At 39.3% G+C, this 72,089-nt stretch overlaps 3 protein-coding genes across 4 annotated transcripts in view; all 3 read right to left on the bottom strand.

Annotated features, from left to right (window-relative positions):
• LOC124488958 (lysyl oxidase homolog 2A-like) overlaps positions 1-25,486 on the bottom strand; it is a 29,796-nt gene extending 4,310 nt beyond the window's left edge. The window contains exons 1-11 of the mRNA XM_047051530.1: positions 25,284-25,486; positions 22,770-23,109; positions 21,352-21,521; positions 14,840-15,048; positions 13,652-13,868; positions 10,843-11,026; positions 6,091-6,242; positions 5,636-5,803; positions 2,939-3,104; positions 2,443-2,683; positions 134-249 (exon numbers count right to left, since the gene is read on the bottom strand). Of these exons, the coding sequence (XP_046907486.1) occupies positions 134-249; positions 2,443-2,683; positions 2,939-3,104; positions 5,636-5,803; positions 6,091-6,242; positions 10,843-11,026; positions 13,652-13,868; positions 14,840-15,048; positions 21,352-21,521; positions 22,770-23,109 (1,963 nt within the window). The 5' untranslated portion in view covers positions 25,284-25,486. The remainder of the gene's footprint in view (positions 1-133; positions 250-2,442; positions 2,684-2,938; positions 3,105-5,635; positions 5,804-6,090; positions 6,243-10,842; positions 11,027-13,651; positions 13,869-14,839; positions 15,049-21,351; positions 21,522-22,769; positions 23,110-25,283) is intronic.
• A 1,601-nt stretch (positions 25,487-27,087) lies between these two features.
• Positions 27,088-46,502, bottom strand: tacc1 (transforming, acidic coiled-coil containing protein 1). Of its 2 annotated transcripts, XM_047051521.1 has the most exons (14): positions 38,668-39,315; positions 38,406-38,569; positions 36,659-36,759; positions 33,722-35,084; positions 32,758-32,818; positions 32,140-32,296; positions 31,222-31,298; positions 30,615-30,749; positions 30,430-30,506; positions 30,302-30,345; positions 30,007-30,167; positions 29,452-29,558; positions 28,968-29,088; positions 27,088-28,678 (listed from the first exon to the last, which is right to left on the bottom strand). In XM_047051521.1, the coding sequence occupies exons 1-14, from the start codon at positions 38,689-38,691 to the stop codon at positions 28,610-28,612; spliced, it is 2,661 nt and encodes an 886-aa protein (XP_046907477.1). In that variant the 5' UTR covers positions 38,692-39,315; the 3' UTR covers positions 27,088-28,609. The 2 variants fall into 2 exon arrangements, with proteins under 2 accessions (XP_046907477.1, XP_046907478.1); XM_047051522.1 differs by lacking the exons at positions 38,406-38,569; positions 38,668-39,315 and adding an exon at positions 46,276-46,502.
• A 3,444-nt stretch (positions 46,503-49,946) lies between these two features.
• Positions 49,947-71,542, bottom strand: LOC124488956 (phospholipase DDHD2-like). The gene is made up of 17 exons (XM_047051524.1): positions 71,496-71,542; positions 70,515-70,664; positions 61,493-61,704; positions 61,131-61,220; positions 59,676-59,799; positions 59,287-59,376; positions 58,018-58,153; positions 57,665-57,873; positions 57,364-57,422; positions 56,448-56,567; positions 56,212-56,307; positions 54,594-54,749; positions 54,071-54,226; positions 52,063-52,168; positions 51,530-51,685; positions 50,261-50,426; positions 49,947-50,170 (listed from the first exon to the last, which is right to left on the bottom strand). Exons 2-17 carry the CDS (start codon positions 70,645-70,647, stop codon positions 50,080-50,082), a joined length of 2,100 nt encoding a protein of 699 aa, XP_046907480.1. The 5' UTR covers positions 70,648-70,664; positions 71,496-71,542; the 3' UTR covers positions 49,947-50,079.
• Between the last annotated feature and the right edge of the window lie 547 nt (positions 71,543-72,089).

Genomic DNA, 72,089 nt, shown 5'->3' with positions numbered 1-72,089 from the left:
TAATGAATCAAATTGCAATAAATTTAATTACATGAACTCAACTGTATCTATACCTACCTATATTAACAGCTTGATATAAGTTATACAAAAGCTTACAAATGCTTTACGAAAGAGCCGTAAGGTTGGCTATTACCTTCATCACATTGAGTATCCTCTAAACAGAAGCTGGCCTTATGTCCCTCTGCCACCTTGGTGCCGTTGAGAGTGAAAAGATCATAGTGTGTGAAGACCTCCATACTATGGTAGTGCCTGATCAGGACAGGGGACACACATTCAAATTGAAATGAAATTGATAAGAAGGTATTAATCCATTACCACATTTAGTCATTTTAGCAGACACTCTTCTCCAGAGCGTGACTAGCCTTACATAAAACACAATTATTATGAGTTACTGATCTGTCCTTTTCCTTCCTGACATGAACTGTCTTTTGGTAGCAATGCAAAGTGTAATATAAGTTATACGGGTATCAAGAGTGATTAAAATGAAAATGGTTTAATGTCTATTGTTAAGGAACATCATGAAACTAGCTTACAGTTGGCAGAAAAGGAGTTAGGTCAAGTGAAGGATTTAGAGGAATGTTTGTTTGTCCTGAGGCTTCTGACCACCCTGTGGGACAGGAGACTCTAGGGGATGGTGGGCATCTTTTACGGCATTCTATCCAAGACTCCAGGGGGTGAAATCCGGACACATGAAGTCTAGGTGGCTTAAGTGTTAATGAGTTTTGGGGAATATGTTAATGAGCCATTATGGAGAAAAATGTGTTCAATGTTTGTATAACATTTAACAATTGAGTAGAATGACCTGGGGTCTCATTTATAAAACTGTGCGTAGGATTCTTACTAAAAGTGTATGTATGCCCAAAAGCCAAAAATGGCGTACGCCCCCAAAAAAGCTGATTCATGAAACTGTGCGTACGCACACCTGTAAGCAATGTTCCCTTTATAAATCACAGATTACCCACAAGTGTGCGTACGTGAATCAGCATTTTACCCCGCCCTGAACACGCCCGTTGTTAACCATAAATGGTAAATGCAAAGCACCTCATGAATGCTAATCCTGTATATTAAGGGCCCTGGGCTGCGTTTCCCGATAACGATGGATCTAGCCACGATCGAGCAAAAAAACAAACCATTGATATTTCTTGCGTGCGTTTCCCAAACATGCTCGTAAGTAGTAGGGTAATCTATGCGCTTTCAAGAGTTACGAATTTTAAGGACACTTTAGCTACGATGTCTGTGGGAACAGCCAGTTGAACTAAGATTTGTCCTAGTGCTACAGGTTAAAAACAACCTGCTACAGGTTAAAAACAAGAAAGGGCGCAAATAGTGACAGTTTTCCACTCCGCCGACTTTCTTTTGTCGCTAATACCTGATGACAGGCTGCCAAACAGGACACATTTTCTCGCCTCCACCTCTTTTGTCAAAACCTCGATCTCACAGTCACCGTATTTTTCTTCGAATAAACGCTGCAGCGTTTATTAAACAACTTTCTTTTTGGTGCGGTGTTTATTTGAGGGCGGCGTTTATTCGATGAAATACGGTAATTCAAACAAAGAAATGACCTCAGGAGCGCATTTATAGTCATAGACATTTGCGTTACGTGTCCTCCTGTGGATCAATCACAGAACGCTCTGTTACATACTTTAAGGTATAGAATACGCCATGTATACATATTGTATTAATCCGGCATCCTGACTATTTACATTTAGTCATTTAGCAGATGCTCTTATCTAGAGCGACTTAAGGCCGAAATATGCTTCTGCGTCTCCGTTTTACGGATGGGCGGGCGCACGGATACGCCCGGAAACGGACGGATAGACTGCGTTTATGGTTCTCCGTAGGCTGTGGGTGCTGAAAACAATTCACCGCCAGAAGAGTAGGTGGCGCAACGTTTTTTTGTTTAGACGTCGTTGAGTGTTTATTTACCTAGTTTACCGAAAGGTCGGAGCAAATTTACAAATTAGCCGTTCCATCAATAAAATACGCACATTTTCAGCAACTACACTGCCCATTTCTCATCACATTTTAATTCAGATTCTGATTTACATGTACCATTTAACTGAAATGTGAATTGTAAAAACTTTACAAGCAATGGCGGTCAAAGGATTCTGTTCGTCCTGCTATCACGGCAACCCCGCCCCTACCCCTGACGCAAGCGGTACTTAATACTGACCAATCACAGCCAAGGGGGTCTCCATAGCTCTCCGTAGCTCTCCGTAGCTACGACGGACAGTTACAAAATTAAGGAGGTGCACGTATAGTGCTGTAACTGGTAGAAAATACCTTGATGCATTGGTATGAATTTGGATTATTGATGATCATTTGAATTTCCATTTGTTTGAGGCTTTTTAGGAACCCTAAACCATCTTGTAAATGTTTATACAATTTAATAATTGTGTATTACTTCTGGATCAGAGCAACACAAGGGCCTATAGGAAACACCTGTGACACTCATGCCAAATCCAGGAGTGGCGGCTGGCCCTGGGGCGGAAGTCTGACTGGCCGTTGTTGTGGATCTGAGAGGAGAAGCGGAGGAGTCGGCGGTAAGAGGAGGTAGTGGCTGCGGCTGCGCTGGAGGACAGACACTGCTCCTCGTGGGCACACTGCAGCACATACATGGGCCGGTCCTCTAAGTACATGGTGTGTTCTACCACCTGGGCATTCAGAACCAGGTCTGGGGCAGCTGGGGGAGAACAGAACAAAAACATTATATTTACATTTGAATTCAACAGAAACAATGACAATGACTGAGAATGACTTCTCAGACAATGACAATTTCCTTGAACAAGAAAGTGTTTTTTAAATTACTCTTAATAATCAACATAAAGAAGATGGTGTTTTTAGTCTACATTATACATTTAAAGTTTATGTCAGCTACAGGTCATTTTTAAATGGGCAAATATATGTGTAACTGTAAGAGACAAGATGTTATGAATACTCTGAGTGCAGGAGACCCCGGCTGCGTAGCGCCCCCCTCCTCTGGGACAGTGAAGGTGTTTTCCATGGTGGAGACACTGATCAAGAGTCATCTCAGTGCCCGAGCACCTGACCCCACTGACAACCACATCATCTGCTGTCGCATCACCAGACCAGTACCACGTCTCCTTTCAGGACACATCACACATTTCAACAAGTATTAGACTCAACACCTGCATTTTTCAAGTTTACATTTTTTGTATTTTACAACAAGCTAGATTGACCCTTAATGCTAAGAACATTACTACTGTATAACTGCCAAATGTGTTCACCCAGCCCTAGTCGACGTCTGAGTAGTTATGATACATTATGATAAAGGAATAACCGTTTTCTACGTACAAAATGTTTACATTTAAAATGTTTAAAAGTGACGTACACGGACCTTGATCTGCATTCAAATGCTTTACCACTGAGCTGTACCCTATTCCCATATTCCAGACGTTTTCATTCATACCAAACACCTGTAGCAAATAAGCTATGCTTTTGGGTATAAAAATTTATAAAACATTTCAAACACTTTTTGAGTTGCCAATGTAATTAGCCAGTTCTCCACTTTAATTGGCTTCTTGCTGTAACCATCATACCTCCCACCCTGAGATCATGCAACCCGAATTGTATACTCTTTTCTTTCAGTAGATACTGCAGCTGCCCTTTCATAGTACATACATTTGCATGCAGTATACATATAACCGGGACATTATATGTATAACATCTAACCCCGTCTTGACCACACAAGTTTGTATCGGTCCGTTGTTGTACCAGACGAGCAAACACATTACTGAGATAGCTGTGCCCAAGATGTATGAAGTGAAGCAAGTAAGCACATATCTTCACTCAGCAGAAAGAGTGGCCCTTACATGCGATGGCTGGACATCAAGAGCCACTGAATCTTATGTTACAATTACGGCGCACCACATCAGTGAGGACTGAATACTGATTTCTCATGTTATGCAGATGAGGGCAATGCATGAGAGCCATACTGGCAGTCAGTGGCAGCCTTAGCTTGTGTGGCTCCCTGGGCAAACTCACCCCCCAGCGACCCCCCCCCCCCCCCCCCCCCCTTTGAGTGCAAAATAGTAACATTACGTCAGACTCATACTGTTTTATATGTCGAAAATTTTCATTTGATAAATTACTCGGGCTTCCAGTGGGGAGACCTGAGTTTAACTTTCCCCTGCCCCCATCTCATGCTTATGAGTGGGAGACCTTTCCAGCCCAGTCAGTAGTCTGTCTAGTTCACAAACTAGAATCAGGGTGCCCAGTCCATCAAGGTGACATTATAGGCTATCATTTAGGTCAGGGGTGTCGAGCTCCGGTCCTCGAGGGCCGCTGTCCTGCATGTTTTAGATGTTTCCCTGCTCCAACACACCTGATTCAATTAAAAGGGTTGTTATAACGACCATTCATTCGAATCAGGTGAGCTGGATCAGGGAAACATCTAAAACATGCAGGACAGCGGCCCTCGAGGACCGGAGCTCGACACCCCTGATTTAGGTGATCTGCAAATTGTTGATAGAGACTGATCGCATGACTGTCACCATTCAGATGGGCGGCTGCCCATGTCGCCCATTGCTGAGTTTGCCCCTGCAAGCAGTAACAAATCGCAGAGCTGTTGAAAGACGCATTAAAGGAATGGGACCTAAAAAGCAAGGACACCTATAAAGACAACACATCAAACATGACTATAGCAGACACATGCCAATAACATTAGAGTTGTAGTACATTATGTGTACAGTTTATTTACATCATATTGACTATTTTATTATTATCGATTATGTTTATAATACTTAATAGGCCTATATATGTATAGTTTTGCTCATGCATTTCAGTATTTTGTGTTCAGTGACAATATAAACTACCTGAGCTTATGCACTTTATTTTCATGTTATTATTATCAGTGTGTGCACTGTTAAAGTACAAGTTAATTTTGTTATGGCATCTAAAAAATATGTTTAAAACGAAATGCTGAATTATATAGTTTTGACTAAATTTGTCTTCTGAGTTATCTTTGTGATGTATTAAGACTACCCAGATCATACACAGTAACTTGTTTTCCAGCTCTGTTTTAAGATTTCCAGTGAACTGTGCAATATCGCATTATATCGCAATTTGTATGGTATCGTGATGTAATCGTATCATGATGCGTATCGTATTGTGAAGTCCTTGCCAATACCCACCCCTACTATGTATTCTGGCATACTAAATAGTATGGGTATAGCGATGCAGCCACAGTCACCTGTGTTGATTCAGATACATTTACACCTCAATTTTGGTCCTTCAGCAAAGTTCTGCTATTGCTAGTTTTGCCGTTTTGGATTATTCTTAATGGCCCTTGTCTGCCGAGTTATTGATCCCTACCTGTGTGACATGCCTATTCTGAAATAAGTCCCCATCAGGATGCTATGCTACTCTGGCCTGTGTCTTTCATCATTACACCCTCTGTGTTCTATAGTTACTGGTAATTACAAAGTTATTTAAATGCATTTGTTAACAAAATCACGAAAAAAAAAACGTTTTGGCATTATTCACCTCTTTTGAGAGGCATGCAATGCCTATTTGACATTTTGAATTTAGTGTTTGAATAGTAGAAAAGAGTGAATAGCAGAGTGTACTCAGCTTCAGATTTTGTTTAGATGTAATTAATTAAACTGTTCTTTACTTGAAAAGCATTGCTGGCAAATCCCAGGCCAAGCTGTCTGCAAACGACCATAGCCTCCCTGGTTCCCCAGCTGTCACTGCACACAGTGCCCCACACCAAGGAGTTGTTCCGGTCTGCCAGCACCTCCACGCGCCCTTCAAAGGCGTTCCGTCCGCCACTAAGACGCAGCTGTTTGAAACAAATACAAAACAAATTGGACACCACTAAAGAATGAGCTGGGTACATTTCATTGAAGGGTTTTACTGTGGGCAATAATAAAAGTTGTCAAGTAATACAATGATAAGTATCAAAATGACATACATTCAGACAACATCAATGACATTCAGCCTTTATTTGTTTCAGGGCCACAGTAGACCATCTTTGTGCATTCACAATTATATTCAACAGATTGGTTTGTGAGAATGTAAAAATGTAGTCATTGGCAAAATGCCTCAATGGTTTGGTGACCGACTCACTCTATTATGAAAGCCCATGGCAGGAATGTTACACCTCACAGCTGCATCTTCCTCATGGCTGCAGCCCAGTTCATCTCTGTTAAAGAGGCAGTCTGTAAGAGACTCCTCAAACCCAGAGCACTCCACCTCATTCATATGGACTGGGCCCATCCCTGATGATGAGAAACATAGTCGCAGGCACAACTAATTAGGTTCATGATGGAGTATTCTTTCATTATGTACAGAATACAAAATACAGTAATAAACATTGAATGGATTAGGATAAGGATTGCTAGTTTGTGTATATGTAGTCTGTAAGGCATTTGTTTGCTACAAGAGAGTTGTACAAGTTCCTACTGCTGTGCCATCTGCACACTATGCTCCAAATTCTGGTTGAGGCCACCTTTTTCCCTTGTAAAATCGAAAAAGTCCAGAATAATGTTTGTTTGCTACCTTCCTGCTTTGTGTCTCAAAGTTTAATCTGAAATAACATCCAGAGTAGAAATATATCCACTGCACATTATCACCACATGGAGCCGCTCTAATATTCCTTAAATTTGCAATATGATGATAGTAAACACCACGTTACAATGAACTAGAAAGGGTACAATTTGTGAGGTGTGCTTTCGTCGGTTGCAGCTGGGGCCGTTTAAAACACATTTTTTTCTATATCACCTGCAAACTTATTTTTTAAGATAATGTCAAACATACAAACATTTGTTGTATGCACACTTGTTATGTATGAAGATTGCATAGATTAAAAAGCTTACATTTGTTGTTGCTCATTTACACTTCAAAATACTAAGAGTGAAGTGTAGAACGAAACAGGATTCTCTTCTCATTTCCCCGAGTGCAAGAGGGAACGGTGATACGCTATATGGCAGTCTCACATAGTTGAAACAGTTGCATCAAAACAAAGAAATGTGGCAATATGTGTAGAAATTGTCCTAACCTATGACTTTAATTTCCCCTTTAGTATTTTATGGAGCTAGAAAGCTGACAAAAGAATCTGAATTTAAATATGAAAGATCTCAAATATTTGTGTGTCGAATTTCATAAAACTGAAATATTTTTGCTGTTGAATATATCAAATCAAAAATATTTGTATGCCGAAAAAAAAAAATCGGAATTATTTTGATCCAGAAATACACATTTCTAAAATTTAGATTGCGGGAATTCAGATAATTGAAATTCAGATTGCGGAAATTCAGATTATTGAAATTCAAATTGCTGAAATTCAGACTGCGGAATTTCAGATTGCGGAAATTCAGATTTTGTCTGAACTAGGCCAAAGGTGAAACAGATTGCTTTCACAGGGAAAAGTAGACGATTTCAGAACAACAAACTTTACCTCAGAACAAAAACTAAGAGTTGCTTGTTGGAGGAAGATGATGGAGCCCAATGAGGTATAGGTGCCTATGAAATTTGTAAAAACCTGTGTTCGGCAGTTACTGTAACCAAGGGAAGGGAGTCGAGACAGAGTCGGGGCACGGGGGAGACCGATGGAAGATGCGGAACTGGCGATACTGTAGCCTATATATTTATGTTTCTCTGTTCCATTGTTCTCTTTTCTGTGTTGGAGTTCTTTTAAGAGCTTGATGGCATCAACATCCAGCCTGATATAAAGTCATTAACTTGAATTGGGTCTCTTCATTATAATACCCACATCCAGGTTGAATCAATTAGCTAGCTATTGCTAATAGCCCATTTTGGGTGGTCAAGCATATTGTTTTTCATTGTCTCCTTATATTCCTATCAAAGTCAATGTTTAACCTATAGGCTATATATTCATTTGCTAATGAATATATAGCCTCCTCAAGGGCTCAAGGTTCACAATGACTCTTGCTTAGACTGTTGCTCTTGTTGGTTAGTGGTAGCTGATTTAAACTGTTGTATTCTTTTTTAGTTAATCCTATTTTTATTGCTTTCCTACAGGTACACCTGCACTTTGAGATCAATGTTGTGTAATTTTAACTTGTTTAACTACATGCTCTTATGGTTTCTTCCCTTTAGCACTATTTTTTGGTTGTTCACAATATGTACTTCTTGTTTTTGACTACCCGCAATGCTGTGGGGCTATCTTGTTGTTATTATCAGTGACCTATGCACTTGTGAAGCTCTCTCTTGGAAGTCGCTTTGGACAAAAGCGTCTGCTAAATGAATAAATGTAAATGTAAATGTAAGTGACATTTCAGATCGGTTATGGATAGTGAAATATTTGCTGTCTGAGAGATCCGATTTAAAAATATAAATGTAGTAGTTAACAGGGTATTCTGTAGTGCGGCCGGGCGGTGCAGCTTTGATTCATCGTCCACACATCGTGTCGATGTCAGTTTGGATCAAATGCCAACGAGCTCCATTACTGATAGGTGCACGCACCGCTGGGAAGCCAGTTAGCTCGGAAACCAGGGATGTAACACCGGGCACTCTTCTTTACCCCCCGTCCCCCGTCAATAACTTTTTGGGGTTGTCCTCCTTTTTGACCCTTTGTCCTCCTTTTTGGACCCAAGTGTCCTCCTTTTCAGGGTCATGCTTCTGGTCACCCTATCTCCATATAATACTACATCTTGCCGACGTATCTTCTACACATTGGGCCGACGTCGGCAAGACGTTTGTGTGCTGTGGGCCTTCCTCCAACAATATTTCATTTTACTGTAACTTGATTTTCTACAGGTACACTTTTTTGGTTCTTCCCTTTGGCACTTATTTTGGTTGTTCACTATGTGTGCTTCGTGTTTTGGCTACCCGCAATTTTTGACCAATGCACTTTGTAAAGCTCTCTCTTGGAAGTCGCTTTGGATAAAAGCGGCTGCTAAATGAATAAATGTAAATGTAATGATCAACTCTTAGTTTTTGTTCTGAGGTAACGTTTGGTTGTTCTGAAATCGTATACTTTTCCCTGTGAAAGCAAGCTGTTTCACCTTTGGCCTAGTTCAGACAAAATCTGAATTTCCGCAGTCTGAATTTCAGCCATCTGAATTTCAATAATCTGAATTCCCGCGATCTGAATTTCAGAAATGTGTATTTCTGGATCAAAATCATTCAGATTTTTTAAATTCGGTATACAAATAATTCAGATATGATATTGGCCAATTCAACAGCAAAACATTTCAGTTTTATGAAATTTGACACACAAATATTTCAGATCTTTCTGATTCAAATTCAGATACTTTTGTCAGCTTTCTAGCTCCATAGTTTTTCCCCTCTAGTAATATTTTAAAGCATTCACTTGATTCATTCATTAATAATGAACCCCATTTGAAACAAGCTTTTTCCATCTACATGTGATACAAAGGATAGTTTTAGCTTTGAAGTAAAGTTGCATTAGTTCAGCATGAATCAAATTGTGTTATCATCTGATGGATGCCTCTGTAGATCACAATAATCACCAGTTCGATCCCCCTGTCTGACAAAAGTATTTAGCTTCAAATGGTTGAATTTACACATCTAGCAAACGAATACCATTACCATTGACAATAAATAATGAATTAGACGGCCAGTGAAAGATCCTGACTGAGGCAAACAGCAATACAGTGCTGTCCAACTGAGCTCTTCAGTTCAAAATACAGTTCAAACACACCCCATGCAAGAAATATGAGATGTTGACTAGATGCAGCATGCTCATATCTACTAAAAGCAATGATCCTGGATGTTTTTGGTGTAGTATCGAGTGAAATATTAAATTGTAAAGAGACTACTAATACCAAATACTGACTGAAGCTAACGGCAATACCTGTAACAGAGGTCACAATATCTATCAAAATACAACTTTTACACACCCCAGGCAAGAAATGCAGGATGGTGACTAGATGCAGCATAGTAATTTCTGTAAAACACAATCCTCCTGGATATTATTGGTGTAGTGAGTAAACTAGACTTCCGCTGTATGGATTAGATAGCCCATCTCCCAGCGACTAAACTGATGTTCTACTATAGGTAATCGCGAGCGGGTTTGGGATGTTGTGACGTCCTGATGTTTTTGACTGTGGCTAACTAGTTAGCTACTGTTATCTTCACTTTTAGCCACAAAAACTTTCAATATTCCTAAACCATCAAACTGAACATTCGCGGGGATAGAAGTAATGGAATCAGGACCAAGAAAAAACATTTTGACACCAAAATTGTCTATATAGTGCAAAAATAACAGTGGTTTTAGGGCGGGAAATAAAAAATAATAATAAATAATAAACATAGGGCCTACATATATATAAGATAATAAAGGTTGTGCGTTTATAAAGACTATTTTGCTATATTTTGGTTCAATTGCACATTCTGAAATTTTTGCCCTTGCCTTTCAAGGCTGACATTTGCCTTTCTATCAGCAGATGTCACAATGGTTCCCTTGCACAAGTCTGTCATTCAGACAGAGGTTATTTAACCTAAATAAGGTATGTCAGCTAAATATGTCTAGTTTGTATATAGTCTACAATAATGTGCAAAACATTGACAAAAATTGAGGTGAATTATATTAAGTGCATTACCTTCACATGGGCTTTGTGGGTTGACTGATAAGTGCAATTCTTCGTCATGTCTTACGTCATATTGCAGGAACAATAATTGTAATTGTAAAATGCACACATGAGCAAAATAAATCATATCACATTACTTTGATAGTTTGACACAATGCAATACCGGAGATAAGCCTATTTATTCTATTTAGTCCGTAGATGTGAAGGGAATAAAGCCAAGGCTATATATAAAAGTCGATGTAATCAAGAAGGGAAGTGATGAGTGCAGATAAAGTGAACTGAAGGAAACACAAGGGAGTCCAACCTTGTCCAAGTCTGCCTCCAGAGAGGGCCTCCTTAGCGCTGCCAAATCCAAGCTCCCGACAAACCACAGTGGCAGCCCTGGTGTTCCAGTTGTCATCACAGATGGTACCCCATTCGCCATTCTTTAGCACCTCTACTCTTCCCTCTCCTATCATGGCTCCTCCTCTCAGACGCACCAGTGGTTGCTGTGGAACCAAGGTGAATGGATAAACACTTAAAATGTTTTGGCAAACTTATTACAGAGACATTATTATTTACATATTAAGACATTTACAAAAAGATGTGTTTATGCACTCTCTATAAATAGTGTGCCATTTTCACTTAGCATTCTTTACCTATTATTTTCCCCACATGTATTTTGGAGTCAAAACAATTGTGACAAGTGGTGCACGAGGACCATAATCCTAAAGGTTTCCTGGATGAAAAACCTGAATTTTGCAAGGTGGTGATCACCCACTTGGTGTTTGGTGATCACCAGCAAGGGAGAATATTATATAATGGATGTTCACCCACTTGGTGTTTGGTGATCAGCAGCAAGGAAGGATATGATATAATGGATGTCTGGTTATTTTTGTCAAATTTCTGTATGGGTTTATGGTGTAATATTTTTTGCTAATGCACCACAGTGTAGACACAAGGAGGAAACAAACTCTGGACCAAAGTCCATAAGAGTATGCTCAGGAACACCCCACAATGTAAACTTTTCCATCCTCAAAATGTACTTTTATTAGTGCCCAGTCCAGACTACAGCAAGGTACTCCTACTCCATGGTAGAGTTGTCATTTTTAAGGGGGCTGAACACTTGACTTTCTCCTGACCAGATACATGTTCCTGTTCCAAACCACCCACAGACTGGGATTTATTTGACAAAGGCTCATGTTGGGCCAAGACATGAGGGGAGGTCAGATACTTCTTTAAAGCATCAAATGTGCCAGACCCTTAGGTGTGAAGGACTTCAGACGTCTCCAGAGTTCTTTAACACATTCCTAGAGGTGGGCACAGGAAACTTCTTGGCAGCTGCTATTTTTGCAAGATTTTCATGGATACCATGGTATCAAAAGCATGACCTAAAACCCAAATCGAGACTTGCAGAAGTTGCACTACTGTAGGTTGATGGTCAAGCCTGGAGTCTCCAAATTATCTAACTCCTTGGAGATGATGAGTGACAGAGGGTGAGTAGATGATGGTCTTGTGACCCTATTAATTTGGAGAGAGTGATAAGTATTAACTTTGCAATAGGCCTAGAAATGTGGTTAATGAAAGAAACTAGCATGAAAGAAGTTCAAACGATACACATATTTTTATAACATTCAGCTGAACACTGTTAATCCTTATTTATGATGTGCTTTTATTTATATTCTTGTATTGATACTTATTGTTATTATTACTACTAAACTTCAGAGAAAACACGCCGGCAGTTCAAACTTATTTCATAGTCATGTTTATTTCTGGATCTCCATTACCGTAACTCTAATACCTAACCCCCCTAAATCTTAGTTTTCTTTACCTCAAAGACGGCATAGACCAATCATTAATCCAAGAGCACGGCAAACCACTCTATTTAATCCGGACAGTCCGGTTTTCTTGCCCTTTGTCCGGGCCGCTATAGCGTGTCTCCTTTTCGTCCTTTTGTCCTCCTGTTTGACCCTTCCTACCCGTCGTCGCAATTTACCACTCGTGTGGACTTTCAGGTGCCAAAACAAAGACCTCCTTCAAACTTATGTGGAGTTAAGAAATCCACTTTGCCATAAGAGCAGCAAAGATCAATATCATACATTCTGTAAACTCTGTCACATTGATATAGACGTGAGTAGTAGGGGGAAAGGGGCCTTACAGCAGCATGCCAGCGCTACGCAACTGTACAAGGATAATGCTAGTTTTGCGGGGCACTCTTCCTTAACATAATTTTTTGCTCCAAACACAACAACAGCGGATGATAAACCAACCGCTGCTGAGCTGACCAAATTATATATTTTAATTTCTATTACATGTAGTCATTTAGCAGACGCTCTAATCCAGAGCAATTTACAGCAAGTGCAGGGACATTTTCCCCCGAGGCAAGTAGGGTGAAGTGCCTTGCCCAAGGACCCAACGTCATTTGGCACAACCGGGAATCGAATCAACAACTTTCTGATCAATAGCCCAACTCCCTAACCGCTCAGCCATCTGACGCCCGCATATTACAATTGAAATTGTTTGAGGAATGGTACTGTTTAATTTTGTTATTTATCTTTTGACTAAACTTGTCTCACCAAAGAAAAGTGCACTTTTATTGAATTTCCCCCCCCCCCCCAACTTTTGGGGATTGTCCTCCTTTCTGAACCCAATTGTCCTCCTATTCAGGGTCATGCTGCTGGTCACCCTATGCTCACCGTATCTCGGTTTATGCAAGCTTCAATGTGCCACTGAGCACTTGCCATTTAAACTAACAAGGACACCATCTTTAATCGCCTTTGAGGCTTGGTCTAACTTCACAACAGGTCTATGGGTAAATCAGACCAGAATCTACATTAATTCCATTACCTTTGGAAGTAAGTTCAACCCAAACGGCATGAACTTAAAGGAATACAAACCTGTGGGCAAACTAGCTATGGAGATTTGATCTGATGCATGGCGACCGGCTACTATTCAGGTTCAGTGTGGTAAACATATGGATCTGGACATAATAACAGTTCATAATGTCTGTTATGGTAGATCTTATAATTATCATGGTGTTCAAAACACTTTCTTTCTTTATAGGAATAAGAACTACCGATGAGGCCAAACCAGAAAGTTTTCAACAATGCCTTCTAACATCTGTTCAGACATACCTGTATCCTGTAGGCCTCCATAAAGCCTGTGGTGATGTCATTTGCAAAGTCTCGTCCAGGGACACAGCTCACCACCACAGGCATACCCGTCTCACAGGTTTTGTTGCCCTTCAGCTCCAGCGGATGACCAAGCTTACAGTCTAACAGATGAGCCTCATTGCCTGTGCAATTGACTGAGAAACCCCAGTAGTTCTTTTTTCGACGTTTCGAAAGCATCCTGCAAGGAGAAACATCTGTGCGTGACACCAGTGACGACCAAGAAACAAATTGTGATCCAAAGTACATGAATAGTCACTCCATCGTAGTTTCAAGGTGTTTACTTAAAAGTAAAGTAAGTATGAACCAGATTTGCTACCTTAATTGTGTGTTGACTGCAGATGAAAGTTTTTTTGTCAAATTGTCTATCCATTTACCCATTATTTTGGATCAACAGTTAGGCATTTTACACCTTTGACTAAAGCCAGACTTGACAAAACATTTAATGAAAACACCTACAAGTACAACTTGTTATCTCAATCCCAACCATTGAAAGCTGTATCACCAGTAAACATATATAGGGAAGTTAAGTGTTGTTACAGCTATTTTATCTGACACGAGCAGACGTGGGCAAAAAGTGGCAGATTTAATGTCTTGTAGAATAGGATATATACAAAAATGTTACCTATAAAAACAATTCACTTTGAACTTTTTACTTTCCATTGGCTGCAATAACCATCCAATGATGTATGCATAAGACGAACTGTACTCCTTCACCGTTGCCACCTTTGTTGTGTTTTAAAAACACAACTCCCAGGCATGTCATATACAGTAGTTTAGGTTTATGTTTAAACTAAGGAGGTGCGTGGAGCCACTTAAAAGCCAATAGAGCCTGATTGATAGACTGCTGCAAAGATGGATTTGCTTCTGGCAGGTTCTCCCATCTTTGTAGAGGAACTCTTGAGTTCTGTTTTGTTGTTGGAGGCCGTTGGGCACTCGGTCATCTCCCCGACCCAGTTGTCTTTCATCCAACCGGTGCACATTATGAGGTTTGAACCTGCAACCTCTTGAGTTGCAGACAAATACTTTACTATTGAGTGATAACTGCCTACTAATCAGGTTGATCAGTTGTGTCTACTTTGTTTAACGCTTCACAAACCCCAAGTGGTGTGAATGCTTTTTTGAAATGGATCCCCTTTTTTGCTTACTTACCTGTAGGCCCTGCTGTTGTAGCCTTTCTCTCCAGGGAAGCCATACATGCCACAGATGACTCGGCTGTTCATTTCACTCCATCCGTTGTCACAGATCTGTCGCCACTTGCCTCCATCCTTCACCTCTATGAAGCCCTCGGTGATGGGAATGCGCTTACGATGGGAGTATGTAGCCCGAATTCTCACATCCTCCACCTGGACATTAAAACTCTGTGGAGGGGCCAGGACTGTTATGAATATTAATACAAACATTGATATATCCTTAGCAGAAGAAATGTATGCATAACCCAATCCAATGTCTAGTGCATTTCTTGTGATAACAAGTGTTAAAAAGATTAATGCAAACATATTTCAGTTTATGGAAATGTGCATGATTTGTATGTCACTTACATTAATTTACAGGACACAATAAAAGTGTTTTTTTAATAATATTAATGTGCTCATAGGGATCACCTGATAAGTTGGCCTATAACTGAGACTTCCCTGCTAAGATATGCAACATGCTAGGCTACTTAAGAATTTATATGTAAGTAACGTAATACAAATCTTGAGAACTGCATATTGCGCTGGTCATAAATGTATGCTTTGGAGATTATCCCTAAATTGTGCATGATATACATTTGACATTAACTTTAATAGTCTAAACGTAACGTGCAATTTCTGATAGGCTACAAAAACAGCCTAATTTAATTTAGTAAATTGTAGCATCAATAGTTTTGTATTATTATTGTATGTTATAATCTCCCTTCAGAGCTAAGATTGGCATGAGCTCATTAACAGTAGTCATTGGAGCTCATGTGCTGCAGAGATGGATAATCTCTGGTCTGATGATCTCCACAATTCCTAGTTTTCTTCTCTCCTCCCTCAATCTCCTATTAGATGTTTATTATTATTTAATCAATCAAGTGGTAGTTATCAAGGAACGGAGCAATATATCACGCCAAAGTCCCCCCCAAAAAATGCTAAGGTCTTACTGGCTGTAAAGGTATTTCTGACCTTTTTTCTGCTATAGAAAATCAGTGTAATTATCAAACCTCGAATTTGTAGACTCATTACTTAGTACATTTATTTTCCATCTCAAATTGCTGGATGTATTTTTTCATTGAATGGTATCACAGTTGTACTTTATTTTCAATCCAATCACCATACAAACACTAGCAACCCCAGGTATCTTTCTGTCTCCCTAGGAGCAGAAAATCATTTGCTTTTTGCTTTTTTCATGCTTTTTTAAGACTAGACAAGAATCAGTGGAACACCCCACCAGGCAATTATTTTTTCCTTCAAGATCTTGGTGAGACGATGAGTCATGGTGTCCTTTAAGAGGGAACATCTCCCCCATATGGAATATCCATTAACCAACCACCAACAAAAAAGATTTCCCTCTCATGTTGCAAGCTCCACCCTCAGGGTATTCCCTGGTTCTTTGAGCACTGTGGATTGGAACAAGGCGGATAACTTTTTGTTGTCTTTAGTGTTTTTAGCCTTCCCAGATTCCACCCCAGAGGATTTTCATGGAATGCATGGAATGCAGCTAAGCTACTTTCTTGGAGGTCTGACAGAAGTAGAAGTTAAGGAGAGAAACATGGATCAGCAAGCCACTGAATACCAATGTGACTTTGCTCATAATTATAGCACACTGTAGGTATCTATGAAGATGTATTCACAGTTCGTGAAGTAGTTGGTGAAAGTGGGGATTTTGTTGGAGACAGAATTATTTCATGAAGAAATAAAACACTATGTTTTCTAGATACCTTTGCTAACCTCAAGTGTGATTAGCCAGACACAAAGCAAACTAACTTATAGCAGCACCTATGACAAGGAATACAATGAATGTCAATATCCACACTGCTAAAACTTCTAATCCCCTAAATTATTGTATAAAAGGTTTTTCCTGAAATGAAGAAAGTGTTTATAGTGTCCTTAAATACCCCAAAATGAATTAAGAGAGAACAAATAACTCAGCAAAGACATAAGTCTGAAGGTTCTTTCTTTCCTCTTGTAAATTCTCTCACCACAATGGGAAGAAAGGAAATAATATTTTATCTGATCATTGAAATCCTGCTGATCCCAGAATTACTTTACTGTTGGGGCAGCAGAGCAAGAGAAAGGTGGTCCTGACCAGAAGGCCATCAGTAAACCTTAGAGATGTTCAGTTTGGGATCTCTCTCATGTAAATATGTAGAGGATTGGAATGTTGGTGTTTCGGTTTTGGGTTTTACTCTTTAATCTATAAGAGGAAACCAAAGTGCTGAGTCTTTAGGTTGAAAAGGGTCCACAAGACCCATGGCCAAGGCTAGTCCACCCATTTCCTTTCAGCTAGACCACCAGACATAACATCAGCATGACACAGTTTGTGTAAAGTCTACCTAAAATGTACACTCTGTTATTTTAATGTTTGAAAGGCCTGAAAGAAACTTTCCCATAACCTCAAAATAAGCGCAGAATGAGTGGTTTTGATGTACAAATGCCCCTTTATACCACCTAATAAACCTAAAATGACATACTAAGTTCAGAAAACAGAGCTGCATGTTGTGCGCAATGAAACTATTGCAGAAAACTGATAACTACAATATATATTTGGCAATTTGTTTAGGTTAATTACCTTTCCCAAGTGTCTAGCTACAAGGCCAGCTCTACCACTGGTATTGTAAGGCATAGCATTGATAGTAAACAACCAGAACTGTTTAAATGATAGAAAAGAAATATAGAGTATCTCCTAAATGTTCTCATATGAAGTTAATAAGTAAAATGTTAAGGTAAAACAACATATTATACAACAGTCATTCCTCCATATTTATCTCAATGTACGAAATCAATATTATCCAATTGTATTATTCTCGGATTATAAAATTATAATATTATAAAAAGTAGTCTATTGTTTTTGACAAACTTCAAATCTTGGGAAAATTAAGTCCCTTTCAGGGAGTGTTATTGCTTAACAACTTTCATGTGGCCATCTGAAATAAACCAGACTGTTTTGTAAATGTTTCCCATCACAAGATTGATGTGTGAGGCCTCTACAGGGATAGACTAAAACCACTCTGCATTTCAGTCCTCTGATTCACCTCTGAATTTCTGACTCACCATTACAGAAAGGTCACGTATTCTCCCCACCTCTCACTAAAGATAAGTTGAATGTATCCTAATCATGCAAAAGTCAGAGACAAGTTTATTTTTGTAATTACTTCAACATTTTTACCTTACCCTATCCCAGTCGTTCTAACTGACTGGAACAAAATAGAACATGCTGCTGGCACAGTATGTGTGTGTTTGTGTTTGGCATCTGGAGTCTTTATGTTCTTGTATGAATATCCTTAAAGGACAAAAGGTTAAAGAAGACTGTAAAGAAGAGTCACATGGCCAGACGAGATTCCCACATGGACAATCCCAGCAAGAGCAAGTTCCAACAGAACTACAAGCAGACAAATCATTTCCTGTATCTAATGACTGAAACACACCAACCCAAGAGTTGGCAGAGTGCCTTTAACTGTTCCTGACCATGCATTGGTCAAACTTGATCTGACTCTATACTTACATAGGAACGTAAAGTAAAACATTGCATGGGGGATGGGGGCGTGTCATGGGAATTTCTGGCCTGCTGTTATAGAGTTAGGAATGTGGAGAGTCTGATGGACACTATTGTTGGCCTTCTGTGGAAGGCTCACAATACTGTTATAACAAGTGGTGTCTGACCATGCAGGATCTCTAGCATGACTCCTATATGTTAAATGTATGCACCTTCCTGCCAAAGTAAATTCCTTGTCTGTGCAAACTTTCATGGCAATTAAAACCCTTTCTGATTCTGATATTAAATTATGTTTCAATGACGTTCATCAACATTCCATTTGACTTTACAAAGGTGAAATGCCAAGAACTTGATTATTACTATTATGCAGGATAAACATGTTCCTATGCTTTTATGTAAGACGATATTTAGACAAACCACAGTTACATCTAAAATGCAGAATGATCTGCAATTAAGTTGCATTCAATATGCCATGAAATGAATGGAAGTAGGGGATATTAAATTTAAGATGTGCATTCTTTCCATCTGACCATGAACACCAGACTCTCACCCTGTGGTGACTGTTACTTCATGCAGCATGCCATTCCTATGTGCACATAAATCCCATGTGAGCGTTGTTGAACTTAGCATTAACTGATGATAAACAAAGTTTCCTCCCACACTTTTTAAAGACCAATTGGATGACTTCATTTGTTAAATACTTTGGAAAGACCAATCTGCGGAGTACAATCACATAAATTCTAAAACAACATAGGGACAAGAAGTTGGTTGGAGGCTTCCTATTCCTACAGATACTCTAGGAGTTTTTGTCCAAAGGGTTTGTGTTCATATTAAAACACTGGCAGAAAATGTCACTTGAGAATTCCAAACCTAGTAGAGTACCTATCAGGACAGTCAATAGCGTTAAAATCACATTGATTTCTTGCACTGTTATTTCAAATTACACTAAGGGAAACTCCTAGTCATGCTGTCCTATATGGGCATGAGTTTTAGATTAGTGTTGAATTCCAACTTCAGAAGGAATTTCCTCCTGTTCGTCCTCCTCCCCTTATGTCTCTCAACCCCAAAGAGATTCTCCATTCTGTACAAAGCGACTCTCAACATCACAACTGGATGGTATTTCCAGTGTGTGTGTGCATGTGTGTGTATGTGTGTGTGTGAGTCAGTTGGTGTGTAACCTCATCAGTATCTGAAGTGGTGAAACAAATCTTCTGCAGAATTTTTTTGTGTGGGTTCCCAATGATAACCTTCCAGGATTCCGTTTGTCTGACATCTTCTACTTCTAACTTTCTTGTCTGTGCTAAGAGAGTTTTCAAACCTTTTTAATTTTTTTGTACCCCTCGGATCTGTCACTACAGAGCTAAAATAACATTTGTATTTCATCCTGAAATTGTGTGTTAGTAAAGTTTAGCTCGTAAAGGTCAACTTTTCATCAATCATCTAGGTGTGTGAAGGCAATTTGCCGAGGTGGAAAGTAACGAAATACTCACATTACTGTATTGAGTAGTTTTATTGTGTATTTTGCATTTTTCAAGTACTTTTTCAAATCGGTAATAAAAAATGTACTTGATTACGTTTTAAGTGAAGTATTGTATTTTGCTACATTAGGATCATTCGCCACTACAGTGACAAATGATCAGCATCTGGCGGTACGGACAAAAACCCGGAAATTGGTTTTATGTAGCTCGAGTTGCTACAGCCAGTAGCTAACACAACCTTAGAGCTACAGCGCTACACTCATGAACAAGCCCCCATAGTGTAGCTCTGTAGCTGCCTGGTTGTGTTAGCTGTTGGCTGTAGTAGTAGTTAGAAGTTTATTTGACGTGTTTTATCATAAGACATTAAGAGCCCAGCCTGCCATCAGAGTATTTTGCTTTTCTTTCTGAAATGTCCCTTACACTGAGATTTTAGTTATATTCTGTTCATTTATGGAGTCAAACACTTAATTTGGCCTTGATGTGCTTATCAACTGTTGTTTATGTTTGTGAAGAAAAGAAGGATGGCCCTCAGAACTAACAATGTATGGTACTTTCACTTTCAATTGATTATTTGAAAACGTTTTATGGGATATTCTGTACTAAAATGGCAAATTATACATTTATAAGGGTCTTACATGTCATATGTGACATGTTTTAAGTTGTTATTGCACTTGTATAGATTTCTATACAATTTATAGATTTTTCTTTAATTAAAAACAAAATAGTTTTGGATTTATGACCCCTTGTCCTATTTTCACTACATTGGAGAGATGCCCCCATCCCGTTTTACAGTTTTTTTAATGTAACTAAGTAACTTTTACATTTTAAATGAACTTTCATTACTTTTACTTGAGTAAGTTTTCAGATAAGTAATTTCTCTTGTACTTGAGTAACATTTCATCAAAGTATTGCTACTTTAACTTGAGTACAATATTTTAGTACTTTTTCCACCTCTGGCGATTTGATACACCCAAGCTAAGTGGTATTATAAAAGGGTAATACAAAGGGTTGTGGTATTACAAAGGGAGTGGATACTTATCCAAGTTATTTCCATTTGCATTTAAAAGATAGATGTAACTGTATGTAAAAAATTCCATAGAAATGTTTATTACTTGGAAGTTGTGTAGGATGTTTAGATTAATATTTAAAAAAATATGGCAAACCATTTCTGTATCACCAAAGAAGAGAGATTTCAAATGACTAATGCTTCTCTCTTTCAGGAAGGCACAGACAAAAAGGGAAGACCTGGAAGTGTCTGGAATCCAACACCTCCCCTCACACATACACGCACACACCATCTCCCTCAATGCCTTCAGGAGTGTGTAAATAGTTTTTTAACCATATTTATCTTCACATTGTGCTCAGCTTTTGTGTATTTAATGCACGTCCACCAAATCAGTTTCATTATGTATTGTGTTCTTAATAGACATACAGTACACAAACCCAAAGCACTGTCCATGGGCAGTATACATTACTGTCTAAAAAACGTATGTGTGCTTTTTTATGTACCTCCACATTATTGTTGCTGATAAACTTGAAGCCTGGAATGCGTTTCTGGCTGCAGACCACCCCGACATCCTCTGTGTGTTTACAGTCTGACACTCCAAAGCCATTGGACTCGCATTGAGCCAGACTTTCCTCTCTCCCGGTACAGTGGACATTGTCCAGCCAGATTTGACCTGGAATGAGGAAGCACAGCAAACTCATTTGAGATGACGACTGGGAGATGAATGACTGACTTTGTGAATAAACCCTTACTCTGCCGATGCACAAACAAGGTTAATTCCAGTACACAACTGTTAGACTTGTTGTTGCACCATTTGTCAACTGTACTGCAATCGCCATAAATCATTAAACATATTGTTTGTGCATTGGTAAAGTTAAGGTTATGGTAGTCATTTGAATATCCTTTCTCTTGAGGCTTTTCACAAACCATACTGCATAAAACATTTTTTTGTTTGTTTTTAATGTAGACTGAGGTATGACTTTTAAGGGATGCTCGGCTCACAAATTAGCAGTAATATTAAAATAATTTACATTAAAGTGTAACCAAACACATTCAGGCTAAGCCCGCCACTTCAAAAAGGGATTTCCAGTGAATTTTTGGGTCGGGGGATTTTCTCCTGAATATTCATGTATCCGGTAGATTCAATGCTCCAAGTGACACTGTGACACACCCAATTAAGCAAATATCACTATGTGGGACATGCCCTCTTTTCTTGCAGCCAAATCTATTTCAGAACATTGTAGCCATTGCTATGTCATAGCGCGTTTCTGCAAGAACCCATGTAGTCTGCAACTGCCTTTGCAATTTTGAGCCGCACATTTAGCATTAGCCATTTAGCAACACTTTACACAAACGTAACATTAACTACCATGTAACCACATGGTAGTACCTTTAGTAAAAACAGTGTAGGTACATTCCAATAGAGGAATTGTTAGGGAATTAATTAGTGTGCATTGTTATCTTTGTTTATATGTGTGGACTTTTTACATTTTTACACATAAATGTACAGTTACTCTCCTACTATACTGAGGAAAAAAGGCGCCAGAGTGCACTAGCGTTTTCCAGTGTAATTCTCTACACTTCACCATCCGTCCGGACTGAGGATGACCTCAAAGAAAATGTTCAGGATGTACATAAACGTACCGGAAACATTTGTAATGTTCACCTAATGTCTTTCAGAGGTACTGATTGTCACAGCCTGTTTGAGACGTTATAGGTACATTCATAACGTTCCCGTTCACACATTATGAATGTACCTATGATGTCCTGAAAAGGTGCCATTCAGTACCCCTGAAAGGCCTTAGGTGAAGGTCACAAATGTCTCAGTTACGTTTCTTAGCTGGGAAATGTAACTAGTGTAAATGTTTAAATATACTTTTGAAATGAATGTACCTATACAATGGGACCCCTGCCTCCTTACCTTCTCCTTGTCCATACTTGGAAGAAGGTGACCAGGACACAGCATCCAGATACCCTAGCTCCTTGCACACCACACGTGCTGCATAGATGGAAAAGTCGTCATCGCAGACTGTGCCCCAGACTCCATTGTAATATATCTCCACTCTGCCCTCATAGTGCTTTCTCTTGTCTCCTGCCAGACGAAGCTGGATGAGTGTGGAGTCACGGGTCAGATGATGGCCCAGCTGGGCATGGCACAGTGCCCACAAACACAGCAGAGAGGCCAGATGACAGTGGAGAGAACTGGGAGACAGCATGGCTCGAGACAGACAGGAAACCAAACAAAGCAGATGGCAGGTCATCTGGAGGAATGACAAAGTCGAGATCATCAATTAAATTGGGCAGATCACCTAGCATTGTTTATGGTACATGTCACTGAATTAAGTAAAATTTCATTCAATTAAATATTGGATGAAATAATGTGATGGATTGTGTTAATGTAGACAGTTTAATTGAGCTATTTGCTACACTATAGTAAAGACACGCATATAATACTGTACCCTGTATTTGTTGACTACTTGCACAGATTGAAACCTCTTCTCAATTCTGTCAAAAACACCTAAAAATGGCATACCCATAGTACATTTAAAGCTGTTCTTGAACCATTTGGAGTACATTGTGGTCTCTTTTGAAATGTGACGTTCTTTCCCATGTTGTCAGGACCCCTGTAAGTCCTACTGGTTTAAGAAATTGAAGCTTTAACACAATGAAATTGAGAGTTTTTATTTCCACCTGGATTTTGAAAATAAGGTCTAGAGGTGGTAGGTATTGGCTGGAAGACACAATTGGACCACAGCATGAAGCCTTACCTAATTCAAGTAAAAAGTCAAATATAATACCACAATATATTCATTTTTACACGTTTTTCTAAGAGTACATCCAGGCGTTTTCTTTTGGAGACTCCAAAAAGACCCTTGGTAACCAAGGTCAAATACTTAGGATAAAAAGTAGGACTGTCAAAGTTAACGCGCTAATAACGTAAGCGTTAACGCCTTATTAAGTTAATGACTTCTCCTGGTCCAGACAATTAGATGTGGCAGAAGAAAATGACCAAAACCACCGATGTGTAATTCATTAATTTTCAGTGGAAGTCACATGACATGCCCCACAAATCAGTGTGAAATACCTGGCAGCAAAAACAGGTAGCCTAGCAAGCCCCTATTCTTTGTGTTTATTAGGGCATTTTTGACGAGCAACGTCAATATGTTGCCAGTCAAAATGAAACCAGCTAGCATAACACAGCTAGCACAGTATATGCAAGGAAGTAAATGCTATTTCCAGCACCACACGGAGCCGCTCGCGAGGAGCAAATTGGTGAATTCATGCAAATGTAGTTGCTGCCAATGGATATAGTGTAGTCATCTACAGGCGATCAGGTATGAATAACAAGGGCAACATTACTTGAATATTAGTCCCAAATGAATTTAACTTATGAAGCAACAAGCAATAAGTGAATTGTCTGTATGTGTGAAAACTGCTTTATTTTGCACATCTGTATTCTAATTTTTATTTATATATCATCTGATTATAAATATGTTGTAATTGTTTTAGTTGGCCGGGCGGTCTCATTGGATGAGGGTGGGGGGTGCGGGGGCAGCCGCCCTTCCAAAACAATGCTAAGGGAAACACTGCCATAAAATCAATTTTTAAAAATTATTTGCTGGTAAATCCTGTCTCTTTATGCTCCTACACTGCAAATTAGGGACAGGCCTAATCACTCAAATATTCAATATATGGGGGGAGTTATGGTTAAAACAAGGAATTTTGAAGGGAAGGAGCTGCTACTTAAACACAATGTAAAATTGTCCTTACTAGAGACTGCCAAGTTAATTAGTATTTAAAAAATAAAATAAAAATTTGCTAAATATGTATAGCCCACTGAAGCCATTCCATCAGGACAATTCTCATGCACTAAGCATTGCAAGTAGTCTTTTGCCAATCAATACTTTGAATTAATGTGCTATTATGTCAATTGCCAACAGTAGGATTTTTGTTTGCGTTTTGAGGCCATAGAGAGACACACTGTGTATGTACCACAATTGAAAACTTTCCAAGAGAATTTAAGCTCTGTGAACTGACGAGTGTTACAGGATTGCAGTCATTAAAATTATATCAGGATGATATATTGGCCCATGCAGCCTTTTAACTGTTCTGATACGTATACTACTATAAGACATACTGTTCGTATAGTTCCTCGAACATTTCCAAAAACAAAACATGGAAATGAAAAGTATTTTTTCACTTTGTCATTTGGCTTTATACCAAGCCACAAAACCATCAATTGTAGGCTATTATTGTCAGCCTCTATGAAGAAGAATATCTTATGCCTCTCAAAAGAACACCATTTCAACATAGATCAATTGATAGTTCATAATTTCTGATGAAATATGGAAGTTGTCATGTATTCCTACTTAAAATGCAAACCATATTAACACAAGGATCTTTAAAAGAAGAAAAAATAGTAAAATACACTCACTTTTTGAACATTATAGTCTGGAACACAACGCCTCAGAGAATAGAATAGATTCTGACTGATTCCAAATGCAGTAACATCCCTTAAATGTTGATGTTTTCCAGATTCCCACCTCTGCTCCAGTCATGTACTGCTCTCAGTCCAATGTTTCCTTAAACTTTCTCCACCTCCTGCTACACTGGTGGAAGTGGACCAATGAGTGACGTCATTCCTGGTACTCCTGCAAAATGCCCTGTGGTTATGAAAATACGAAACTATACAACAGCCTGAGAATAACTTGGCTTGCTCAAAAGCAAGACCATTAACCATTTCCTGACCATTAACCATATTTCCTTATTGTTAGGAAATTGCCAAACTGTTATTTAAGCCTTTGTGTGGGTGAACGTTGCACATTTAAATTTTAATTCAACTAACCATAGTAACATTGAATGAAGAATGATCTAGTGACCTGAAACAAAATGTAGATCCACAAACTCCTATCACTGTAAAGTAAGCCCTGTTATTTTCAAAACAATGCCAACAAACCTAAAAATGTGTTTGTTGCATTTCTGTTTGTGTTCCAATATTGTCAATGGCACTACCTAGTGGTAAGAAGTGGGGCAGCAAGTATGAGCTGTACAGGTGGCTGGGTGGCTAGACACAAAGATAGACAGTTGGACACCCATCTACTCCTCCATAGCTCGTTTCCCAAATGCTGGGGGTAGAAGGTATTGAATGCACTGGAGAAATCAAAGAGATCATGATCCTCACTGTGCTACCAGCTTTGTCCAGGAGGCAGTGTGTTCTGTGTATAAGGTAAGATGATGGCGTCATCCACTCCTCCAGGGCTTCCCTCACCAGTTCTGCCCATACCAGGGATCTGAAATGGGCACTATAGGTGCTGGTGTTAAAATATGGGGATTAAAGCCCTTCTGCTCTTTCAGCAAGAGCTGCAATATCTCCAATCCCAGGCAGAAGCTTGCTTTGCCTTTCAAAGTATTTGGGTCTGTTGACAGACAAATCTATTTTTCATATCTGCAAACATTGTCCCTTTACAAAATAATCAGTATTGGCAAACAATTCATTTGATTTGATTGGACAGAATACAGTGAGAGCTACTGCTGGCTTGAGCCCGATGTCTTCTAACTTCCTTCTAAGGTCCTGACTCAACAGTATCAATGCAGTGTTAGATTTAATTGAGAGTTTTGAGTCTGGATGAGCCAGTAAATAATTTAATTGTAACTCGTGCGGCTTGAACTGGGCACACACACCATAGTAGGAAAAGAATGAGGCCTGCTCCTGATCACAGGGAAGATAAATTAAGTGTCTCTGCAGCAGGCCTCATTCTTTTCCTACTATGGTGTGTGTGCCCAGGCCAAGCTTCCACCTGAGAGGGGTCACCGTTACAAAACCAGTGTCGTTGACTGCTGATAGAGCATCAATACATATTTCTTTTTGGGAGCTTTTACTTGTCTTTTTTGAGGGTTTAGCTTGGTTACAGGTACTAATCTCTGGGCAACTGTGAAGCCCTTTATGACACTGTGTATAGAAGGGGCCATACACTTTTTAAATTTGTATTTGATTTGATCAAACGGACTGCCTCCAAATTTGGAAAGTTCTTCTTCTCTATCCAAGAAACAATAATACATGATTGGTTCTAGGATTATCATTAATTGGCTAGTTGATGGAAACATAAAAAAATTATAATGCAATAATGCTTTGAAGTCATATTATTTTTAAGGTTAATGAACATTATGAATTACTGTGGGACATTTGCAGTCTGTTCATCAGTATGTAAACACATTCCTTAAAACTCAAAGCACAAAGACCTGCTGCAATAACTTTATTTTGGGTGATTAATTTCCCCAAAATGCACATACAGTATTGTGTATTAGCAAACAGCATTGGATCTGGGCAAGTTTTTTTTTCTTCCACTCTACAAATATGAACAGAAAAAAAACAGAAAATACTTTAAAACGGTATAAAATGTACACTTACATAGAAATACATTTGCCCACATCATACAACATTTTTGTGAATGCTGTCTTTTGAAAACCTTTTAATTTGACTCAATCACAACATTTGGCAGTTAATCAAACATGATCAGGTTTCCCCCACCATGTGCTACTTTTTATGCAAGCACCCAAGTTGGTTGAGTCAAGAAAATATATAGTATATTGATGTGATCCACCAGTTATAACAACACATCTGCTCACCAACATTCACCCAAGTTTTAAGTCAGGCCTTTTCTCTTTAATTTTTTTTATCATATGTACTAAACTGTGCTCAATCAAACATTTGCTGATTTTTCCCTAGGATTGTTACATGGTGTACTGTATACAGCAGCTCACTTCTGCAAACGTTTGGAGTAGTTGTTGGGTTTGGGCTTGAAGGTGATTAGGTTTGAGAACCCTTACATTAAGTCATAATTTTTTTAAGTACATAAAACTGTTCTATATTTAAAAATGCTAAATGTCATATTTGTAATACGTTCATCTTGCTTTCACAGCATATATGTAATGCACAATAACATCATGTAAAAATGACAGAGAATTGTGATAAGTCCAGTTATAAATGTGTTCATGACCATCAACCTACTATACTGATTGACTAGTAAAGCCAGTCTTGTTAGATTTAAGTGAAGAAAACATAGCTAATCATTTGTAAAAAGTCAAGCAAAAGCAAAGAATAATAGAGGAAAAGCACATTGTATCCACTTGAACCAAATATTCCAACACAGTCTTGCGACTCATTTATAAATGAAAGACATTGCTGTTGATTCACACCATTGATATTACAAAAGAATACCAAAACAGCACAGACACTTATTACATGAGTACAGTATTGTATAGTGGAAAATAAAATTACATTAATTTGCATGACATCTAATCTTTGGCACACAAATGACAAGCGAAGATGTTTCTAAAGAAAAAAAGAGTGAAGATAGTGTGTTACAGTATTACATCTATTGAGTTTTCCACTGTGAAATGCAACTATTACCTTCGCTGTCTTCTTGATTGTTTTTTCTTGAACAATTGGAAAGGTTTGGTAGGATATACTTGTTTAAGGCTTTCAACAGATTTCCAACAGATTCTTAAAATTTCTTCAAGAAGGGTGCATTTCTACACCCTTTACCATTTACTTAAAATTTTGAGTAGAGTGCAACTTCACAGGGTGGGGAGGGACATTAAAATTTCAGTCCAAATTACAGTTCAAATATTTTATAGAAACTGTAGATAGCAATGTTTCATATGTAAAACAATACAGTCTGCAAGCTTTGGTGAAATTGGGAAACACTGCTTTTACACAAAGCTTAGGGAGAATGTAAAAGGAACAGTATAGAGAAGTGTTCAGTCTAATGTTCCAAGCTTTGCAATAAGTTCATCGCATATTTTGGTAAGCTCCTCGATTTCTTGATTCTAAGAAGAATTTTAAAAGAAAAGAGATATTATCAAATCGAAGAAAATGACTAATTTGATTATACATTCAATACCATTACAGTCCTAAACTATAAACGGTATGTACTATTTATTACAGTTGTTTTATTTGTCTCAATATTTGCAAGAACCCTGCACAACTACAGTTACTGCATTATCGTTCCTGTTGATACTTCTCATTACCTTATGTGTGTACACTTGTCATGGTAGGTATGCTGACTGTCATACACATAAACATGACACAAAAATGTTAAATGTTGTTTTGTGTTACCTTTTGATTCAAGGCTCTCTCCATGGACTCTGCCTTCATCTGCTCTTTTCTAAGACTGGCATTTAGAGCAATACTCTCTGCGTTTGCCTTGGAACGCACCTGGGCAATGTCTGCATTTGCCCTGCAAAAGGTAAACAAGAAAAGAAGTAGGTCAAATATAAGAAACAGCATAAACCAGAGAGAATTAAAGAAATAGTATATTGCAAGAAGTGTTAAACATAAAGCATCTCATTCACGGAAACTATATTATATATATATATATATACACTAACAGGTTAGATATTCACAAGACACCCAATAGTCAGTAAAATGACACCCTGACTGTATTTGTAATTTTCTTTTACAAATGTGATGTTTCATTTTAAAGTAATGTTGAATATAATGTTATTTTCTTATTTTTTCATTTTTTTTATTACACATTTTTTGATAAAATATTTACTGTAGGTGTTTATTCATAATGTATCGCCAGGCACAATACGCTTACTTGTCCAGTTTTTCTTCTGCGTGGCTCTTGAGTGTTTGGTACCGCTGCTCCTCTTGTCTCACCCTGACCAGGTATTCTTGGGCACACTTTTTCAAAACCTCTTCATTCTGAATGAAAAATACAGAAAGGTCTTAGAATAGTGGAATTCTGACCTAAACAACTGGTAAACTCACATTGTACACTTAATCCCAGACAGTTTCAGCCACATGAACACACACACTTTCAGAAGCAAAATGTAGTCTATCGCAGCTTCTTAAAATAGTCATGCTCCGAGCATTTGATATTTTTCATGCCACCCAACGTGCATTTGTTTAGATTCTGTAAAGAATTATCGTAGATTTATTTATTATAATGTATTTGTACCAAACAATTTTTTTTTTAAAGAAACTGATTGGTTATAGGCACTAGCCACCTACTCAATTATGCAATTATTCCACCCATATTGTGTAATTTTGCAAGCATTAAACCAGTGCCTTAGCTTGTTCTGCTGTTCCCATGTGATTCCTTGCTCGCACCCAATAAATTATGTCCCAATGTTTGTTTGGTGCCACTGACCTTTTTGAAGCCCTCCAGGACCTTCTTCATGTTCTCATATCTCCTGAACAGATCTGAAAGGGAGCGCTCCACAGAGTTGAGGTCTGCCATGGCCTGGTCTCTCTCCAGTATCAACTGCTGCACACTTTTGTGGGAGTCCATGGTTTTATGCTGTTCATCCTCTGGAAATTTTGTATAGCCATAGAAAAAACAAAAACTTTAATTTTTCTCCATCGTTAAATGAAAATTAGCTTTACTTTAACTAAACACAAGGCCAGATTGAGAAAATATTACCATTATCGTATCAAGAACTTACCAATCATTAGTGCAATGGTTTTTTCATACTCTGCAACAATTTTTCTATAAATACATAAAACAATTTCAGTCCTCATGCCCCAGAATCTTGTCGAAATGTATGGTACAACAATGACTGAAATATAATACCTCATCTCCATAACTTCCATTCGGCTTTCCTCATATTTTCTCTTCCACTGATTGGCTTCTATCTCTTTAATGATAATCTGTAAGTAAACAGGTAAAAATCTGAATAACAGTCTAATATTTTTTTTTTTTTACTTAAGTGTGTCTTATTGGACATTTGCTATAAAGTTACAAAGACAGTCAGATACCTCCTCTCTGATCTGGCTTAGCTCAGCTGCTTTGTCCATTTCACTGAGCAGCATGCTGTCCAGGGAGAGACTTCCTTTGTTCGGGTCCTTGCTTCCCAATCCCTTAGAAGCTTGGCTAACTGACAGTTCTTTATTCTAAAAAGACAGAAGCAGATCTTGAAAAGCCTGGTTGGGCAACAGGTTGCCAGGAATGGTTGACAGGCAAGAGATTGTCATGCTATGTAATAGCTAGCTATTATTTCAGAATATAAGGTCCTCTCCCATTACATGTGTGTAAATTCAAGATTTGAAAACAACCAGTCTTAGCCAAAGTGCTGTATAATTAGCTAAGCACCAAAATGACTGATATTTATCACAAGGACACATGCACACATAGGATAACATTACTGTACATACATAGTTTCATAAACTAAGGAGAATAGGTGGGTCTTAAGATATTATTTAGGGGGAGAGGATTTAACATGAAGCAGAACAACAATATGATACAATTGTATCATAATTAAATAATATATTTTACTAGAACCTTATATCCAGAAATCCATAACCTTGACCGGTTTAGGCTATACGACTTTTATTAATGTGTTACTCTACTTTACTTTGTACTTACTAGACTGCAAGTATCCTCCTCCAGTGAATCTCGTATCCAAGGCATTGCAGGAGATAGAACAACTTCATCCAGAATACCTAGAATTTTTTTTAATACCAACTATATTAGAATGTGACCAAAATAATAAACGTATCTAATTTACAAGAAATTCAGCATGTGGTTTACAATACTTTAAACTAAGATGTGTTTGAAAAAGGCTGTGCAGATTGGGATAAATGTGATAGAAAGCTATATTATTTCAAATAGGCTTTGGTGTTAGGTTTAGATTTCATGCAATGTTGTATTGTTTATGAATGGCAGGGCCTTGTTGAACAAAAGTGTTTGCTTTGCACAATCCAAAACGTGTCTATATTGTACATATTCTCCTGTTTGTGAACCTTTATCTATGATATCTAGGACATAAACATTTTAAGACAACATGTTTATGAAAAAACAAAATGCTAACAAATGCAGTCAATTGACTGCTACAAATGTAAAGTAATTAAACTTACAGCTCTGAAAAAAATGAGATACCACTGCACCTTTTTGTTCCCTAAAAAAAAAGAATTTAGAAGGACAATCTTGATTGAGGAACAGAGGGGTTTGATTTAAGAGGCCACTGCAAATTTTACCCTTCTTTTCCTTACTCAAAATTGTCCTTCTCAACCTTTTTTTAAATGAAAGAAAGAGGTGCAGTGGTCTCTAAATCTTTTCCAGAGATGTATAAATGATTGCAACAAATTCTCTCATCCACTCAACTATATTAGTTTTTAGTCTGGCCCCAAAAGTCAACTGTTTTTACAATGTGTTAGCAATACTTATATCAATACATACAGTGTGTGCATGTGTCAATGCAATTTATATTAATAATGGAATAGTAGCATAGTATTTTCTAGCACATGATGTCACATTTCATTACACCCTGTTGATATAGCATACCTGCATTTGCCTTGCTTTTGTTTTCTGAGACATGTTTCTCTTCCTGTGACTCGGCTTGCTGGGTCATGATATCATTGGATGCCAGCTTTTCCTCATCTGTGGCATATTGCACATGGTAGGTGATCTCTGGAACCTGGGATATCACACCATCCTTTTCCTATAAACAAACAAACAAGCTATGAGCTCTACTCTCAAGCACTACTGCCAGTATTACCGAACACGTACACTAACCAAACCACACACCTAGAGGAATATATGTCATGAAACAGCAGTTATTAATTCAGAAGTTGTTTTTCATTTCAATCAAAATTCATGTATAAATTAACAGTTACATAAAGAATTAATATAACGAATAACATAAAGAATTAATGGTTAGGGTTAGAAAACAAGGATTTTTGTAAAGCATTTTTGAGGTAAAGACAAACTTAGTAGTGGGATTTCTTAATAGTAATGAAATATAATATAGTTGGTTTTAGGATTTATTGGGGGTATACTTGATGACCTTAGTGTGATGGATGCCAATTGATGAATCATTGTATCTCTGCAAGGCTGGGAAGAGAAAATAGTAACGCACATCTCCACATGTGGAACAATTCTGCATATGACACCATTACATACCTCACTGTAGACGTCCAGAACCAAGGATTGTTTTTCATTCTTCTTAGTATTTCTAAATTTTCTACAGGGAAGTATAAGAAGATATGTTGCATGTTAGGACAAACAAAGATCAAAATGTGTGGTTGCACAGTCTACTGTACGCAAAGACTGTTTGGACTGACTGACTGCAGGACAGGAAGTGGCCATCTCCAATTGTATATCTTCCATTCAGTTCATTAGCCACAGGGATCTACCATGTGGAATATTTGGTGGCTGTTCCTAACCAAAGGTCACTTTTACAGTGGGTGTACTGAGGCTTATCGGGATCTTTTACTTAGAAATGGGCTTGGCAGTTACATTGCAATCAATGTAAGAAGCTTGGAGTGTAAAACTTTTTTTTTTATTTAGGTGTTGAAATGTAACCCTGACATGTTTGTTCTCACTGATTTTGGTTGAATGGTTTTGATGTCAAACTAGGTTGAATTGTATTATTATATAGAGCCGTGTTTCTCAACAGGTGGTTGCAAGCTGGTGTGGAGAGGGTACACTTCCAATGATGTGCTTTTATTGTGAAAGGTGCTGAAGTCTCACGCATTCCCTGTGAGACACCGAGTTGATGGCCGTCTCGAGTTATACAGAGTTACATGCCACCTACCAGCCAATCAGAACCCCCCCCCCCCCCCCCCCCCCCCACCCGGTCGTGACTGAATGACCAAGGACAAAATGTGGATCCTAAGCTTAGCCCAGTTGAGAAACACTGGTATAGAGCAACCTAGACTACCGACCTCAAAATCTGATTGGCTAAGAGCCATGGTACATTCGTGATATGCCATGTGTGAAAAAATATGTAGTCTTTCTATTGGTATCACAGCATTAAAGTAAAAAGTGTAATATGTATGTTGAGTGATTGATGTGCCTACGCAATAGTTATGTTTGTTACTTTTGATTCAACTGCTAGTCAATCTGTGATTATTTGTTGACTTACGTAGTAATCTTGTCCTTGCGTTTCTTTGGGCATGCTTTAACCTCTTCTGGGGGGTGGATCACAGGCTTCTCTTGTGAATGGGGGGCCTTAGAGGAGACTTCATTATCTAAGGTCTTTGATGGCTTAAATGGGTCTATAGATTCATCAAAGCATTCTGGATCAAAGCTGTAAGACCCCTTGGGTGGCGTTGGGGGGCTGTTCACTTTATTGCTTCCTCCAAATGGATTAAAATTAGGGTCATCCCACTGACTGGGGTCACAATTATAGCCGGACTTCTGAATAGGTATATCATCCAAACTTTGAGACACGGACAATTCAGAAACCTGCACTGTAATAGATTCTGATGTTGGTTTTGAGGTTTGGGGAATCTGTTTCTTTGATGGGAGCTTGCTCAGTGGCTTTTTAAGGAATCTCTTTGGCAGTGGTTTACTGGCTCCATCATTGCCAAGCCCATTCTCACTGATAACAGGGTTGAGCTCAACCTCACTACATGGCTTGACCTCCACATCTATTCCAGGAACAACACCAGCCTCACATGTTGGCAGGGAACTACGTGGACACTCTAATTTAGACAGGGAACTGTTAAAGCAAGATGGAGGGGAGTTTTGGATCTTGGAATCTCCACTAGTGAAGGGGTTGAAGCTGTCATCAAGCTGGTCAAGGTTGTTAACCTCAGGGACTAGTTTATTATGGTCCTTGACTTCATGTGGAGCTTCATTTAGGTCCCCTTTTATCTTTGGTAAAGGTGAGTTCACTTTTGTAGGTTTTACTTTCAGTGTAAAATAAGTTTGATTAGGGTGTCCACTATCAAGTGTCTCTGAATTTCTGTAAGTCAGAAGGTGGTCCTCTTGAAAGTCTGTTGCCATGCTGATTGGTGCAGTAGTATCTAGATCTCTGTCTCCTTCAGGGTGCTGACACTCTGGTGCTTGTGCTGTGGGATGTGATGTCACAGCAGGGTGCTCACACTCTGGTGCTCGTGCTGTAGGATGTGATGTCACAGCAGGGTGCTCACACTCTGGTGCTGTGAGATGTGATGTCACAGCAGGGTGCTCACACTCTGGTGCTTGTGCTGTGGGATGTGATGTCACAGCAGGGTGCTCACACTCTGGTGCTGTGAGATGTGATGTCACAGCAGGGTGCTCACACTCTGGTGCTTGTGCTGTGGGATGTGATGTCACAGCAGGGTGCTGACACTCTGATGCTTGTGCTGTGGGATGTGATATCACAGGCCCATTTTGGTCCACTGGGTTTTTCATGGGGCCCAAAAGGTTTTTGAGCTGAACCATGGCTGGATTTTGAGGGACACCAAGAGCTCCAACAGAACTTTCGATCATTAACTGTTCATCTTCTTCATGGCCTTGATCTGGCAAAGCCATAGGCGACATATGGAATCAAAGAGAAGAGCTAAGAGTTCAAATACAACTCAAACACAATAAGATCAAATATTGCATGAGAAAGGAGGTCTCCACTTTATATGTAACTACATTGTTAAAAGCCTGTGTTTTGAAACTAAACCTAATGGCAACTGTTGTTATGTTATCACAATGTTATAAATTTAACTTTGCTGGAAAACTTAACAAACATCTGTGATAGTTATGAAACATGTTCTTAATATTTACAGTAGTACATGTACAACAAATGCATTCAGCAACCCATACTTTCAACAAGATACATTCAATTTATGATGGTGATTTGTGTTAACACCACCATCTCAGTCTCTACCCTAGGTTTTGTATTTGCTGTGTCTGTCAGGGGGAATTATGGATTTTGTAGTTCTACACAACTGATGTTGAGACTCCACTTGGTTCTCTCGTGCAGAGCCGTTATGAAGCAGAACTACCAAGGAGTAGTGTCTGTTGGCTACTCAGTCAACATACATGTTAAACTAAGTCTTCCTGTCTGCTGGAACTGACTATTGGTACAGAACTTATCCAATAAGCAATCTTCTTTTCCTAACATGCATTATGTAGCTGACATCCTGCTGTTGTGTGTAGATCTTGGCCAGCGACCATACGATTTGTGATATATGCCTTTTTAATCACACACAATTTAGGTTTTGGATAATTAGCTTTGTTAAAAAATCTTTGAGAAAGCCATAAAATGTATATTGTAGACTGTAGGTGCAGACCGTGGGTTACACATAGTAAGAGTAACAGAATTAATTAAAGCATTTTGGGCTAAGACTAAAATTAGGATGTGTAGTTACAAGAATATTGTAACAGACATATCAACAATAATTTAAATGCAGCTTAAAAGTTAATCCTAGTTGAAAACTGTGTTGAAAAGTCAGCCAACCGTATGGTGGGGATGCTGCTATTGTTGATTTTGCAAGTCTGCCCTGGGCAAGGGAACAGCAATAGCAGACCATGTCTGTCATCCACATAACATTCATGCAACAGTATGTTGCTAGGAAACAAGGGAAGGTCTATTTTAGTTATGTACAGTGGCGAGGAGTGATTCATCTTCTAGACAAAGCTTTGTTAGATTGTTGTCATGTTATTTCTATAAAAAATAAGGCAACAAATGGTCTTTCCATTACATCAATTGAACGTGGTGTATTGTGTGTGTGTGTAATAGAGAGAGAGATGGAATGTGTGTGTGTTTGTGTGTTTGTGCGTGTATTTTTGCTGGGTGACAAGTGTTTTGCAAAGGCTAAAGATAAATCAAAGCCATGGCCAAGCAGAATAATTGTTTATTTAAATCAAATTTAAATGTATTAAATGATAGTACACTGAAAAATATTGTTATAATATTTACATTTTATTACACAATTTGAAGGGGTCTTATGTAGTACAGATTGTGTATGACCACAATTATGTTTGCACTTTGTAAGAATACTTTAAGTATAATATCATTTGGTTTGGGTGAGCTCTGTCACACACAGAGAAACACCTTTACTCTCTACCGGATGCCCCTACATCTACAATTGAGTCTCACCTGCTATGGTCAGGGCTAACTCCAGGTCTTCTGGAACTGTTAGCAGAGAGTGCACCGGGGTTTCTGCCTCAGGGGTCTCAAAATGGCTCTCAGAGTCAGAGCTGTAAGTGAGAGGGACAAGTAGAAGGCGAGAAATTAGCTTGGTTATTTTGACAGTACCTTTATTGTTATAGTTCTGTGTTACAATAAAAGCAAAATGACAGTTAACGATAACACAAAGTGGTACAGTGGCACAGTGCCTTTGTACTGTCGCCTCACAGTAAGAAGGCCCTGGGTTTGATTCCCCCTTGGGGCAAAGTCTTTTCCCAGTGTTCACAAGGGCTTCCTTTGCAAATTACCCCAATAAATAAAAAAACACAGATCAGATTGCTCTCCTGCCCAATATTCCTGGCCAGGCATGAGGTGACCACTTGGACTCTGTCCCCGGTCACCTTGATGTGGCTGATCACTGCTCCTGGCTGCCTTCGGTGGAAGGACAGCAGGATGGGGAAAAGCAGAAAATATGTTTTACGGCGGACACTCCCTGAATGCGTGTGTGTTCTGGGTGTCACCATTCCCTGTGTGCATGTGTGTCATGCTGACAGACAAATAAACATTCCTTCTTCCAAAGTAAAAACAAACTTGAGTAGTAATGTATAAGAGGGTGTCTTTGTAATTTATACATTTTACACAAATTGTTCTGATGTCTTCCAATTCAAAGTCAATGTACACGAAGGGAAAGGAAGAGTTGTTTATCATACAGTACATGTACGAAATACATGTGGTTGGGTAATTGTTTTGGTGTTTTTTTCTACCATTACGCAACCCCATTCCAGCACTGAGGGACTGGATACTGTTCATGTTATCTTTCTAAATATCATATGTACAGTAAAACAAACCAAAAATAATAACAGTACAAATACGTTTTGACAAGTAACAGGCCTTATATGTAAGACACTGCACATTGTACAGACAGGTGTTGGTATTCATGCTTGAAGTTGGATGTATATGAGTACATGCACATCAGCTCAACTTGTGGTTGCTAATATCATTAAGAAGCAATAATGCTCTCTCCTTATCACTAGGACACATTGTTTTTGAGTGTTGTTGCAGTCTCATGTACAGTATGAGCTTGCTATATCAGTGACCACAGCTGGATTCCATTTTCCTACTAAATCCTCCTTGCTTGGTTCCGAGGGTTGTGTACGTTTCCTCCTCATTAGTAGGATTTTCATTCTCTTTCTCAATCTCCCTTCTCGCCACATGCCTATTCCCAACCCACTGGGACTTAACTCATGTTTACAAACTCTAAAGCTCTGCTACATACAGTACAGTGCTTATCAACTCAAAGACCACTTTCCTTTTGAAGTCAACAGTGCCTCAAGTGATAATGCTATCAGAAACAGGACAGACAAGAGATACAGTGTGTGGCTTTTGCGATTACATTTGTACCTGTCTGCACGTGCTTTTCTCAGCCATACATTATTAAGGTACCAAAAATAATTATAGCTATTCTCATTTAAACCAAAACACCATTGTGTTATTAAGTAAGTAATGGTGTTAAAAGGCAACAAGCAAAAACACTTGCCGTGGAGCCCAGAGAAAGAATCTGTCCTCCAGCTGACCAGTGGCTACCACAGGTGGAAAAACTGCTGCTTTCATCTTCTCCCCCTTCTCATTCCCTTCATAACACACATCGTACTCTACCTCCTCGTCTCCTTCACAATCTGCTCTGATTTCTAGACTCTGCTGTTCACAACACACTCGCCTGAACCCTTGAGACCTCTCTTCGTCCTCCTCCAAATCCTCCCTGCGCAGTCCTTCCTTCACCCTGGCCTCCTGGCCCTCTTCATCCTCCTGACCCTCCTCTTCTCCTCGCACTGCAGTCCAAGTCCACTTGGCCCATGATGCGGGTGACAACCAAGACATACTCTTCAGTTTAAATTAAAAAAATTCCAAGCAATTAATAACTAATCCAGCTTGACAATTGGTAGATTAGTTTATGACTGATTAAAAATGTAAACGGCGACCTGTTGCAGGTTACATATCTTCATGTGCCACCTCCAGAATGTTTACTTCTTCACATAGTAGCCACCAAATCCATGAATAGGTAAGAAACATTTATTTAACCTGATCAACCTTTAACCTTGACCAAATATAAATGGTACAACCTGCTTTCTCTTTGTCAACCCTATTTCTTCTTCTTTTTTTCTCTACCGAATTGCTTTCTTTTTTTCGCTTTCTGTCACGCTCTCACTCTCTGGCTGAATACCACAGAAGTGATCAGCTGGTTTCTAGAACTGCTTGCTCTGCCTCCCCCACCAACCTCAACTTCACGACCATTCCACTGTGAGGAAACACAGGGGGAGACAGCAACTTAGAGCTTCAAAGGCTCTCTGAGCCAGCTCATTTTTCAGCCCCCATTTCAGCCCCAGTGAATGGTAGAGTCCTACCACCCTCACGCTGAAGGGAGAAGAGAGGAAAACAAACCCAGACAGGGGAGGATCGAAGCCATCTGGAAGAGCTCTCTGTTTCACAGCACATAGGGTTATGGAATGTAGAAGCACAGCTTCATACTACCCGCCCAAGGTATTTTGGTTCAACTGTTTAACTGTCACCCTCCTTGCTCAGTCAAGATATGATCGGTAAACCAACCTGTTCTGTGACATAAACAACAGAAGAGCTTCAATAGGTCCAGAAGACACCCCCACCCCGCAGCACCCCCCCCTCCCCCCACCCCAAGGTAAATGATCACCAGCAGAATAAAAAGGCCAATGACTTACTGTAAAACTGCAGAATGCTTTATTTCACTAGCCATTTCCACCCATAGTAGTCTAGCCCATGTGATGTTATTCCATTACCACATTATGATTAGTTTCACCTAATTCATTTACAGCGGGCCATTTTGACATGATGTCTTCTGCCGTTTAGTAAGACATTGACTGTCTGTCAGTCACATATACTTGCTATAGCTGCATAAAAGATATTTAAAACTAGTTCTTAAAAATAAAATAAGAATTAATACACAACAGCAGCAAACAGGCCATGGAGTCATTCTGCCGAAAGTAAAATACGTATTTGCACTGTAGCAGGGCCAAGGAGTACATGTCTTATCTTGCTTTGCCAAAGGCATATTAAAGTGAAAATACATGCTAATGTTCAGTATAGTTCCTAATTGTCACGCCCCCTCACAGTCAACAGCCGGATAGATAGCAACACTCTAGCTCTCCAGATTATTGACTGTGTCAGTTGATTGATTGCTGTGCACCTCCACCTGTGTTAGTACTTATACCACTCATTTCTCCATGGTCTTTGTCTGGTCATGTGTAATGTTAAGTACAGACTGAGCGATTCTCTTGGATTACTTTCTGTTGCCTTGTTTGCTACCTTTTTTCAATAAACTCTGCTCTTGGATCTACTCACTGTTGTGTGGCTTGTTACACCAATGAGATACAGACTGAGGATACAGAATGAGGCTGAATTGAAACATAAAATAAGATAATCCTTCATTTGTCCCGCAGTGGGGAAATTGCACTTGCAACAGCAGCAGGGTACAGAACAGCACTCAGAGTACAATTAAATATAGAAAATACAAAATATAAAATATACGAGATACAAGTGTTATATATAATATGAAGATAAGGATGCAAGGGTATACAATTGTAAAATAATATAATAATATATAAAGTAAGTGAGAGTTAAGTGTGAGTTAAGTGTGGTGGCTGCCGCTATGAATGAGTAATGAGTAACATACAGCCAAGTTATTGCACGCAAGAAAAGACTATTGCACGTAATTGCGTAAATATGATAAATATGATCCCCCTGATAGTCCTTGGGGACTTCAACAGCCACCTCCAAGGAACGCAGCCCATTGACTTCTTGTCTCTCCTGACTTCCTTCGACCTGACGCTGCTGAGCACACCGGCGACCCACAAGGCAGGCAAACAGCTAGACCTCGTCCTGACACGTAACTGTATCACTGAGTTAACCACTGTAACCCCACTGCACATTTCTGATATCTACATTATCCAATTCTCTGTCTCTCTCCCTCCTACCCCTCCTACCTCCCCTTCCCTTGTAACTTTCCGGCGCAACCTCCGCTCCCTATCTCCCTCTCATTTCTCCTCTATTGTAACATCCTCCCTCCCTCCCATTGACGAGTTCTCGTCCCACCCCACTAACACTGCCACCGACACCCTGTTAACCACTTTAACTGCATCCCTTGACTCTCTCTGCCTTCAAACAGGCCAGAGTTACCCCTCTACTCAAAAAACCCTCCCTTAACCCTAACGTCCTCCAGAACTACAGACCGGTATCACTGCTACCCTTCTTCTCAAAAACAATTGAACGTGCTGTATCTAACCAACTGTCTTACTTTCTCTCTCAGAACAACCTGCTTGACCCCAACCAATCGGGCTTCAAGACTGGCCACTCCACAGAGACTGCCCTTCTTTCAGTCACCACTGCCCTCCAGTCTGCCAGAGCGGCTTCCAGGTCATCCGTCATCATTCTGCTGGACCTTTCTGCAGGGTTTGATACGGTTAACCACCAGATCCTGCTCTCCAGACTTTCTGAGATGGGCATCACTGGCGCTGCACTCCAGTGGATCTCATCCTACCTGTCGGGAAGATCCTACCAGGTCTCCTGGGGAGGCAAACTGTCAGGCCTTCGCCAGCTCTCCACTGGTGTCCCACAGGGCTCCGTCCTTGGCCCCCTCATCTTCTCTCTGTACACCACCTCACTTGGACCAATCATCCCCTCCCATGGCTTCACCTACCACTGCTACGCTGACGACACGCAGCTGTACCTGTCGTTCCCCCCGACTGATCCGGGGATCTCATCTAGGATTGAGGCCTGCCTCACAGACATCTCCGCCTGGATGACCGAGCACCACCTCCAGCTGAACCTCGCCAAAACAGAACTTCTCATCATCCCGGCTAAACCCTTTATCTCTCACGATCTGTCAATCACCCTGGGATCTGCTACGGTAACCCCTTCATCCTCTGCCAGGAACCTTGGGGTTACCATGGATGACAAGCTCTCGCTCGCGGCCCACATTGCTGCAGTCTCCCAGCCGTGTAGATTCACCCTCTACAACATCCGGAAGATCAGGAGATACCTGTCTGAGCACTCCACCCAGCTGCTAGTCCAAGCACTGGTCCTCTCCAAGTTGGACTGCTGCAACTCGCTGCTCGCTGGTCTCCCAGCATGTGCATACCGCCCTCTTCAGAGGATTCAGAACGCAGCGGCCCGCCTGGTCTACAATCTACACAGACGCTCCCATGTTACCCCACTCCTCATCTCTCTCCACTGGCTACCCATCAACGCCCGTATCAGATTCAAGACCCTGGTACTGACCTTCCGAGCAGTGAACGGGACAGCACCCGACTACATCAAGTCTCTCCTGCAACCTTACACCCCCACCCGCCACCTACGGTCTTCTTCAAACAACCGCCTGGTGGTCCCACCGCTCAAGACCGCCCGGTCCCAACACATGCTCTTCTCCTGCCTGGCCCCCCAATGGTGGAACCAGCTCCCCACCTCCATCGGGGACACTGACTGTCTCCCCACCTTCAAGAAAAGGCTCAAGACGCACTTGTTCCGGGAGTACAACGGCACTTAGGAATGCTTGTCTGGACCTGATGTTAGTTTCCTCCAGGATCACAATGACTCTTATTGAGTGACTTGTTGCTCTTGTAAGTTAGTTATAACGAAGTTAAGTCTTGTACTCGCTGTGAAATGTTTTACTGTTGATTGTTCTTTTACAGGTACAGTCTTGCACTTTTTGTGGTTCATGTTGTTTTAATTTGTAACTTGTATAACTGCATGCTCTTATGGGTCTTCCCTTTTGGCACTTGTTTAGTTTTTTCACAATGTATGCTTCATGTTTTGGCTGCTTGCAATGTTTGGGACTACCTCGTTGTTATGATCAGTGACCTATGCTCTTTTGTAAAGCTCTCTCTTGGAAGTCGCTTTGGATAAAAGCGTCTGCTAAATGCATAAATGTAAATGTAAATAAATATTGCAAATAGAAGTGGACATGGGGTGGGGTTATGGACATGATTCAGCAACAGTGTCAACAGTGATCGCTGAACAATCTGACGGCAGCAGGAAGGAAGGATCTGCGGAACCTCTCCTTAACACAGAGGGTGAATCAGCCTATCGCTGAAGCTGCTCTCCAGAGCGGACAGTGAGTCCTGCAGGGGGTGCGACTCGAGATCCAGCATGGATGTCAGTTTTGCCAGGACCCGTCTGTCGCCCACCTCCTGCACTGTCCAGAGGACAGCCCAGGACTGAGCTGGACTTCTTGATGACCTTGTCCAGCTTCTTCCTTTCCCTCTCAGTGATGCTGCTGCTCCAGCAGAGCACACCATACAGGATGGCTGATGCCACCACTGAGTCATAGAAAGTCCTTAAGGGTGCCCCCCTGCACTCCAAAGGACCTCAGTCTCCTCAGGAGGTAGAGCCTGCTCTGACCTTCCCTGTACAGTGCATCAGTGTGTTGAGTCCAGTCTGTGGTTCAGGAGAACATCCAGGTACTTGTAGGACTCCACTCTCTCAATGTCCATTCCCTGGATGTTCACCGTTGGGGGGGCAGAACGGTATTTGCGGAAATCCACCACCATCTCCTTGGTCTTCCCCACGTTGATGAGGAGGTGGTTTTGTTGACACCAGTCCACAAAGTCCTGCGTCAGTCTTCTGTATTCCGCGTCGGCATCATCGCTGATCAGGCCGACTATGGTGGAGTAACTCTCATTAACAAACACAGCCAGGCCTCCTCATCCTCTTATCGTTTCCAAAAAGACTATGATGCCGCACTGTCTGTATTCCTGCCGGTGCTTAGTTAGCGCGGCCAGTTTGTCACTTTTGTTGGGCAGAGACCTCACGTTTCCCATGATGACGGAGGGAAGTACGACACGTTTTGAGGTGGGCCTTCTTTTCACTGAGATCTACAAAAAGAGTAGCCTAAATAACTAAAAGTTGGGAAAAAGAGAGAAAGGATAGAGAGCTGTTACAGCCAGCAGCTAGCTCGCACCAACGCTAGAGGTATGACCGAAACATTTGACTGAAGATTAAGAGGTTGCAGGTTCAAATCTTGCTCTGTAAATTGCTATGGATAAAAGTGTCAGCTAATTGAACACATCATAAAACATTTTGAAATGGGGTCGGAAAGATGAGAAGAATCAATGACTAACTTTAATTTACAATGATCTTAGGGAAGTATAGACCACACTGGATACACGGCTGTGATTTTTCTGTGTGTCAAACAAACAGTTAAAATTACTTGCATACATTTTTAGCTGTAATTAGGTGTTTTTTTTCCAGGTTCATTCAAGTAATTCATGCAAAACCCAGCCAAAGGAAAATCAGCATCACCTCAATAAACTGTATCTAGAGGCTCAGGTGTACCGAAAGAAGTTGGCTACACAGAACACATAAAGGTGGTAACACTTGACATTGAGTGTTCCTTGAGAAGGTTTTTAACTGGTTAAATTATGGTTGAAAATGAATTTATAAATATTGTGATGATTCAGGGATAAGTAACTATTACAAGAATAATTCAAAAGTAATTGCCAACAGCTTTTTGTATTTTTTACTTACATACTTCATGTATAAAATAAATGCACCTTGTGCTTATTTTTTTTATTATTGTTGTCTATATGCCATGTTGGGAAAAAATGTACACTACAGAATATATCAATGCTGTTCAAAAATTACTTTAGCCTTTGACCTACTGTATTACACAATGGGTAATTTAACAAACATGTGAATGATATGAAAGTATGGAAGTAATTTAATAAATCAATATTAATGAAATGTACTATCATAAAGCATTTTCTATTTAGTAAATGCTTTTAATGTCGTATTACATGTATAATTAGTGGGAGGAAAATGTCCTACACTTTGGATTGCCTATGAGACTTATTAAATCCATGTTGAAATAATTGCTTATCAGTACAAATACATCAGTGTTGTTTCAGATGTAGTTTTCAATTACTTTTTTTTTTACCTTTCCGGAATCCTGTAAAATGTGCCTGAAAACGCCTTAGCATACCCAAAGTAAATTGAAAGCTGTTCTTGAACCATTTGGAGTACATGCATGTAAATGGTCTCTTTTGAAAGCTGACACTGTGAAGTTATTTCCCCTGTTGTCAGGACCCCTGTCAGTCCTACTGGTGTTGAGTAATAGAAGCTTGAACGGAAAGTGAACGTTTCTATTTCCGCCTGTATTTAGTTTTGAAAACAGAGGCCTGAAGAGGACTAGAGGTAGTAGGTATTAGCTGAAAGAAGAATTGGACCACAGCTTGAAGCCTTACCCAATTCAAATCAAAAGTCAAACATAATACCAAGGTCAAGGTGTCAATCGAAAGGACAGAGTGCAGCGACCATATTAAGTCTATCCACTCGCACGTACTCGAACCACATCTCTTCCTATGAGCGATAGTGCATGAGAGACTGAAATGAAAATGATTGGCAAAGGAAGAATGAAGCAACAAGATTGTGGCTATGTGTGGATATAATTCATTGTTTGGACAACTACTTCACATGGTTTGATATTTTGGACCTTTGGGAATGTAAGCAGATGAGGTTTTGATGGGTTGGGGCAGCGTTTCGGGCCCGGTCCGAAATGAGTAAACCCTTTACAACAATCCCCTACCCCACTGATTATTTTATATTGATGAAAACAATCACTAATCACTAACATCACTATTTAAGTAAGCAACCCAAAATCCAAGTGTGTCTTGTCATGTATGCCAGTTGCATCCAAATATAAATGAGAAACATCAACCTGGTCAAGCAAGTGGGCCCACTACCTTTAAACAAGCCAAGAGGCAGGTCCTTGTTAGAACAAGAGCAAAGTGTTTCCAAGATAATTTTGGAATTTGGCAAGAGATGTAATAATTTAAATATGTATTCATCACAGTGTACACATAATGGTAAGACTGTTAATCTTCTCACTTCTCAACTCAAAGGTTTAGACTACCATTCCAACCAATCAAAATCTAGGATAAGATATACTAAGCAAAGTTAACTTAGTGACTGGTTATGCCACGGTGGGAAAGAATTTAGAGTGAAAAGAAATTGCTGCATGGAAATATTATTCTTATTAATCATACATAGAACATAATAGGATTCATATTTTGATAGGGTGAGGAAAGAAAAATCTAAGCAAATAGTTTAAAGCTTAGAATTTTAACTTGTATAAGACCTGTTTCTGGACAGAGTGCCCAATCAGTTGCTGAATGTTGCGAGCATGTGAATATTTTCACAAGTGTGCAAGTTGACTTTTGGAGTCTCTCCATTCACACTTAAGCATGAAACCAGTATGGATAAAAACAGACCGTCGAAAAAGATCGGACATTATCATCCAAACCAATACTATACTATTTTGAACATTAATTTTAACCAGCCCTTCCATATTAACAAATACAAATGTGTAAAAACAAAAGGTTGACCTAGACAAAAAACAAAAAAACACCCAAGAGTATCGCACTTTATTTAAATGTTTACTTTGGTTATTACCTTAAGATTAAAATACATAATTCAAAGTTCCCACACATTTAATCTCATGGAACACCATCAATGCTGTACAGCTGTACATGCAGGAATTAATAACTCCAGGTTGATTTACTTACATGCTATTTATTTTCTGTTGTGACGAGTTGGAATCCCTGCTTGTCCTTTTCTGTTGGCTGTGAGAACCACCCATGATATCAATCTCCCTTCCAAAGGGGCCTGAAACCGGTTTCAGTTATGTTGTCAGTATCAGGTGTGCTTCCAAGACTAGTGAATGTTCCATTTTTTACACTGATACAACAAACCTCCACTCCTCTCCCTCCACTTCTCTACCTCTATGTTTCTGTTTGTCATACTTGTACTGCCTCCTACCCAATTCTTTGCCCCTCCTTTTCATCCTCACTAAACATACACACACCCACAAAAGAAATAGACTGGTAAACATTCAAAGGAGGGTATTGTATAGCAATAAAACTAGATAGGGCAGTGTGAATCCTGGATAGGATAAACCATTTGTGACATCAGCAATGTTTGTTTTTTTCTGCAGCATAACTATAGCTTCCAGGTTGACCGATACTTGTGTAGAACTCTATTACTTTCAAGTCCTAAAAAGAATCCAGTTTTACATCTAACTATAATTCCGGAATCTTGTGTGTCTGTGTGTGTCTGGATTTTTTTGAGAACCGAGAATAGTATTAAATTGCAAGTTGGCAGGTGTCTTGCTCCGGATCCACGGACGTGCAGTGCTGCGTGATGTTGCTTGGATGTTCTTTTTGCGTTCAGGAAAAATAAAGAGACTTACAGATATATAAATGCATTGTCCACTTTTTAAATGTTGTCTCCAGCTTCAAAATTTTTTTCAGACCAGTAGGTGGCGATCTTGGTCAACAATAATTAGTCTCAGTTGGTCCTCCACATTAGCCTGACGTTGTCATACTCATAATTCTAGTCAGAATATGAGTCTGAGAACTCTCCGTTGGGCTTTGACTACAGGGCGTGTTTCAAACGAGCCTGGAAAACAAACGCCTCTTTGCTCAATTGGATAGATCTACAACCAATCAGAGCAACAGAGTATGTGACGTATGTTAAGCACCGCATAGTTGTTGTCAACAGAACTAAACTACAAGACTTGAAGTATGCTTGAAGAATGAATACAAACGATTTTTGCCGGTGTTGTAAAATTAATTTAAGGGTAGGGGGAGTAGCCTACTTCGTTCACACAGTCAACCTTTTTGAGCGAAACAATAAAGGGCAATGCATATACGAACAAGTTCTCCGTTTAGGATTACAACTCCACAAAAGAAAAGGAGAAACCACAATTGCCACTGGGTTTTCATTGTGTCCCATCTTCTTCGCGATCATCGGGGCCAGCTGATAAATTTAACTTTTACCGAATTCCGTTGGAAGGACGGCAAAAACATATTTTCCATTGACAAATGCCTTGATTGCGTCTCTCTGTTCCTCTTTCAAAATTAATGCACTGTCGATGTCTTCTAAAACAGACTCGATGGCAGAATCATAACATCCCAGATCTCCAGCAGTAGCCATGTTTGTTCAAAACGAATTCAACTTAAGCGCTCTTTTGTGACGTGTGTGATTACTTACTGTTGATCATCTGTCCACCATCGTATAAAGCCCGCCCTGGCAATTTCATTGGTTCGCCCAGATTCTGATTTTCTGTAGTTGGTCCCCAATACGAGACCCTCCAGACCCAACTTCCCGACCAAATTTGTTTTGGGGCGGGGAGAAGTTGGGCTGGCAGCCAGGCTACCTCCACATACCCACTCATTAACGATTTGCATAAACATTTTATTTAGAAGATTGTGTTTTTAACCTCATAAACAGTGTAGGTATACATTCGTTCCAGACTAATATGATTAACAGAAGCATGTGTTTTACTTAATATATGAATAAATGTATATCACATTAATATAGCAAATTAAATGCATTTGTATTTGCTCTCTTTTAGCCTGCTAGCTTTCAAGTTAGTCTAGTGTCATTTTTTGCTCCACCACCATCTTTTTTTAAGATTAGTAAAGATACTTGTCATTATCTGCCATACTTATCAACTCACCTTCATTTTCCTTCATTGACTGTCAATTCAAACTTTGCAAGTTCGTCAAACTTAAATAATAAATGTTAAAACGCCCGATGTCAGCTCTTGGGGACCACCTAACAGGAGGTGTCCTGAATTGCCTGTTCAAAAGCTGCACCTCTTATCCTCAAATATAATTTATTTGTTGCGTCCAAACAACTTCATGATAATCAAGCTACAAACACCCACACACACGCAGACAGATTATTGGCATTGCAGTATGATGATTATCAAAAATTTCAGGAGTCTCTCTGTGTTTGGCTCAATTATTTCACAAACTGGGCACGAGCTGTTAGCTTTCGCAAAAAATAATAAGGCCTTAAAAGGTCATGTGTTGAATCACAGGCAATTTATGTAAAAACTCTGTATTATCAACAATTTGCCACTAGATACGGCCAGATGAGCAGTGCTGCAACTCAGCAAAACAGAGGTGGCATCGTTTATAAATGCCACCTCAGTTTTCAATAGAGTTTGGGGTCTTTCAATGAGATCTGTGGTAACAAAAAGAAAGGGTGTGAAAAATGTGTAAAAGAAATAAAAAAATGTTAATACATTTGCAAGCTTTTTTTGGGGGGGGGGGGGGGTTTGAGTTGTGCCCACAAGGTCAACACCATGGCCAGTGACCATTACACACTCTGGTCAGTTGGGGGCAGACAAGAAGCAGGGCAGCTGTTGCATTGGAAATGTTTGGTGTACTCACATTAAAATATGAAAGACAAAAGACTACATAGGTAAAGGCAGGGTATGTTGTAGTAACTTGTTGAGAAGCACTTTGACATATTTGCTGAAATTAACTTCACATCCTGAGAGGAACCAATACATCTAAAGGATTGACAGTAAAATAATTCCAGTATCTGTGGGCATTGCAGGAATGTAATAAACACGACCAATCATTAAGGTTGAATTGGCACTAATGATTGGATGGCATTCAGACCAAATGCGATGATTGGACGGGCTACTTGTCTGTCTGCTTCCCAGTAGTCAAAGTGGTGTTATGGAAGAGTGGCTTTTAAGGGAGGGTAGGGTGTTAGGGATTGGCCATATTAGCATGTGTCCCTTTATTTATGACCAGTTTGTGACATCTTTCTATAGCAGTATTGCTCTGTGCTCCGTGTTTTGCACTTTTCTAGGAAGGTCTAGTCTGGCTGATTAGCATCTGGGCAGAGGCCTGTTTATGCTCCCGTTTTTGAAAGTCACTTTCTTGCTAACCCTCTCTGCACTAGACCTGTTCACAGAGGCTTCTGGGGGATTTTGGTTGCTCGAATTTTGTTAGTTGCACCTTCCAACACACCAAACACTTCATGTGTTTAACTCACACACTTCTAACACGTCTGATTCTACTATGGACATACCACGTTTGTATCTTAGTTAGCCATTGAAATACAAATACATATGTTTTACCTCTTTGAAACCCCATGTGTGACTCACTTTCTGACATTGAGCCAGTGGTAAAAAGTGACAAACAAACATATTGACATGAACCCAACTCATGTATAAATAATTGCATTTAAAAAAAAAACACAAATATGTTTTTGGTTCACTGAATGCTGAAAGAAAATACCAGTACAAATCACAGGCATTACATTCATATTACAATATATAATTTATTGAATCAAGATTTTCCATGAAAACCCAATTATTATGGTTAGGGATAAAAAAGAAAAAAAAAGAATGAATGAATGAACAAAAAGGAATGCAAGATGCAAAAAACAAAAAAGATGCAACAACCCATCTTCCCAAGTATACCACCTTTCCTTTTCCTGACTTCTGTTGTACCAAAAACACACTTCATCATTTTAAGTGATGAGTTGTGTCATTCAAGTCAGCTTTAGAGGGATGAGTTATGTTCATTGAGCTGATTCTTCTGAGCCCCTTCATAAATTTCCCTCAAAACAAGCAGAGCTGTGTCAGGGGATTCCCTGGGGAAATAGCACAACAGGTTTAAACACTTAGTAATTTTAAAACTTTAATTAAGCAATGCCAACCCACACCAACTTATATTTTTTTACCAGTAGCATAGATGACTTTGAATGGCGAATAGGTACTCATTGAAGCTCTCAAAGGGTTTCTCCTGAAGGACATAATCATATCGGCGTCCACCATTCAACATTCCAACATTAGTGTTTCTTGTTTCGTTTTTATCTGTCAAAGAGACTGGTGAGCCTGCCGTTGCATCTAGAATAGAAATGGTATCAGAATACAATAATGATCGTTATATATTCACACCCCATAAATACTTTAACAGTAAATTCACACTTCATTTACAAAGTTTGAACACCCACAGCATGATTGAAACCAGCTGGAAAGTACAATTTCAACAAGAAGATAAGTACAGAAGCTTACGGGGGCAGGCACAATTAAAAAACATGTCAGAATTGAAACTTTTCTCTTATCATTTTAGATTTCACTAAGGCCCGTGGAATCCCAGCAGAACAGTATTCACTGTTCATGGTCTGATTCTGAACTGTAACATTCTGGCTGCTCGGTCTACACAATTTCTGCCCTCCACCAATAGGTGCCACCTGGTGGTTGTGTTGGCAAAATTCACCACAAAAAATCTATGTTAAAGAAAAAAAAGAAGCATTACGCAACTCTTCATGCCATGTTGAGCCAAGAAACTTCAACATGATGGTAAAATGTAATCTATACATATGTAAATATTAGTGTAAGGTCCACACTGACTCTAATGACTTCCTGCTTAAAACACACTGCATTTTGCACTGCATTACAAATTTGTATCTTGTACATTTGTATTTTTTATAATATTCATATTTGCAATTTATATTTTATTGTACATTTTATTTAATTATAATTCCACTTAGTACTGCTATTTCATGTACCCTTAGTATAGATAGTACACATATTTAAATTTTAGGTTCCTATATGTTTATTGTATGCACCTTCCTGCCAAAGCAAATTCCTTGTCTGTGCAAACTTTCATGGCGAATAAATCCCATTCTGATTCTGAAGATTATTAGGATCAACATGGTTAGGTGGGAGTCTGTTTTATGGGATAGCTAGTAATCTGAGAATTTCAGTTGAGTCTTGTTCCTAAGGTCAGGCCACAAAATCTGTTACTAAAAATAACTTGTGGTTTAGAGATTCATAATTTACATAGAAAACTAAATCTGACTCTGTGATTGTCACCTTTCACCATATTCCAACTTAACATTTTTTGAAAACATGATAATCTAACATTCCAACTCAAATATCATTAACAGAAATGTTGTATTCTGTTTTCTTCTATGTGTACTAAAAGGCTTGGATCCGTGTCTCACCTTCAGAATCATCATGAGGCCCTGACACAGTTTTTTCCTCCTGGTCCAGTTGCAGTAAGGTACTGGGCACTTGAGTGAGAGTTTGCCACACACTACGAAGAGCTCCAAATGATGCAAGAAGGTCTGAACTCACTCTTGTCAAGTTGTCTTTCATCTCTGTGGAAATAGATATTCTCAGGATTTAGGTGAATAAGAGACTAAAGTAAATTAATCAAATATTTGAGTAAATAAATGTGTAAGCAAGCATCATCTTCACATCATAATTCCATCAACATATTTCTCCTACAGCATAAGTAACAAAAGATCATATTAGTAATGAAAGATTATATTTAAAGAGAAACATCCAAGTCAAGAGTTAGAATATAGAATAAATTGAGGTACTAGTCATAGAAAGAGTACTACTAAATACTTCTGTAAATGCTATATTTACAAAACACTACATGTATTGCAACTGCATGCTTACTTCAGTTGAAAAATTACCCTCTGAAATATTCTTAATAGTCTAATATATTTTTGCATGCATGTCATCTCACCAAGATGCATCCTTTTCCTGCCTTTGTGATGTGGGATCAACATGGGAGGTAGTTCCTGCCCTGGACTGAGTACCATGGGCTCAATCCTGTAGGCCACAGGGTCAAACTGTATGGACACATGCAACTTCATAAACAATCTGTTTTCTTTACATTCAACACTAGTCCACACTGGGCATATCTATATCTTGAAAGTATGTTCAATTTTATTTCATTTATTTTTCTTTGAGCTGGAGTTAGCCAATATATGATCAAAGCAAAATATGTCTAAAACTGGATTAATGTTGTAAAGACGGGAGTAACAGCTGTCTGCAGATATTGTGGGACAGAGATTTGTTGCCAATTATTTTCAGTTGTTGACAATGATACATGTATCCTTTGTTGAGAAGTTCAGTTATACTTATGCAAACTTTTAGACCTGATATCACAACGGAAATTACACAAGGGTAAAAATGATGCATGTTGCTGTCACCCAAACACAACAGCAACATACTTAAGTACACTGTCAATCCAAAATGATACACAAAATTGTAACATAAACACCATGATGCCCAGAAACATATCATACCTGTAAAAAAGCTGTTAAAAGTCAAACTCTCACCACACCATGGGCATCACATATTACATACTAAAAATATATGAGAGAACATAGGTTGTGGTCTTGCCTTTGGCAAGAACACACAATAATAAATATTAAGCCAAATCACTGTCTGATAGCAGGCCATTGCAAATTACTTGGATTTTGGGACTGGGCAAGTTTGGGCATAAAAGGCTGATGTTTTGCTGGGAAATGGTAAGCAAATGTTCATACTGTACTGCAACCATGAGTAAGTTATGAATTATAACTATACTTTTTGACTGTCCATACCTATGAACTTCTAAAGCCCACAGTAAACTGTACATCTTTCCACACAAACATTAATATTTGACATAGCTTTATTACAATCGTGGCAAACTCTATGTTCTAAAAACTTTAAACACAATGTATCTTCTTATTTCACCAAAACCTGAATTCCCTGCCCCAATGATCAAGTCCACTGTCTTTCAATTCCCATAGGCTGTCCTACAAAGCTGATCAATTCCGCTAGCATTCAGGGTTGGACATGGTTGATTCTCCAATTTATCCATGATTGCTAGATATTAGGTATGCATTGTAAACCCCAATCCCTCATTTCAAGGCTGTGATGGGAGTCGGTTTTCAAAGCACATAAGCAGGTTGAAGAGGTTTGTCCTTAAACCACTGATCAGTTAACAATAATAAAAGAACGATTACTTTATTACTTTTATACTGTTTGAAATGCTCTGAATATAATAAACAATGTTTCATCTATACCCTGCTATATTAAGCTCATGAGCACATAACCTTCGGTTATGTCCAGGAGAGACATACGCCTATCTATTAGTGATGTTTCTTGTATCATTGATAAACTGTCATGCTGTTTTCTTATCCCTGCATAGCTGTTTTTTGTAAGGTGCAACTAGGAAAGGCCTGGACACTAGTGTAGGTCAGAGGTCACAATGTTACCAAGGTGCATAACGCCATGCAACTTTGAACAAGGAAAACAGAAGGAACGTCAAGGCTATTTCTAGGAGCCCTATCTAAAGACCTAAACAAGCATGCAGTGTCCTTTTTCTATGCTTGCGAAGGCTATGCTAATCGTCTTGTATCCTCCCACATTGTGATACTATTTATCTCCCTTGATTTCATGTATTCATTGTCGAGTCTTCTATGTTATTTAAATTGAGTGTATCAGACATCTGCACCTTACATATGTGTAGTAAATACATAGATTTTGTCTTGAACTATTACTTGGCTATTCAATTCATTAACTTGGTACTTTCACAGCAATTGGGTACTATCTAATGTCTTCAAGGTACAATAGAATGCCCTCTGCAGATACATTTGGACAATTGTCTTGGGACTTGCACTATAGTTTAACTACTCTTCCTAGGAGCTTCATCCTAGTATTGCCTAATTAAAGAAAATACTGAACATACTAATTGAACTTACTGGATGAAAGATGTTGTAGAAGCTCTTGCATGTTGGGAGGCTGTAGTTGGGATCAATCCTTTTAAGGCCGCGCACAGTAAGAAACATCCCAATAGGCGATCCCAAGGCAAAGAAGGCTTGAGGTTCAAAGGCCAGCTCAGGGTAGTTGATGGACACCTACATGTGCAGTCACAGTACAATGCTCATTCAGAATTTGTATTTGTCAGATTATCTTAGTTGAGTTTTCTAACAATGTCTGTAACATTGGGTAATTTACATGTTATATTCAAGCCACACTAACATATTAGAATTAAAATATTCAGTGCCTTTCAAAGTAGTTAAACCCCTTATAATTACTCTCTACTTGTACAAAGGTAACTACGATACAAAAGTGAATTTAACAAAAACAATTCAATAGTTCTACCAGGGGTGTGACAGGAATGGCTAATGATTATATTGCAGATTTTGGGGGGTATTTTGATTTTACAATAACACTGTTGCTGTGGCTGAAAGAAGACTGTTGTTCAACAGTGGGGTTTTTTACCTGTCCAATACCAACATCACAATACTTGTAATCCACAGTGCTGGTGGAGGGTACTTGAGGCTGTATTATTTCGAGGGCTTCGGCTTGGGAAACTCCTTCCTCTTGGCACAACAATGCAGCAGAAACTGGGAGTACAATCCCTGTCCTGGATTCCTGCTGGGAAAAAGTAAGAAAGAAAATAATTCCATTAGGAATCCAAATAATATGGATGGTTGGACTGTTTTTGTTTTTTAGCTTTGTACCAACGGTATTTAGGTTATATTGATAGGGTAGATACTATAGAATAGCTTTACAAAGCAAAAGTCAGAATGTCGGGTCAAGAAATCTGAATTGTCACATAGCAGCACTTTAGCACTCTACTGAATTGTTTGTAGTAGTAAATGATCTTGTAGGAATGTGGTATGGTTGGTCCTTATAGACATGTTGTTATTATTAGTCCTAGAGTAACTATGTCCTACACTATGCACAAAAAAATAAATAATGCCGCATCTTCAGATCCAGCAGTAATTTAGCCATGAAGGGACACAGGAAAAAAGACGCACTGTTTGAACCAAGCTAATTAAAGCTACAAAAAGTTGATTCTCAAGGCAGGGAAAGCTCTTATTTGACATTTTCCCCTGGCATTCAAATGGTCAAATTGTTGTTTTGAATGCAGCAAATGTTCTCAGTGTGTGTTATCTGTGCCCTAGCCTGACGTTGTCATACTCATAATTCTAGTCAGAATATGAGTCTGAGAACTCTCCGTTGGGCTTTGACTACAGGGCGTGTTTCAAACGAACCTGGAAAACAAATGCCTCTTCGCTCAATTGGATAGATCTACAACCAATCAGAGCAACAGAGTATGTGACGTATGTTAAGCACCGCATAGTTGTTGTCAACAGAACTAAACTACAAGCAGACTTGAAGTATGCTTGAAGAATGAATACAAACGATTTTTGCCGGTGTTGTAAAATTAATTTAAGGGTAGGGAGAGTACTTGTTCACACGGTCAACCTTTTTGAGCGAAACAATAAAGGGCAATGCATATACGAAGTTCTCCGTTTAGGATTACAACTCCATCGGGGCCAGCTGATAAATTAAACTTTTACCGAATCCCGTAGGAAGGACGGCAAAAACATATTTTCCATCGACAAATGCCTTGATTGCGTCTCTCTGTTCCTCTTTCAAAATTAATGCGCTGTCGATGTCTTCTAAAACAGACTCGATGGCAGAATCACAACATCCCAGATCTCCAGCGGTAGCCATGTTTGTTCAAAACGAATTCAACTTAAGCGCTCTTTTGTGACGTGGGTGATTACGTTACTGTTGATCATCTGTCCATCATCGTATAAAGCCCGCCCTGGCAATTTCATTGGTTCGCCCAGATTCTGGTTTTCTGTAGTTGGTCCCCAATACGAGACCCTCCAGACCCAATTTCCCGAACAAATTTATTTTGGGCGGGGAGAAGTTGGGCTGGCAGCCAGGCTATCTGTGCCCCTGATTTACTTAAAAAGGTTATGGCTCATGTGGCTCAAATATTATATTCACTTGACATCAGTAACAGTTACTACAGTGGTAGGATATTGAGGCAAATTAGATCTCAACTGTGATTCATGAAAAAAAAGAAGGTTTGCAATACCTCTGTCACTTGCAATTTTCCCATCAAGTAGAGGATCTTCTTGCGAGGACCCAAAGGTATTCCTAATTCTTTGAAGTCAGTCTCCGAACACATTGCCTAGTCACAAAATCCACACACCCCACAAATCCACACACATATTGATAAAGGCTTTAAAAAAAATATAACAACAACATTCTAACAAGTTAACAAGTGTTAACAAGTGTTAACTTGTGATTGATTTTACTATTGTTCCTTACCAGTGATTCCACATCCATCTGCTTCTCTTTAATCGTGTTGACATACTCGCCCAGTCCTTCATTCCTAAGAATGTCTTCAAAGCTCTCAGAGTGGATAGGGCTGTTGACAGGGCTCTGTTTCTAAGGACGTTCCCAAGAGTTACAGCGATAATATGTACTAAATAAATGCACCGACAGACAGCAGAGAATCAGGATAAACCTATAATAATTATAATTATAATAAAAAATGTATTAAACTTAATGCAATAACTAATGTATTTACTGCAGGAGTGGATCTAGACTGGGTGGCAAGATACTATATACAATAAAATGTCATGTTGTTTAAAGATCCTGATGAATTTTCCCTTCAATAGAGGACAGCAAATAAGTCTATTTGCCTATTTTATGTGTAGTAAAACAGCAATGTAATTTCTAGTTGACACATTATAGGTGTGGATTAAACAACACTGTAATGTGTAGTTGAGACATTTTAGCTGTGGTAAAACAGCAATGTAATGATTGAGTGATTCATTTGGATGGTAAGTTAAATAATTAACAATATAATGAGTTGCAAAATTGCTAAATTTATTAACGAAAGTTGTTTGGTTATTGGTGGTTATAACACTTTTGGCTCCTTCAAGGGCAACAAGAAATGCTGTTGAGGTGTTATGTTTATCGATATATTATTCTTGCAAAGCACTATGAATAGGCAAATACTGGTAACACAAAGTATGTTGGCCATAATTTACATGTGTTTGTTGCATGCTCAGTACTGCACACGCTTAGTTGCATGCTACTGTGTATTCATATAATTTACAGTAGATGCATGATAACTAACATCCCATTTGAAAAACTATAAGGACTAGGATGTCCTTCTGCTGAGCAGGAACACTTTTACTTTTTATCATTACTACTATTACATTTTCATCATACTTACTGTTGCTTCATCTGTGTATTTCTTTTGATTTGTAAGAAGGTCAAATAAGATCAGAGAACCTAGAAGAATAGACAGAAGGAATTCAAGTAGAGCTCATTGCTTTAAACCTAATCTTAAACTCAGAATCAGCTGGGAAGTCTGTGCATTTTAGTCTTATGTCTCAAATAACAAATTTAATTTCTGGGTGATAATTATTACTCAACTTGCGTCCCCTATAAACATTAGTTCTGTCCAAATATGGCCAACGTTGCATCAGAAGTAAAATGCTTTCGTGAGTGTGATGTTATCAATTTATACAAACCCAGACTGTGTCCAGCCAGTGACACAGCCCCAATGAATTGTGGGTGGCGCTGGACAAAGAGGCGATGGAGGCGATTGATCTCAGAGGCTACGGTGTTTGCAATGGTCTGGCAGTAGGTGGGGCTGTTGTAAAAGAAGAGGTCCAACACTGTGCTATTGCTGAATTTACGTAGGCGACTGATACTGGGCAGGGTAATTCTCTGGATATCCCTGTTGAGAGTATGGAAGAGTAATTATAAATGTTTACATACAGATAATGTGCATGTTCGAAATGAAACATTGAGGTAAAATTATGTTCAAAGTCTACTTAGAAACCAGATCAAAGTAAATCCTCTATCAAATCAAGCCCCATACGTGTCCACTCCAGTTGCATCTCCATGTAACACTTTATGCCAGTTTATTGGCAAAAACTCCACCCGGCCGATGTCTTGTCCTGCCTCCTTGAAATGAGTGCTCAGTAAATTAAGAGAGATACTCCGGAAGTCATTCACTACAGGAGAGAGAGAAGGATACATTTCAACAAATTACTTGCACTGTATGTTCAGTACTGTGTGTTTTGCTTAAGCATTGGATAAGATGTCCATCCAGAAATGGTTCAGTGTGGAAAAACTTGACCTCAACCCCAGTGTTTCCCACAGATTAGAAAGCTATTTGTGTGGCGGGGGGGGGGGGGGGGGGTTAATAATTCCTTTGTTAATAATTCGTTACACAGAACTTTATAATATTAAATATTAATCCAAAATGATTCACACCTTCACAAAATCAACAACAACAAAGAAATAATGTCTGTATATGCAGGTCGCAACACTAGTGCTAAATAACTATTTAACTGGTCGGCTCTACGACGCCGGGTAAGTAGCTAGCTTGTGAGACTTCTCACCAAAAGAATGAAGGGGAACCTTCGATTAAGACATGTTCATATGTACCAAGCAAAAAGTATCCTCGACTTTCTAGACCTTTAGCTACAGCACTAATGCTGAAGGCTCGCTGATATAGCTGTTGGTCTTACTATAACGGCGTAGGTATCTAACGTAGGTTGCCAACGTGTGCTGACGTTGTGACTGTGTGCGTATGTGAGAAAGACGCGTGAGTGACAGACGGAGGAAGAGCTAGGAAAGGAAATGCAGCTGAACGAATATGCTGCGTGTTTGAACCTAAATAGCGTTAAAAAAATAATAATACGAAACGCAATATGTGGCAACCGGTGTTGATTCTGTGGCGCACCGCCACAAATTAGTCTATGTGTGGAAAACACTGTCAACCCCATCAAACACCTTTGGGATGAATTTTAACACCATCTACCAGCCAAGTCGAATCACCCAACATCCGTGCCCAACTTCACTAATGCCCTTGTGGCTGAATGTCAGTCATTTCAAGATCAATGTTCCAGCTTCCATTTAAAAGCCTTCCCAGAAGAGTGGAGGCATTTATTGTAGCAAAGTGGGGACTCAACATTACAACCTATGATTTTGGGATGAGATGTTCAACAAGTAAGTGTCTGGTATTTTTGGCCACATGAACCTCGAAACACCATGTTCTTGCCAATTGCATCTACACTGGTATGCGCTGGTGTCAACATCTGAAGGTATTATAACGTTTTAAGAAAATGAAAGGTTGTCATACCACACTGAATAATTCCACGCATCCGAAGGTCACATGTTGCCCCAATTCCATGAACCATTATAACCAGATGATCCACTTTGTCAGGTTCACCTGGGTGACAACAGCACATCAATTACATGGATGCTGGAAATGTTTTCTTACCATTTGCATGAAAAACAAATAAATGGACATATCATCAGTGAATACTGCACAGTTAAGTGTTTACCAAAGAAATGTACTGTAGCTACATCCTACATACAAAACTAACACCATAAACATTTTTGTTAGGCTTTCTTAAAAGGAAAGCAAGAAAGTGTGACAAGCGTTGTATTAGTTTGTATGATGACAATGTGGTACTGAAGGGAATATCTCACTGTAATGCTAATGACAAAAAGCTGTTGGAGACTCACCTGGTGGTATATCAACTATTACATCCTCAAGACCCCTTTTAACTATCCTGGGCCGGGGTTGATCGGAGGACGAGAGAGATGTACGGCCAGACTTTGTCAAGTCAGGTGGGTGATGTGTCATTCGCTAGGGTTAAAAGGCATTTAGACACTTGGTTCATTCATTTCGTACATGGATGGACAAACCTGGTTTGTCCGTTTAATAATGTAGATTTAACAAGTATGAGACAACAAACCGATGCCATGCAATATTTCAATCTTTATTATCACAATGCTCCCACATCACACTAGATATTAGATATTAAGTCCGCTATCCAAATAAGTTATTTAAGTTTAGAGGACGACCGGAAGTAAACTCCTCACCAAAGTTATGACAAGCAGAACATATTTTAATTGCTTGTATTAAATGAAATAACTTATGAAATAACTAAATTGTTATTAACCGGTTACCATTATTCAAATAAACGTTTGTGTTCCAGAACAAAAACACACAATAAGTTTTGTTTTTGTCCTAACAAAAATGTTAAAAAATTATTGTTCCTTGAACCGGTTCAAAGCCTGGAATTAGAATTATGTAAAACACTGAGTACCTTTCTACCTAGCTGCTGCAATGTTACACTATATTACCCACAGCTAATCATTGACGTTACACACAAAAGTAGAGTTAGACAGAAACAAAATAACATAAGAGATGTGTGGATTTTTGTGATGTCTAGTTGCTGTCCGAGTTTTACTCTACAGACTCAGCAGACTCAACTGTTTATGGGTACACTACCCATTCGTGATTAGATACAAACTGAACAACGCTTGAATGCACTGCTTATCAGAACACTGTTGCTTCATGGCTACAGTTTACCTTTCATCACATAGATACGTCTAACAGGTGTGCAATGTTGCAAAGAACATATCTCAAAAACATTTCCACAAATATGACATTGAAAGAACCACCATATACCGCATGCAATCCACAGACTTAATCTGAAGATCTTAACATTTGACAAACATTTGATTTCTGTATTTATTTTTGGGAAACTACTTATATTCTTATGTTTTATGTACAACCAGTGTTATATTTCATATATAATATAAGCAAATTAAAGGGCCGCTACACAAAAAATGTTTATCTTACCTAAAAAGTCTGACCTTGACTAAACTGACTGTATCCAAGTAAAGTTTGTCAATAGAAAGGTTTTTCTCACATTAATTAACTACGGAAATTGGGGGCTCTCTGTTAAGTAGACCAAGTATCAAAGCTGTTTAAAGGCAGGCTAGGTAATGTTGTTGAGAAGCACTTTTTGACATTTTCTGAGATAAACTTCACATCCTGATAGCAACCAATACATCTAAAGGCTTGAGAGTAAAATTAAATAAATCCGATATCTGTGGGGATCGCAGGACTCCAAAAAACACAGTTTAGACTACTTAAGGTGTTTCCAAGTTAATAGTAACTTTCCATACCTTTGGGTCATGTAATACCACCGTTTCTCCAGTGGGGAACTGTAATCTTCTTTGCCAGTCATTCAATGTTGCTGATATCATGTAGGCATCCTGTCAATACAGACACATTTTGAAATTCTGAAATTGTGGAAAATCCCTAGTGCTTGTGCATCAGTCTGTGATTACCAACATACTGTAGCTTTGATAATTGTATTTATTGTTAAATTGTTATTCATATTGGAATATATTTACATACAGCATAGATAGCAGAATCTGACACTGGGGTCACACATGTAACTTACTTTTTGTTAAAGTTACACTACATGTAACATGTTCTACAAGTACATGAATTAGTCTATTAAAGCACTTTTTTGTTCATGTACCTCCAGGATAAGGCTGATGTCCTCTGGGTAAGGTACGTAGCTAGCCTCCTTGTCGCCCCTATGGAACCAGGAGCATCGTCGTACCTCCAAGGGTGGCTGCTCCCAGTAGGCTGCGTGGCGCCTCCTCTCTTTCAGACGGACATCAAAACGCCTGCCCTCTGTGGCTACAATAACCTCCTCCTGCTCCCCTTCATCTACACAATTCGCCTTAACTGAAACATTATATTTGTCATTTTAATACACACAGTAAACATAATTTTGGCCCAAACTTTTATGTGTAAAAAAAAAAAAAACAACGTGTAAATACCGATTCCCTTTTTAATCATATAGTTTTTCATTCTTACAGGGTTAAACAGTACATAAAATACATTTAACATGTTAACATTATGTAAAATAGCCATGTTTTGTCTTGGCCTTTACTGGTTTACTAGGTGTACACTTTCAAATCCGATTAAAATATGGTTTTGGGAATCCTACCTTGCCAAGGGCATAGGTTTGTTTTCAAATGTGGATCGGACATCTTTTTTAATAACCGAGGATGCTGCCGTTTAATATAATGTTTACAATAAAAAGTGGGTGGGTCAGATTAGCAGTTTTCACAAAGAGACTTACAATGGTTAATTGGTTACAATTCTCAGAAGACGCAGATATGGGTAAAGGGAGATTGCTCAGGAAATATGACGGGATTGCTAGGTCCAATGGCTTGTCAAAACTGCACTTGCGTTAAACGTTTTTTAATCCTAACCCTAAATCCTACAACCACTTCCATATTTTCCACATTATGTAATATCCCAATGTTAATGAAAATGTCAATGGTAACAGTTGGTCACTGTAATTGTAGAATCAAATTCATTATAAATTGTCATTATAATCTATATTATTGGGTGTGCTTGCCTCTTTGGTAAGGCATAACCTATATTCTCTCATATATATTATTATTTTTGCTGAAAGCAAAGACACTACTATTATACAGCACACTTCTTATTATTCCTCTTCTATCCACTTTTTTTCCCACTACTTTCCCACCGTTTAAACTAGAAATACTGTTCAAACTGTATCTGATAGAGACTGACATGCTCTTGTGTGCTATGACTTTTGACACTGATACCAGTTTTTATGTTGCTGCAGCCCAAAGTGCCCCAAATTCTTTTGGAATGGTTCAGAATGTTCACATTCAAATACAGCGAATCATCACCTCATACGTGAAGAAATGGCTGGGTGTCCCCATGATGTCTGAGTAACATCGGCCTCTATGGCAAAGAGTTCCTTGAACTACTTCTTACAAGTCTAACGGAGTACAAGTGCTTTAAATGCAGACTTCAAATGACATTGAAGGACTCCAAAGACCAAACCATTAACAAGGCTGTGCCTCGCCTACAAACTGGACGGAAATGGACATCATCCAAGGCTGTGCAGCAAGCAACATCAGCCCTGAGACACCGAGACATTGTGGGGAATATCCAGCATGGAAGAGGAGAATTTGGCCTGGCAGCAAGCAAACCAACGTTCCATAAGGCACCAACATCTGAATGCAGGAAGCTGGTGGTCCAGTGCAAAGGCTGTCTCTCTTGCTAAACAAGGGCAAAGGACGCGGTCGAATGGCTTGGAGAGGAGAAAGATCAACTGGAGTGAGATTTGGCAAATGGAGGCAAGCAACATCAGCTTCATCATAAGAGCTGTTTATGATGTGCTTCCATCACCAAAAACAGGCCCAAGCATTCTCCTACGAAGCCAGAAACTTGACATCCAGCCATGGGCCGGGACTGGAAGATGCTTGTCAATATTGGCCAGCAACAAATGTTTCCACCTGAGATTGCTTCTACCAACCTTAGGCCAGACATGGTACTCTGGTTCCCTTCATGAAAGGCTGTGTACATCATAGAGCTCACAGTCCCGTGGGAAAACTCTGTTGAAGAGGCCTACGAGCGTAAGAAACTGCGGTACACAGAGTCGGCAGCAAACGCAACTCAGCGTGGCTGGAATGCAAAAGTCTGGTCAGTTGAAGTGGGATGCAGAGGATTCGTGGCTTCTCCCACCATTAGGTTGCTGAAAGAACTTGGAATCCATGGACAGGCTCTGCGGCAGACCGTCAGAGCAGTTTCTCGAGCAGCTGAAAGAGGCAGCCAGTGGGTCTGGACCAAACGGAAGGACCCTTGCTGGGCTGTAACCCCCACCTGTAACCCCCACTCAATTCAGGACCCTCCAACTTGAGGAGGGCATATGAGGTATGCGGTAAGCTGTAGGGCTGGCTCAGGGAAGAGGACGCCCCTGCCTTGCATAATCCCGTGGGAAATCTTAATTGGGCATGGGACACAAGCTAGGGCTTGATCACTCTTTAGCTGGCCTCCTTTGATGAAGGTGTTTAGTGATTAAAGGCCGAAACACCCACTGATTCTAAGGAACGCTACTGAGGATGTGTCCCAAAATTGACATCTTAACCCAGTCTAAGAAATAAACCTCCCATGCCACTCTGTCAACATAACGGCAAATCTCACGTGAGTGCATACCATCTATTGGCACAAAGGAAAGTTTTAACATCTAGTCCCGTGTTTTATGATTCTGATTCTGAGTAGTGTCTCAAATATGTGATTCGAACATTCCATTTTAATATTTTCCGTTAGACAAAAACAATGTGACAAACGCTTTAGAATGCACTAATAAGAAGGCCAACAAGTAACACTAACATGGTAGTTACTTAGCCCAGCAGCTAACTAAAGCTAGCTAGCTAACCCTAACCCTAACCCTAATTCTTTCAGCTAAGGGTTAAGCTAAAAACAATTTTCCAATTTTAAATGATAGAGGCTGACATATTTTTGTGTTTCGATAACTATTATGGTTTTTACAATATAATAGGCTGGAAAATATTTTTGTATATATTATAACATGAAAATTTCACTTTTTTTTACATTAATATCAGTTCCCCTAGCCTGCCTATTGTACCCCAGTGTCTAGCAATTGCGATAGGTGTAAACCAAGGCCATGGTATCCTGCTTCGCCTTTGAGAAAAATGAAAGCTCAAATGCGCCGCTTGGGACTTTCCCCTTATGTCGTCATAAGGGGAAAGGTTACCTCCCCTTTCTCTGCTTTTCCCATCTAGAGAATTTGGCCCGCCGATGAGAAAATTAGCTACGAACGTGCAAGCATGATATTAAGTGTGTTCGACTTCATGCAGCAGCACTTGAAGCCGTGAATTCTGGTTAGACTTTTGTCCGACTTGAGATGGCGCCGAGGCCAGGTCACTGTGACGTAGCCATCAAAGTACCGTGAGGTCGATTCAAGAACTGCCGGCTGTGTAGCTGAGCACATCTTCTCAAGAGCAACTGCACGGGTTCTAATGACGACACAGCTATTTCATGATTGGCCAGACTCACACATGTCAACAACTTTGTATTTATTCTGACACCTTCAGTTTCGCCAATGCTCAAATCCGGACCAAACAGTACAATTTAATTACATATTTGCCTTTGACAGACTGCAATAGCCTACTATTGTTGAAGCAAGGGTTTTAGTCCGCCTCTTCACTAACAGAAAGACTACGTTTAGTTGAGTTCTGGTTGTATTATCAATCTGAATATTGGAGAGAGAGTTTAACATTAACCCAATACATAAAATAACAAATTTCAGTGCACTGGTTCGTGCAAGTTCTAATGCAAAAACAATTAAATTCGCAACCATGCAGTTCGTCAGCGTTAAAAGAAGCAAACAGCGCTTGATCGACCATGACTGACGTCAAGTCAGCAAACCACAAGAAGTAGGAATGTCCGACTTTACGGAGCCGTTTTTAACTCCTCCCCGACAGCAATCGGCAACTCTCGCCAGTCGTTTCATGCAGCCGGAGTCGAACACTATTGTTTTTTCCTCGAAACATCATGGCTTGCAAACGACCGAAGCATGGCAGTTAGCCCCGCCTCTCCCCTCCTTACAGCATTTAAAGCTACAGACACAGAAACAGCACGTCCTCGGGAAAGCTCATTGTGGGACTGCTCGTAGTTGCTGTAATTCTGCACGAAGGCTGAATTTCGGGAAAGAGACTTCAGAAACAGTATTAGGGGACCACTAAGGTAATACAAAAGCATCCAAAACAGCATGCCATGGGACCTTTAAATACTTTCATTCAGGGATGCACCGAATCCAGGATTCAGTTTCAGATTCGGACGAATAATGGGCTTTTTGACGGGGTTCGGATTCTGCCGAACCCTAAGCTTGCACTACACTGGTTGACATAATGACGCCGCCGTTGATTACGGGAAGGTTTTTACGTAGGTGAACTGTTCAATGCAGTAGGCTGAGAGAAAGTGAAAATGGAACTTGTGAGCAGAAAGTGTTGTTTGGCAGTACTTTACTGCCCTACAGTAATGTAGGGAGTCAGATGGCTGAGCGGTGAGGGAGTCGGGCTAGTAATCAGAAGGTTGCCTGATCGATTCCCCGCCATGCCAAATGACGTTGTGTCCTTGGGCAAGGCACTTCACCCTACTTGCCTCGGGGGGAATGTCCCTGTACTCAGTGTAAGTCGCTCTGGATAAGAGCGTCTGCTAAATGACTAAATGTAAATGTACTTTCAGTCAAAAGAAGGCGATTCAAGTCAAGCTACATGTTCAATTTGCAATGCCGATTTGTCTCATGGTGGCAAGGACCCTAAACAATAAACAACATATCCGCGTATGACACATCCGAAAGAAATTCAAGAAATCTAAAAGGCTAATATTTGGGATATTGATTGGGTCTTGAGATAGGGTAAACATAGGCATTATGGTATTTGTCAAAATAGTTTTTCTTCTTGTTTTCCTGGCATTACGTTGCGTATTCTTTTTTTTTACAGTACAAATAAATAAATAAAACACACTGCTGTGGACGTTGTTTACTTCATTAATGTGTTAACTGTGTTAATGGACTGAGGATGGGAGTTCGGGTTCGGACGAATCTTAATCAGTGGATTCGGTATTCGGCCGAACCCCCAAAATCTGGATTCGGTGCATCCCTACTTTCATTATTTTTCTCACCTACATACTTTCACACTGGTTAAAGAAAAAACGTTCCTACTTTAATTTTGAGACTGATTTTTACAATAGGAAGGTTCAAAGTGTGGAATGGGTTTAAATGTCATAAATGTACTTCCCTGCTTCAAGCTACATTTCTAAGCGCTCAAATCCATTCAAACATCGTGTTCAACCTGATCAGCTGGTCACTGCTGTCAAACTTTTATTTTCTCTCTTTAAACTTTTAATGCTATAAAATAAATTAAAGCTACTCTTTTCATCACCATATTTCTAAATTTTTCAAGCTCTAGACCTATAAACACAGTTCAAACCTTATTGCATAGCATTAGGTACTTGTATGACGTTTTGTCACCTACACACTGTTTAAGCTCAAATTCCCTTCCTACTTTAATTGATAAACTGTTGGGGTGTAACACTTCACTCAGCTCACGATTCGATACATATCACGATACTGGGTTCACAATAGGATATGCATCTAGATATGTTGAACCCCCCAAAAATTCAAGAATGTGCAATATTTCTGGATTTTATTTAAACTTCTGTTTGTTAAGTTTGTGTGTTAATTTGTGTGTCACTGAACAACAAAAATTATGTTTTACATGAAATTAGAAGACAGAACTTCAAACTTTAGCTACTTGAGTTCTAAATATTTCGAACGGTACCCACAGGGTTAGTTATTTTTCCAAAACGGTAGTTAGTTAGCTTCAGGGCTTGGTTACCTAGCATAATACTCGTAGCAATGCTACTACCCTGCTAGTGTTACTTGTTAGCAAAGTTGGGGTAGTTACTCAAAGTAATATATTACACATTACTAGTTACTTTTTTTTGCTTTACTTTACTAGATTACTCACTGCTGAAAGTAACTAGCTACACTACTAGTTACATTACTCCGTAATATTACCTGAGATGCACTATAACTTACTTGGCAAATAACAATAGCCTTTATGTACCATATATAGGCTATAATCCCAAATCAACTCAAATTTGTATTTTAATGAGGACATACATAAGATGTTTGGAAAGACAAACGGGCCACTCTGCCATAAAGCCCTGACTGGTGGAGGGCTGCAGTGATAGTTGACTGTGGAACTTTCTCCCATCTCCCTACTGTATCTCTGGAGCTCAGCCACAGTGATCTTTGGGTTCTTCTTTACCTCTCTCACCAAGGCTTTTCTCCCACGATTGCTCAGTTTGTCTGGATAGCCAGGTATAGGAAGAGTTCTGGTCGTCCCAAACTTCTTCCATTTAAGGATTATGGAGGCCACTGTGCTCTTAGGAACCTTGAGTACTGCAGAAATTATTTTGTAACCTTGGCCAAATCTTTGTCTTGCCACAATACTTTCTCTGAGCTCCTTGGGCAGTTCCTTCGACCTCATGATTCTCATTTGCTCTGACATGCACTATGCGCTGTAAGATCTTATATAGACAGGTGTGTGCCTTTCCTAATCAAGTCCAATCAGTTTAATTATACACAGCTGGACTCCAATGAAGGAGTAGAACCATCTCAAGGAGGATCAGAAGAAATGGACAGCATGTGAGTTAAATTTGAGTGTCACAGCAAAGGGTCTGAATACTTTAGACCATGTGATATTACAATTTTTCTTTATAAAATAAATTTGCAAACATTTCTAAATTTCCGTTTTCTTTTCCGTCAAGATGGGGTGCTGAGTGTACATTAATGAGAAATAACATGAACTTTTTTGATTTGGGCAAATGGTTGCAATGAAGCAAAGAGTGAACAATTTAAAGGGATCTGAATACTTTCTGTACCCACTATACATTTACATTTAGTCATTTAGCAGATGCTCTTATCCAGAGCGACTTACCCTGCGTTCACACTGCAGCGATGCGAATCGCTTGCCATCGCTCGCCTTCCCACAGTTCACCACGCTTGGGGGCATTTCAAACAGATTTTGTTAAAAAAAAATCACTGTTGTAGTTGTCATGGCCAAGTGTGCAGACTTGGGTTTACGTACTCGCAACATCAATTAAAGCACAATTTATATACAAAATACTAAACTGTTTCATAAACATACATGTTGACATGTGTAAAAACGTTTTATTATATTACTCAAAGTCTCTGCTAATCTGTCGAAACGACCAGGGAGTTCAAGCCGGGCTACTACTGTAACTAGCTAAAACAAAGTTACGTAATGTGACGAGAGACTGAATTTGAAAGTACAGAAAACCCACCAGGAGCACCGACAACGTCGGCAAACCTGTGCCAGGCCTCATTCTTTTTATTTATGTCTTTGTACAAATACAGGGACGTATCGTACAGGACTGGATATGCAGCCACACAGGCTGCTCATCCATCTTAAAAACTGAAAGCTAGAAATGTTTACCATGGTTGCTACGTTACGAGAAACAAGAAAACACTGCGATGGGCCATCGCTAGCGAAAATCGCTCCTCATTTGAATAAAGTTGAGAAAATCTCAACTCGATCGCGTTGCGTCGCTACCCACAATGCACCACGCAAGCGATTCGCCTGGCTCCATAGAAAATGAATGGAAAACATGTTGTCGCTCACATCGCTGCAGTGTGAACGCAGGGTTACAGTAAGTACAGAGACATTCCCCCGAGGGTTAAGTGCCCAAGGACACAACGTCATTTGGCATGGCCAGGAATCGAACCACCTGCTAGCGTTGGCAGACATGGAATATCCTTTCCTGGTTCAGCCGAGCGATCTCGAACAAAATGTAATTCGCTTAGTTATACGCCGGGAGAGGAATTTAAGACTGCGATTTGATGTGCTTTAATTTCCTGATGAATACCTAAGTTAACGTTACCGTTTCCCGTCACAATCTGTTATTTATTTTAGCAACATTCTTATTCCTTGGGCCATCTCTAATGTTACATGCCGTGGACGTTCATGGACTCAGAACTGACCAAATGCTTTTTGGCACTGAAATAAAGACAAATAATTGAAATTGTATTAGGTATTTGGTCTTCTTCATTGCAGACAAATAGAAATGTATGGAGTATTTTTATTGGCAATTGTTCATACAATTTAAATCATTCACCATACCGTCCTGTAACTGGTGTTTCTTCAAATCTATTTCAAGATTGTTGGGGGTCAATATTGGCCAAACCACTGAAACTAATTCCCTTATGGTTTGAAAGAAGATGGGAAACTGAACAGTGTATTAACATTAACCATATAATTCCAATACCAATGAAATTACAGTTATTTGACTCTATGGGTTAAATCAGAGCAACAATGGTCAAATTAAGGTTACATAATATAATCATTTAATCATATTGCAAATGAATGAAATCAATGAAGGTTACCTCTTACCTACTCTACCATGATTATTAGTAAACCAGAGATAGAAAGCAAGAGTGAGGAAGAAGGAGTAGGACAAGCCAGAGCTGAGGAGAAGGTCTCAGGAGATCAAGAATCCACAGAACAATGCTTCACAATTCTTTTATACCCAAGAACAACTACAATCACACCACAATCTTGACCCAGAGACTCCATTCAGTAACTGCATATTTTACCATATGAGAGGCGGGGGCAGGTTGATATCCTTACAAGATCAGCCTTTATTCTTCTGCCCAAAGTATACCATCTCTTGGTCAAAATTGAGATTCAGCAAATTCAACAATTAATATTAATATAGGCTATTGTTCCTACTACACTTCACATGTGACAATGCATCCTCCTGTAACTGGTGTTCCAGTAAATCTTTCAAGATTAGCCTTTATTCTTCTACCCTAAATAGGCCTACACCATCTCTTGGTCTGTTTTTGACACTTTCTTCATGAGATGCAGTTTGTACAACTCATTTACTTGTAACTGGGAATACATGAGATTACATTACATTTCACACTTCCACATGTAGAATTCACCTGCCATTAAATGATCATCTCACTATATACAGCATCCATGCTCTGTTGTCAGAATGTGCAAATCGTTTTTATATTCATTATTCTCACAATGTCAGTGTAACTGACAATTCCACACAAGCCTGTAAATAAAAGTAAATGGAGAGCACAATGTATGCAAGAAGCCTGCACCTACCGTGACAAAATGCTTCTTCGAGTCTCTGGGAGTCCACCACACTGAATGGTATCCATGAGTCCTCAGAGTCTGCCTGCTGGCAGTAGAACCAATGGTGTTGCACTGGCTCATAGATTATTGCTGCACCATCCATGGCAACAAAGCAATAAACTAGAAAAGGGTAGAAAGGGTTGGAATTACAGTGGAATTAGGTTGAGTATTGTAGATGTAGTCATCTGAACGGTTAAGGTTATGTTTTTCCTAAAGAAACTTCATTGGTAATGAAGGTCTACGTTTAATGACATAATGCATTTTAAGGCAACATACTGAAAGAACTTAATTAATACTCACAACTCACAAGTATGTACTTTTATGAAAAACAGTATGTTGGCAGTAGTACTAGTTCACTTAACTTCTAACTACAATACCCTTCGTGAAAATGTTGTAGAGACTTGCCAACACGAGTTGAGCGACCCAGTGATGTTCCTTAGGACCCCTCTACTTTAGTTAAATATTACCTCAAAAGTGATTACACTTAAACAAGGTTCATGTTTGAGTGATGCCCTATTTCATTGTCCTTCAGACAGCACAGCTAACTTTATTTATTCAACTCATGAAAATGGAGTCAGACTATTTGGTTAAGTTTGTTTCCACGATATACTATTCTTTTCCACTTTATTTGATCAAATAATGTAGCTGTTGCTGTGTAAAAATAATACATTTCTGTATAGTTGAAGCTATTTATTCATGAACATAGTCCCAGGGTAGATGCAGTTAAAGAGTATCAATGAGAGGATGACAATAAAAACCTTTCATGGGTAGAATAACAGATTTGGCACATGTTCACCAAACAGCAGAAGAGTATTAAGAAGAGCAAAATACTGGTAGTGCTGAGGCATCAAAACTGACACTGGGAGGATACAGTATGCTGTGTCTTTGTATATGAAACAGTACCAACAATGTATGAAGTTGGATTCAGATATATTTATTAAACGTAATTACCTTTACACAGCTTTAGGCATAAAATGAGTGTGCCAGTCACAAAATCAGTTGTTAAAATGACAGGGAATTAATCCCAAAATGTTTCAAATAGGATCTTGAAATGGTAACGAAACATAGTTTCATGACATTGCACCCAAGGTACTTTCCATTTGCGGTGCTAAGAGCCCATTGTGATGTTTTCATTTTTATGGTCTCATGCCAATGACATCATCAGGGTCAACGGTCAGTTTCCACAGGCACAAAGTTGTGGGGAAATACCTACAGTACACAGCAACGCCTACATTAGATTTTGATTACAAACAGATATTTGACAAGACAAAAAACATATATATAATGAAAGCAGAGTGTAGCAAAAACCTATACTACTACCAGGAAAATGGATCCACAATAACCTTTGGGTGAAAGGCTGATGATTTAAAATTTTATGTTCAGTAGCCTTATAACTATTACATATTTTCTATCCATATGTACAGTATTGAATGTGCATGGCAGTTGGCAGATTTTCTTACAAATGTTCTTGTCCTATAGCACACAATGTTCCAATCCTGAAGTATACAGTTTTGTACAACATGAACCAAGATAGCCTACTCTACA

The sequence above is a fragment of the Hypomesus transpacificus genome, unplaced genomic scaffold (genome assembly GCF_021917145.1).
Source record: "Hypomesus transpacificus isolate Combined female unplaced genomic scaffold, fHypTra1 scaffold_159, whole genome shotgun sequence".
Taxonomy (NCBI): Eukaryota; Metazoa; Chordata; class Actinopteri; order Osmeriformes; family Osmeridae; genus Hypomesus; species Hypomesus transpacificus.
Note: the sequence above shows the minus strand (reverse complement) of the source record. Positions and strands in the feature narration are given on the sequence as shown.

Bases quoted from the DNA above. Each gene is read 5' to 3' on its own strand.
- tacc1 (XM_047051521.1), bottom strand. From the start codon at position 38,691: ATGAAGATATGTAACCTGCAACAG. The intron at 36,760-38,405 runs GCGAGTGTGTTG...TCTCACTTACAG, and splicing joins GAGAGGTCTCAAGGGTTCAG to CTCTGACTCTGAGAGCCATT. The intron at 30,750-31,221 runs GTAAGTACAAAG...CTGTCTTTTTAG, and splicing joins AGGAGGATACTTGCAGTCTA to AATAAAGAACTGTCAGTTAG.
- LOC124488956 (XM_047051524.1), bottom strand. From the start codon at position 70,647: ATGGATGGTGCAGCAATAATCTATGAGCCAGTGCAACACCATTGGTTC. The intron at 56,568-57,363 runs GTAAGTATGATG...GAACGTCCTTAG, and splicing joins AATACACAGATGAAGCAACA to AAACAGAGCCCTGTCAACAG. The intron at 50,171-50,260 runs GTAAAAAAATAT...CTATTTCCCCAG, and splicing joins CAAAGTCATCTATGCTACTG to GGAATCCCCTGACACAGCTC.